This window comes from Alosa sapidissima, chromosome 4 (assembly GCF_018492685.1).
Source record: "Alosa sapidissima isolate fAloSap1 chromosome 4, fAloSap1.pri, whole genome shotgun sequence".
Lineage (NCBI taxonomy): Eukaryota > Metazoa > Chordata > Actinopteri > Clupeiformes > Clupeidae > Alosa > Alosa sapidissima.
In genome coordinates this window covers 21832412-21904500 of record NC_055960.1, presented here as the reverse complement: position 1 = coordinate 21904500, position 72089 = coordinate 21832412, and the positions used below count along the sequence as shown (strand labels likewise).

Here is a 72089-nt window from a genome sequence, read left to right as displayed (position 1 = left end):
TTTAAAAAATATGGGGCATATTTTTATGATTTTATTATTTAAATTAGCATATTTGGAATGTCAGGGTGGTGCAAACATTCATAAAATGTTTATTTTGAATTGAAGAGTGAAACGTTTGTAAATCCCTCTCAAATATTGATTAAAAACAGCTACTTTCTCTTCACTGTTGGACTTGTAAAGATTACGTGTCAGGTGGTACAATCAATGTAAAACTAAGAAAAAAAATATTTAAATATAAAACTCTTAGATTTTAGTGTAATTTTGTGTAATTTTCATGTGTTTTGAGGGGCAAAATTATTTATTTAATCTTAAATGTTTTATATCATAGTTTTTATTATCAAGAATAAATTTGGGAAGAAGTTGCTGTCTCATTAACTGAATGAAATCACTCACTACTAATAGGCAAAGCACAAGTTCAAACTCTTCGAAGGCTTGTGATACTACAGTGTCAGTAGTGTATTGGTATTGGTGTATTGGCATGCTCTGAAGAAATGGAGTGAAACTTGCTTGCACACAAACTCAGCAGGAAGCACTGTGACAAACCTATCACCGTGACAACTCACCCGCACAGGAAGTTTGCACTGCACAGGTCCGCCCACCTGGTTTGCAGGGTGACGCAGAGAGTGCTGTGAGCGGTGTCTGATCTTTAGGGAGTGGAGTATAATCAGTAAGAAGTATAGAGGGGAAAGGACAACAGGAGTTCTTAGTGAATGAGACACCAAGTTCCTGGTTGGACTTTCCTGGACTTTCTCATATTAGTGAGTAAATGTCTGAAAATACTCCCTGCTGTGCTTTTCTTTTAATTTACAAGCATAGATTTTCACTAAATTAACCTTAAAGCAACAGTAACCTTTGTAATACCAACAAACAGCGGATTTGACATTGACCGTAGGTGGTATCTTTGGACGATGTTGTGTCGTGAAATCTTTCCTTAAATTTTTGTGCGGGTGGGCATCTCTATACTACATAACCCATACTACATAACTACATAGTGCATAGTGGCTAGTGAGAACAGCATGTGTGTTCCCATATGACCATATACCAATACTCACATCAAATAATTTCTTAAATTAATGTGAAGATTATATAAAAAGTTGCCTATAAAATCAAACCTTAAAAAGTAGCTTTTGTTCCGTATTATTTTGCTTTAATACTGGTCTTCATGATTGACAGGCAAAGAGTAGGCAGTAGACACAATGGCTCTAAGTATGACATTAACCTACTTATCAAATTGTTTTATTACTGTCCAAATAATATATAGGGATTTTCTAGGATGTATTAGGATTATTATGACTATTAAAATGTCTAAGTCTGCCCTTCAGAGATGTTAGTTGTAACAGTAAGCCGAGATTAAATTTGAACCCTGTTAAATTACTACTTTAAAATCAAATGTAAATGTGTTTAAACTTGCATCTGAGATGTTTTTTTAACCTGATAAACTGAAGATGACTAAAGATGAACTGACAAAAATCCATTCAAAAAATCCAAAGCATGACACATGCTATTTTATTATAATTATAACCAGAAAACAGGAAGCAGGCGCCCGTACTGCTATAAAACAATAACTCTAATCAGGCCCGCACATTTGACGTAACCAATTGAAACACTGTTTCAGAATATCAGATGCCACGATAGGACACTAATAAAAAGGTCCCAGGCTATATCCTGGCACAGGATGTCTTCTTTCAGAAACAATGAACACAAAGGGCTATGTACTTATTAAGTTCACAAGATGTAGATGACATGCTCTTTGTCTTATTTTCACAGCTTTTACAACATGACAATGACCATGAAAATAATCACTCAAAGGCTCCTTTTCCTGACTTATATACTTCTATTGAGCACGGCTGGTAATGTTGCCAAAGACAGTGACCCCACGACAATAAACCCACAACCAGCAACTGACAAATCTATGATGACAACTGGACTTACAACAGAAATCGGTACCCGTCCTCCTTCTACACCTGAGAGTTCAACTGTTGCCACATCAAGCCACACAACCACAAGCACCGCCATCACCACCACGACCACCTCCATGCCACCCTCAATGTCCACTACCCAGACCAAGTCAACAACAGTGACTTCTCAGCCCAGCTCAACATCGCCACAGCCGTCCACAGCCACAACAGGGAGCACAGTGGTTCAAACCACACAATCCACCAGCAGCAAAAGTGCAACTACTGGCTCTACACCCAGTGTGAGTTCAACTACAACTACTGGCCCTACACCCAGCGTGACTTCAACTACAACTACTGGCTCTACACCCAGTGTGACTTCAACTACAACTACTGGCTCTACACCCGGTGTGACTTCAAATACTAGCTCTACACCCAATGTGACTGATACCACAACCAACTCATCCAACACAACAGCAATTAATCCTGGTATAAGTAAGTATATATACGCTTTACGCTATACACTTTTTTTTGATCCCGTGAGGGAAATTTGGTCTCTGCATTTAACCCAATCGGTGAATTAGTGAAACACAAACAGCACACAGTGAGGTGAAGCACACACTAATCCCGGCGCAGTGAGCTGCCTGCTACAATGGCGGCGCTCGGGGAGCAGTGAGGGGTTAGGTGCCTTGCTCAAGGGCACTTCAGCCGCTGCCCACTGGTCGGGGCTAGAACCGGCAACCCTCCGGTTACAAGTCCAGAGTGCTAACCAGTGGGCCACGGCTTCCCTCAAATGACAATAATAAAGTGTCAAATGAATATAGCTGTACATCTTCTTCAGGCTCATTAATCTTTAAAATGGCTGATAATAATACTGTTGCTCTTTTAACAGGTGGTGGGCTGAACTCTTCAGAGATGGCACTGACTGTGGTCTTAGGTATTGTTCTTGGGGTGGTTGCGCTTGCGATAATAGTTTACACCCTTAGAAAGCGCAGACAAAGAATGCTCCCATTCACTCATCAGAGACTCTACTGTAGAGATGACACAGGTAATTCTTTATGTTTCCATTTCAGAGACAAATTAATTTTTTATTTTAATTAAAAAGGTACAAGTCAATAGGGATATGGTTGGTAGCTGATACACACTTTGGCATTGACATGTTTTTTTTTTTTTTAATTAAACATAGTGGACTTGTTTGCACCTCCTGATGACACACTGGTCATTTCTGGTGGGCTCTACGATGAAACACAGAGGAATCCTGATGGAGATGTCACCATGGACCACTCGTTTTCAGGTCAGCCTGCTCGATTGCGACTAGAATTCCTAAACGATGGGACGGAGAGGACCCCAAATCAGGCTTCAACTTTCGCGACTTTCCCATCTCAGTGGTCTTGAATTGAATGAGCATGGGCTCTTGTGGATGGAATATGGAACTTTGGTCCAAGGCATCATGATTCCTTTCAGGGTAATGAGAGCTGAAGCTTTTCATTTAAAGCCGATTTAAACCTTTGATCCCTGAGACTTTGAATTGAGTATGGTGACATGCAGGATTGTGGCATTTAGAAAATTATTTGTGACTGCATTCCATACTGTATGCTATGCTCATCAAACAAGCAAGAAATAAGGGGATACTGTAAGCAATGTATATGCACAACCTAAGTAAGATGGCTGATGATTGCCAGACAAGGATAAACACTTCTTTGCCTTAATCAACATTATTTAGTCTGATTACAGGGCCTGTGGTTGCAAACAAATGACACAGTCACATTTGAAGTTAGAACGTTATGACCAATTAGCTTACAAATGGTGACTGATGCTGATGCAACTCCATACTCAAAGAGCCGACTAATCACCAGCACATGCCATATACTGTATGTAGGGTTTAAGACAATACAGTAAACCAACTATGTTAAATGTGTTTATTATGATAAATAACAGCTAATATAAAAACAAAAACATTTGGATTAAATGTCATTTCAGTGCTAATGGTAACAAAATGGAAAAAAATACTGTATAGTAAATAGTCACGTGTACAACAGATTGTGTAAACAGATCAGTAATTGTTTATACGGACACATAAATAAGTAAATAAATAAGCATATATATATATCATGCATTTCATGCATAAACTGTAAATATATTGCTGTGAACCGAATCAAGTAAATAACTGTAATAACAAAGTGCAATAACTGTAAATAGTCCAGTAAATAAATGTTTAAAACCTCTTTGTCAGTGGATTTATCCTTCAGTATTAGTATGCCACTTTAAAGTTTAACTCTGAAAATGTCCTAAGCAAAGATTTTCTCTGTTTCTCTCTTTTTCTTTCTGTCCAAATTGGCAACAGCTGTCCACCCAGCATCTCTCATTCTCTTCATAGCAGCCAGCTTCAATGCTGCTCCTGGAGATTTCTGGATAGCTGGACTTGGAGTCTGAGTTGAGAGATAGAATAATTGACTTAAATCTTACAGTGGACAGATGAAAACATTCAGTCTCATACACATGCTACTGATCTCCATGCTACAGTGGAATAACATGAAACAACTTGCCTTTAAAAATAAAAATCTGCCTGCCTCTATGGGAATTTAACATAGGGGGGTATACACTTATGCACCCTGGGGGTATTTGATGGTTCACTATTAAGTTTCATGCAGTTGAAAGAGTGTCGAGATTTCCACCCACTGTTTATTGCGAGACAAGGCATCCGCTTTCATTCATTCATTGAATGTGCTGTAATGGATCATTATTGCGTAGGCCTACGGTAGCCTAAATTGAGTTTAATTATGCATGATTTACTTTTTTATTAAATTCGTAGGCTGGAATGCCTCTCGGCAACAATTGTGTTTAAATGTAGGCTAGTACAGCTTCAGCCTCTGGCAGGCTCAGAAGGGGGTGGCAAGCGACTGTTAGCTTGAGAGCGACATGTTGGAGACCCAGTGTAGGACAACGACTTTTCATTGCCGGCAATATAAAATATTAAGAAGAGCTCTTTTATTTAATTGAGTTAAATCGAAACAATGTAGGTAATAATTACCCCGGCTTGTAGGCTATTTAGGGACCGGCCTTTATTTGTCAGAATCTGAGGCCCTGTTATAAATAGAATCCCGGCCATAATTTGATGATTTACAGCAGGGATGGGCACCTCCTCCTCACTCGGCCCACGGATCAATTTTGAAATGTCATTAAAATGTTCGTTTCATGTGTTTTTACCACATCTGAACAGGATCCTTATTGTAATTATACGGGCCACCAATAGGGGCGCTTCCTATATAAAAAATCCAGCGGAGTCAAGCTTTCTTCACTACAGCCAGCGAGTGAGGAAGAGATACAGAGAGCGGTTTATAAAGAAAACTCAGAATCATAGACAAGGTGGGAAAGGTTCAGACAAGGTGGGAAACAGCTGATTTTAACACAGAATTCAAAGTCAACTTATGTGTTTAGTAGGCTATGCTTAGAAACGAAATCAGCCGTGAACTTAAAGGACAAGTTCGGTATTTTACACTTAAAGCCCTGTCGGTTTCTGTGGTAGCGCCCCCCCTCCTCCACAACGCTGCATAGGTGCACTGGAACAATCCTTCCTAAAACGCATTACACTTTCGTTTACAAAGACGTGAAACTCACCGAGTGGTCAGGGGTGTTCGCTGATATGCTCACACAAAATTGCTGCAAAAGATGCTTTCCAACAGGTGTTTTACCATGCCTTGTAAAACTGTGGAGCTATTTTTCCAAACGCCTCACACCCGTACATTCTTCCGTTGAGAGCTTGAATAATAGACACTCCAGCCCAGTTGGTGGCGATAATGCACCTTACACCGTCTTGCCAATTACAAGCAAACCACTGGCATTTCATTGAATACACAGAAGAAGCAGAAGATCGCTGTCTTGAAGTATTTTGCAACAGACAGCTAAAAATGAGGCGATTTTGTGCAGTTCCGAATTGCGGGAAAATTCATAGCAAAAAAAGTTGTCACAGACTTCCTTTCAACGATCCAGAAAGGCTAAAGTTGTGGATGGAATTTCTGGGCTTGGATGTGAGCACACCTGTTGAGAATCTGCAGAAAGCTGATCACCGTGTGTCTCTGCGGTCTGCATTTTACTGAACTTCGCTGGAGGTCGAAAGAAATCGCCCAAAAAGCTCTTTCGCCTGAGAAATACAGCGGTTCCCACATTACCTCCTGGGATGACAGAGTTGGAAGAACTTGGGGTAAGACTGAAATTTTGTAACGTAACGTTTGTAACAGGCGGAAAATGAACTTATTTGTTATGTCCATAACCTGTCATGTTCACATCATAAGCCTAACACTAACCCTAGCCTACATGAATAATTTGACTACATGATTTTGTACGTTTACTATTTTTTTGGCTGTGGAACTTTCATGATGAAAACGTAATGATTAACGTAGGCTATCATTCACATCGTGCAAGTTCCAAGACATTTTAGCATTAGCCATGGTTGGACGTGACAATAATTTGGATAGCGTAGTACGATACCGCGACTGCATAAGACTACAGAAAGAATACAAACAACACCATATCCGTTTCCGGCAGCGGAGTAATACCCGTACCTCACAGCACATCCAATACAAGTCAATGGAGTTGGACAAAAACTACGATAAAACCTGTTGGAAAGAATCTTTTGCAGCGATTTTTGTGTGAGCATATCAGTGAACACCCCTGACCACTCGGTGAGTTTCACGTCTTTGTAAACGAAAGTTTAATGCGTTTTAGGAAGGATTGTTCCAGTGCACCTATGCAGCGTTGTGGAGAAGGGGGGGGGGGGGGGGGGGCGCTACCACAGAAACCGAAAATTCTCAGGACAGCAGCATGTGTCCAAATTTCAATCTTAAACGTTCTATTTAATCAAAAACAGGGAAAAACAGGAAAACAGGGCTTGAAGTGTAAAATACCGAACTTGTCCTTTAAGTCAACACTACAACACCATGCACGAAGATAGCTATATTGGAGCTTCTAGAGCCGCTGTCGTAGCCGACCTCAAAGTAAAGCACGGTTCCCACGGGTCATGGAATTTCAAAAATACCATCAGCATTTTAACAAAGTCTATTCCAGACATGGAAGGTCAGGGAATTATATCTTAGGGGGGCAAAGTCATGAAATATCAGGGAATTGTATTGTAGGATTTTAAAATTGACTTGCCAAAATACATTAGGCCTAATACAATATTTACACGCAGCATTGGTGTTTATTTAGTTATTAGCTTTTCCCCATTACTACTTCCATGAGTGGTTAGTTACCCCTACCTGTTTTTTTCAATGGACATTTTTTAATTTCCCGATGTAAATTCAGGATGTTTGTTAGAGAAGTCATGGAATTTTACCTGGTTAAGATACACTAACAATAGAGCCTTTTTAAGAGTCACTTACCCATTGCAGTGGAAAAAAAAGGTTTATTGTGAATGTGTAATATCTTTTAGTTTATTTCAAGTTTGTTGGTGAATAGAAGCAATATTAAAAATGCATTTGAGTATAGAACATATTAAATTAATGCATGTTGGTTTAATAAACCGTGCAGACATAGGCTACTGTATATACTTTTAATACTCCTGATTCCTGATATCACAGTGGTGCATGGGCGTAGATTTAGGGTGGGACGCTCATGACTAGTCCTAACCAATATTTTAAGATGACAAAATTGTCCCCACCAATATTTTAGCGAACTCATTATTTTTTGCTGCTGATCATTCCGACAGCCAGCACGACAGTACAAGAAACGCCGTCATTTGATTGGCTGAAAAACCGAGGGGGAGGGGGAAGGGTTATCTGACACGCATGCTGCACACACATTGCTTTATTCTTGCACTGGTAGTTAAGCGAGCGGGTGTGTCAACGACAACGGTAAGTTACCAGGGCTGTCTGTCAATACATAGGCCTACCCCATAAAAGGCCAGAGTGAAAAATGTTGATATTCCCAGAGCCCGTCTATGGAGAGCCTGGCCACTCCGTATTAAGTCCCATTGTACCGAATTTTGGTTGCAGTTCCACCAGATTTCCACTGGGGGCGATCGCCATGAGTGCAGAATGAATGGGAGTCAATGGAGCTAGACGGCTAAATTTGTGTCTTTCACCTGATTGTCGTTGACAAATCTCAGATTTGATTGTAGTTTGTATAACTTCAACATGGGTTATAGGTCAAAAGTTGAATGAACGAGTACTTATGTCCTTTTGATTTCTTACAGTTTGGGTCATTGTTGCCCATAACAAGCTAGCATTGTGCTAATGAGTGACATCATTGACACGTTTGAAAGGCTTTTTAGAACAATTAAGTGACTTTAAAAAATATAATACTCCACCAAGTGTATTTTCTTTGCCTCCCCTTTCGAATACAATATTCAAATTACTTGAAAAAAGTGGATTTTGAGGGGTACAGCTCCATAGACCTCCATGCATTCTGCACTCGTGGACGAGCGCCCTCATGTGGAACCACAAAAGGAGAAGTTTTCCGAGAGTGGCAGTTCTCCCCTTAGTAGACATTCTCTGATATTCCCTTTTCCCTTCAGCATACACACAAACCCCTTTTTGTGGTGTGTAGATCAGCTATGCCACCCAAGAAGAAGAAAGGGGACATACGAAGCTTTTTCATAAAGCAGAGTGTAAGTAAGCAAAATAACTAGCCACACAAGCTAGCAGTGGTAGTGACCAAGCTTTCAAATTATGCAGATTCTATTATGTGAAAAAATAGTATTAACTGGTGATAGCATATGTTACCCAGGATATTGTTAAAGATAAACCTAGCTTATGTAATCTTTCAACCAAGGTCAGGAGTATTGATTAGGTGTGTGCAGCACGGTCGCATAGAAGTCGCGCTATCATAATAGATGCTATTACCAAGTCACTGAATTGGTTGGATGTCCCCACCAAAGCTGAGACCAAACCTACGCCCTTGCAGTGGTAGACGTGCGTGATCACATCTGGCCCTCTGACAGCGACAAGAACATTTTGTGGCCCTCTCTATCATCAAAGTTGCCCATCCCTGTGTTAAACTATACTGCAGAAAATGAACTCCGCTGACATTATGTGTGAGATACATTTTTTTCAGAGTGGATAACTGTTAACTCCATCAGATTACCTTTATGTCGAGAGCCAAAGTTTTCTTCAGTGGTGCTGAAAAATGGCTTGGCGTGGCATGTTCAAACCCCTGCAAAATGTAGCAGGTTATAGATACTGACATGAATCACAAGCTAGGAAGATAGATGCTTTAGTGATTGACTAAAAAATAAAGGCGCAGACAAGAGATGAGTAGAAAAAAGCTATACATTACCAGTAAGTCAGTTGCTTCTGAGCTATCTGATTTGGGGTCTAGCTCTAAAGTGTTTTTTTGCCACGGCACAGACTTTTCACTTGAGGGTGGGGTTCGGATTCTGAAAGACTGATCCAAACAGAAAAAACAGACCGCTCGGTTAGATAGGATACGTCCTCATTACTCATTGAAGAGACCACTGTGTTAAGAAGTAGAAAATTGTACTTTAATTCGAGGTGTGGTTCCAATTTTACTCCCCGAGGTCCTGGATGGGGTCTGGAGGACATCTTTTACATTTGTCTTAAAAAACAACAAAAAAAGGGTTAATATGCCAATAGTAAAAGTTACACAGAAAGTCATGATGTTTAGACCATTGTTCCTGTTACCATATTTATGGCTTCATTGTGAACTCACTTGAGGCGTTTCAAATACTTTTATGGTTGCGTGTCTGGATGGCGTTGCAAAGAAAGGGTCATTTTCCATTTCTGTTGTTGAAAACGCCGACCTCTTAGAAGTAGACACTTTTGGTGTGGCCAAACCTCTTTGGACTTTTCTGGACAACTCTGGCGCACTTATTTCAGGTATCTCAGGACATAGAAAGGATTATGATTATGGTTCCTTAGCAAACAGGACTCTAGCAAAAAGGGTTTTAAAATGTAAAATAAATCATAAAATGTGTTATTCCATATCTCTGGTAAATTCACACATTTTTCCTTACCACTTGATGTTTGTCTTTTTTTAACGATTTCATTTGTTTTTTCAAATTTGTAATGTCTTTCTCCAGGTTTTCCTTCAATAGAGAAATAGATGAGTCAATGTCACTTTGTGACAAGCACTGGTAGCAAGTGCCATGACTAAGAGTTGGACAAAGACTGAAACTAAGTTGTCCAGCTTTATGAAACACCAACCTCTATTTGCTTATGGTCATTTTTCTGTGATTTCAGGGATGTCTTGAGTTCCTTCACTTCTTGAGTAAGACGTGCCTAGCAATAAACAAACAAACAAACAAACAAATCAAAATAATACAAATCTTTGTGCCTTCTTTTCCTCTCATCCCAATTCATGTCAAGTGTTACCATTTCTTTTTTTTCATTGTCAAGCTGTTGTTTTATGTGTCCATTCTGAATTTGCAACTGGGACAGCTCCAGTTCCTACCAAGCAAACAAAAAAACACTGATGACAAAATGAACACTGGAGTAACTACAGTATTAGGACAAATACTGGCAATACAAGAAAATGCCTACTTATTTAACTAGATAAAATAATGACATGCTTGTCTGACTAGCTCATATATGGCACCAGGAAATACATTTTTTTTCATAGTTGAAACTTCAGTTGGTGATTGTAAAAGTATTATGTATTGTTATCCTAAGGACTCCTTTACAATGTGGTTGGAATGTTAGTCCTCTTTTTTTAAGTCACTTTGGATAAAAAACAAATAAATGTAAATTATTAGTTCAGTTTTCACTGAAATATTGTTATGCTTCAGTTAGAAATGACAAAAGAAATAAGGAAGACATCTGAACTGAAAGCCGTCTGTCATGAATGACGTCTGAATTTAAATGAGTTAAATTTACTGTGACACTTTATAATAACTACATGGATGTGTCAATGATTAAGAAACTATTGACACCTACATGTGCCTTTATAAAAAATAATGATTAACACAGGCACTAATGATTAGTTTATGATTAACTCAGGAGTTACAAGTGGTTAGTTATGTTTTTTTAAATCTTCACAATGCTAGTAGAACGCTCCATCGACTTGAATGGGATTTCCCAACGTTCTACGGTCAAATATGGACCATGTATTGACAGCTGAAACATATAATGACCGCTGTCAATTGCAACGGGTTTTGGGCTTCTGATTCACGTCTTTCATATCACTCTGGTTACTCGCAAACGAACTTCATTCAAAAGTGAAAGCAGACGGTTGATCAGCTGTGTTCTAAAGAATGTTTGATTTAAGTTCAGCGTGTTGCAAACTATTTGTTTTTCAGCAAAAGCCACAACAAAAACGGTAACAAATAAATGTAAAGAGACATATCGTGGAGTTTATTTTTTCGTTTTGGCATGCAGCCGTATAATAAGTGGGTTAATGTATAAAACGCCGGTCATTATCGGAAAAATAAGTCCCTTCAGGGCGAAAACAAGTCCAGTTCGCCCTGTTGGGACTTATTTTCCCGATATTGACCGGCTGTATATAAATGATCCCTTACATATTCTGTTTACTGAACAGTATACTGAACAGTTTACTGTTCAGCAGACAGAGCGTGATATCACGTATAGGCTACCAGAGATCGTTTTCACATCGTTACAAATTTCATATGATAATTCATCATTCCACAAAATGGTTTGTCTTCTCTATCAAGTTATTCAATAGGCTAAACAGCCTTGACTCAAAACAGTTGTTAGGCTTATGTCATTTTGATCTGTAAAAAATTTAAAAGATATCAGATGCAGCTATGTTTAAATTCTGTTCACTGCACATCTATTATATTATAATATTATACTATAATATTCAGTATTCATTATTGAATGCTTATAGCTGTGATTATTATGTTTTTTCCCTATCATCCTATTTTTTTAAAGCAGGCCTGCCTGCGGGCATGTAATTGGGCTACAAGTTTTCTACAGGAACAGCATGTTTGAACGGGTACTGCACTAGTTACTCACTAATGATGTTTTACTGGCACTAATCTCAATGGCCTTCTTCATCCTCTCCTCAAGCTCAGAGTCTTTCTCCTTAACCATATTGTCATATTGATTCTGGAAGAATATAACAAATGATAATTGTGTATGAAAAAATATGATTATTTACTGTATTTACTAAATGTATTTTGTATTTAATTACTAAAATGTTAATATGACTGTATTGTGAGGTGCCATATGTGCTAAAATGCTGTACCTTGTGCTTGTCCATTAATGCGACCATGTCTGATATCTTGTGTTGACATTTAATCTCTGTATCTTCTTTGCTTTTCAGAGCTTCAGCAGCTGCTTGTTTTAATTTCTTCACCTGTGACAAAAACAAGGGGGCAGCTGTGGCCTACTGGTTAGCGCTTCGGACTTGTAACCGGAGGGTTGCCGGTTTGAACCCCGACCATTAGGCACGGCTGAAGTGCCCTTGACCTAACCCCTCACTGCTCCCCGAGCGCCGCTGTTGTTGCAGGCAACTCACTGCGCCAGGATTAGTGTGTGTTCACTGTGTGCTCAGTGTGTTTCACTAATTCACAGATTGGGATAAATGCAGAGACCAAATTTCCCTCACGGGATCAAAAGATATACTATACTATACTTGTACTATACAACACATTTTCTTATCCAGCACAGCATTAGAGAGCCCTTCCTATTCAATAGTAAAAGTCAAGCTTCTTGAAACCTCTTCTTGGAGCACTGCCTCTGAGCCTGATTTGGCAGTAAGGTCACTGCTGACTCTCCAAAGTTCCTCCTCATGGCACCTCTGAACCCTCTGCGCCTCCTCTTTAAACTGAGTTATCTGGAACATAATCAAGAGACAAGAAAACATCACAATGAATGCAAACAGATTACTACAGTTGCATTAGGTGGCAAAGAAACAAGAGAACTCAATGAATAGCACATGACTCAATTCCAGCTAGCTCCCAACTATGCATGGGATTATATTAGATGAGTGATAAAAGTAGTAAGTAATTATAAGCAAAAACATAACAGCATGCCAACCTCTTTTTCTAGCTGAGTCTTTTCTTCATTATTTGTGCTGATCTGCTTCAGAAGGCCTTTATTCTGGGTAAAAGACATGTGTAAAGGAAGATGGTTATTTCTATACAGATTACTGTGTATATGCTGTAATGCTGCTATATCTTACCTCTTTCTGAATGTCATCATGTGCTTTAGTTTTGTTCTCTAATTTTGTTTTCAAAGTACCGAGCTAAAAGGATAAGAATAATGATAAAAAAGTTCTAGAAAAAGGTTGTGATTGAACAGAAAGAGCACAAGAATTATGAATGCACATGTCACCTTAAGCTCTAAAGCTTTCACTTGCTTGTCCTTTTTAGTTGCTTCATTCTGTGAAGTTTTACTCTAAAGGAAGAAGAAAATGATAATCAGTTTCAGAGAAGTTTTCTGAAGTTCTGAAAACATGAGGCTAAAATACAATCAGTTTAAAGCAAGGACTTTCATGGATAGATATAGTTCCATTTCACTAACATTGTAATGCTTTTACCATTTGAAATTCAAATTGTTCACTGAATAGCATCCATATTTCTGTATGGAAATTCGTATTCGTAACATATGACTTTTAAAATAACCTTATCAGTTTATCAAGTGTAAGGCAAACTCCCCAAGTAAAAAAGGATAACCTAAACAAACACTTAATATGATACAAACATCATTTATTCAAAAAGCATTGAATAAAATATACTCTTACACATGCATCAAGCTTCTCCTTAAGTTCTTCAGTTTGTTGATGCTGCTCTTCAATTTTAGTATGGAGTACTTTCAATTCTGCTCTAAAATTGTACAATTACTTAAGTGAAAATTGCACAAAGGAATAATAGTCGCATAACACATAATTAATCCACACATTTTTTTGTAACACTAGCATATTTCTTACTTCAGTTCCTGTTTTTCCTCCTCTAGACGTACAATTTCATTCTTACTCTTCTCTTCATTAACTTTACTTTCCTGTTCAACGTTATACAATTTAAGCAATTAATTAGCTTTGTGACATCTGCTGAATTAACAACTTTTGTAGTATCGTGAGGCTTTTACATGAATAATAAGTCAATAAAACCTTGAGAAGGCCTTCAAGAGCCTTAGTCTCAGATGTGCTCCCTTTCACTTGTTGCTGAATTGTGTTCTTCTGTATCATCAGCTGATTCATATTTTCTGTCAGTTTCTTACATTCCTCCCTAATACAAACATTAAATCTGTGATGTTACCAGGTTTATGAAATGCATACATTTAATAGAGAAACACCAGGTAACACTGCTTAGAAATACATTATGATGGCAAAATATTAAGCTTAACATTTAATTTAATTATTGTTACAGAAATCGTATTAGAGGTAATCAATTGGATCTTCAATACACAATGACATTAATGACACAATGACACACTAAAACTTACTCATGTTTCTCAGTGTCCTTCTTCAGTCTCTCTATTTCCTTTTCTGACTCTACTTCCTTTCTTTGGGCAACTGATAACTGTTCTTCAGAGTCTTGTAGCTTAGTCTTTGTAACAAGAATAAACTACATTACAAGGTTTTCATTTGCATAATATATATAGTGCAAGTTAACAATGAAAGTATTAAATATAAGAACACAATATTAAGCTAGACCTCCATTTGTTGTGTGATTTCCTTCAAGGTCTTCTGTTCATTCATAGCTGTTTCAAGGGTTTTCTCCAAGTCCTCACGTTCATCAGACATGATGGTCACTTTGCTCTACCAACCACATAATTTAGGGAGAAACCACCAAAGACAGTCTAGCAGAATCTAGCATAAGTCTAGGTCATACATTTCATAGGTCAGACAAAATGATGAAATTCTAGATCGCCAATACATATTTATCACTTTTACATTTATCATTTATACATTTTTATATTATGACAAAAAGTATGATAGTCTGAGGAAGACAGAGTGAGCATACTGGCCATAATACGATTACCTGCAATTGAAGGATTTCACCATTTATCTTCTCAACCTCTTTGGTGAGTTCTAGTATTTGGGTCTCATTTGTTTCTATCTGCTCTTCCGAAGTCACAACTGACTTACACTTTTCCTCCTGAATGAAAAATGTATTGCAACATATCATCTTCTAATGTATTATCATTACTACAGTAAAACTGTCAGTACACAAAAGGAAAATATTTCTCTCTAAAAATGATACAATACCAATTCAGTTTTAAGCATTTGTATATGATTGTCTGCTTCTTCCTTATGTTCAGTGATTTTGCCTGGAACAGACAGCACAGTACTCACTCTTATTCTCCCTTCAAAAACACACAGTGCAAGTCCTGTACACACAATAGAATGCAAAATAATTGTGAAGACACTTAAACATGCAACTTACCAAATTCTGTGTTTTTCTGGTTAAGTTTCTCTGATGCTGAGGTAAGCATGACCTCCAGTTCTTCTACCCTGTAAGAGTATTGAGCGAATGTTTTACATCAATCAGACTCTCAAAGACTTTCAAAACAGGTGCAACACAGGCACCTGAAATGAAGTGCAGTTGTTAAACGCACACACCTCTGCTTCTCAGTTGCTAGGGAGTCCTGCAAAGCCTGAACTGTCTGTTGGAGTTCAGAAAGTTGATCTGCCTGCTGTTCCTGGATTGTAATCAGCTCCTCCAGCTTAACCACCTTCTCAGCAATCATCTTTTCATGCTCCTGTTTAGTGAGCTCCAGTGTATGCAGAATGGCTGCTGTTTTCTCCTGAAGAGATGCAGACACAACAACTTAGTTTAACACCTTACACAAATAACAACCCTTCTCTTATTATGAAATAGTGACAATATAATGATCGCTGTTAATAAAACAGCCATTAACAAAATATTACCCAACATAACATTGTTTAGGCCATGTGATGGCTACTGACAGCCATTCCTTTAATACAGGGGTCTCAAACTCCCGGCCCGCGACGTATGTCAAAACTAGATGTACCGCATAGCGGTACAAAATATGACCGCCGCTTAGTCCTGTACATCCATTCCGCGAAAATAAATCATATTAATGAATTTGTCTCCATCTTCTACTCCATCCCCCACTCTTGAAACTTTTGTGTATGCTTGTTTGGAATGTGTGTTTGCGGGCCGCACACAAAGTCGCCTACTGGCGCTGCAAAGGTGAATAGATTTGTTGCATTGTTCATCACAGTCCATCCATTGCAACCGGACTGATGAAAGGTACACCTGTAGGCTACATTGTATTTGGGAAAAGCAGAAGGTAGCAGCATAATGTATTTATTTATTTATTTATTTATTATTAAACAAAACAATCCCTGTCAGTTCCATGCAGTTTTCAACAGCTATCAAGAAGTCATGGTCATGGATTTTTGTGAATGTTTCTTCTTCTACATATGCATAAGTTTAGTCATCTAGTTCATATGATATTCAGCTTTATTGTCAATGCACAAATTAAATTCCAGTAGTCTAAAACAAAATATAGTTTTACCCAGAGGTGCAAATAACTGATATGTCCAAAAGGGCCTTCATGAAATGCGTTGCTAGACTGTTCATACACATTTTAACGGGCCAAGTTGAAGAGCTACCGTCCGTTATTGTTCGTGCAAATAATAGGCTGATTCATGTTCCCTTGCATTTTGCAACTATGAGGTCCATGGTTAGTCTGGCTTTCGCCAGACCAAGCTCAATCTTTTAAGAAATCGAAAAAGAACTAGCCGGCAGATCAGGCTGAGTTCACCCAGCCTATAGTCCATGGTAGGCACCCGATAGAAATATTGTTTAATTTTGCTATTGAGATATCCACGCGCTAGCGCCCCCCCGCGACGTGTTCGCCCCCCGGTTTCAGAGCTATTCTAAATGCAAAAATGCATAGAGGAGTTATGACAAAACCGTGACTGTTAACAAACTATATAAGGTAGGCCCTATGCTAGGCCTATTACACAACATAAATGGTCAATAGGCTATGCTGGCGACCCAAATAAAATCTCCTTTATGCAACAAATATGTGTAGGTACAGCCCTTCCCTGGATACATCTCTCAACGTGCGCTCTAAAACATTAGATTTAGATTTGATTATGTAGATCATCACGGGTGCGTTAATAAATCTACATTGCGGCAAGTTGACACAAATTATTCACTTTGACGAATTTATGTAGTTTCAGTCCTAGTTACTTTACTTTGGGCCATGCTCTTCCTTACTTGAATCACCTTTGAAAATAGAAGATTGAAGTAGCCTATATGGGTGTTTAGGAATGAACATTGACTCAGATGCTTTTTGAGACTTTGAGCAGATATGTCCCAGCCCGGTGTTTAAGATGCATCATAGACAAGTTATCTTTCAGGTAGCTAGGTTGATGTGGGCCCTTGAGACCAACATACCATAAAAATGTCTTCATCCTCGGTGCCAACGGTTCAGGTAGTTATTTAGGAAAAACTGCATTTTTTGGGTTTCGGGGGGCCCAGCGCGGAGGGGGAGTGGCCCCTGGGGACCAAACAAAATTTTTCCGTAAAAGTCTAGTGGGGCTACATACCCACCAAATTTCATGTGCCCCGGTGTTTCGGTGTTCCGGTTATCGTTGACCAAAAATTCAGGAAGTAGATGACGGGAAAAAAAAAAAAAAAACTTTGTATGCCCATTGTTCGCTAGCGGCGGTCATAATAATAATGTAATCTGGCCCTTGAGGGTATTTTTAATTGCGACAAACAACAATACTGATTAAAATAGACGATAGATCCAAGTACGGTGACAAATCTCATTTGTAGGCTACCAAATGTTGAAAAACGTTCACGTGTGATGAAGTCTTAGGTAGGCTATGTTATTCACCTATTCTGATTCTGAAGGAGAATATCCTTTTGGAGAGTATGATCGATCGTCTATTGACAGTGATAGTCACGGTGTGTCTGTGAATGGAGGTGCGTCTTTCCGTGTATACGACGGTGTCCACTAAGCATACCATGCTTATTTCAACCCTCTGCCCAACCTCGGAGGTTGAAGTGGTAATCGTGATGATAGTGTCCGTAATGGACGTGGTACAGACAGCAGGGCTAGTAGAAATAGGGCTCTGAAGAACTACAAAGTCACCCTCGATAGGAACTGATTTGACCAGGTTTATTGTAGGCCTTGTGGTTATAGGCCAGTAATAGTTTACTATTGTTGGTATAGGCCTACATATCTTAGGTGTTTTATTGTTAATTTGTTATGTGGGTAGTAATTTGACAAAAAAGAAAGTAAACCTGCTCAAATATGTTCATCCAGTATTTACTGAAAGGTGCATAATTTGAGGTGCTTGCCATCCAGTGGCAAATTAGATGGGTAAATGTACCCCCATCATAAACTTTTTGAGTTTATACTCAAAGATTTTTACATTTACAGTAGGACTTTATCTCTGACCACTTTCAAGCCATGGCCTTTTGAAATATTGATATAAAAATCATGGTGTTGCTTTCTTAACCCTGACGCCTATTGCCAGGTTAAAAAAGTTATGAGAGGAAAATATTTTTATTTGGTGTGAAACACACACATAGGCCTACCTGTTTTTATGCTTTTTTGTTTGTTTTTATAATTTGTATTAATATTTATTTTTATCATTATTTTATTTATAAGCTACAAGGTTGCTAGCACAGGTGTCTAAAAATAAATAAAAATACTTGCACTTTCTGTTTGTAGTTTTGTGTTTGAAAATACAGTATTTGAAAAAAAAAAAAAAAACCATTGCATTTTAGAAAATAGCCATTCTTTTCTGTATTATTCTTTAACACTGATGTGGCCCTCTAATCAGATGACATTGGCGGAAGTGGCCCCCAGCTCATTTGAGTTTGAGACCCCTGCTTTAATATGTACAGTACATACCATTAAATCTACTCAAGAATATGCTGTATTCAAAAAAGATCAATAATAAATCTATCATGGCCATAGTGGCTAACAATAGAGTACCGAAGTGTGACGTTCCGTTTCCATGACTACAGTGTCACTGGATCTAAACAAACTTTCGAAGTGGCATCGACAGCATCGCATTTAGACATGAGGCATCGTTTCTACCTCATAAATTGTTTTTAAATGTAGGCTATAGCCGTTTAAACGTGTTTTACCTGCTAGGCAGCCGCTTAGCCACATAACACAGATTCCCTGTAAGAAACGAAATCCCAGTGGATATTTCACGTCTTATCAAATGCTGATGTGAAGAGTGAAGTTTTTGCCTCAAAAATAAAGCCAAGACACTTCCATGAATTTCAAGATTTTAACCGCATGCTGTGAAGTTACATGCATGTCTCTTTTACGGAAGAACCTCATGTTAAAATAAAACTCTGTAGTCACAAATTTGATCGTGTTAGTATGAATATATATGTTGTAGTATGGGATTCCTACAGTGTAAAAAAAGTATACTAACATATTGGAAACGTTGTAAAATTATTTAAATAGATCAAGAAAGCCACCACTATTGTCACTATAATGGTTAGATTGATTTGTTTAGATCCAGTGAAATTGCTACCTTGATAACACTACGTCATGGCCTAGGTACTCTATCACCAGATGTGAGCTAAAGCACATCTTACCTCACTTTCTTTGAGAAGTACCTCTGTCCTTTGTAGTTTCTCTGCAAGGATGTCCTGCTCTTCTCTAGATGTCTGAAGCATTTCTTTATGTTGGGCTAAACATTACATAACAGCAGGCACTTGAAAGCATTGTCATAATTTCCATCCTGTCACTTTACTGTAACTACTGAATTCCTGATGCTCAAAACACAAATTTCTGAGATGATGAACATGTACCTTCTGCCTCATTGAGACGATTGCACTTCACTTGGATATCTTGTAGGCTGATAGAGATTTCCTTAAGTTCATTTTCTTTACTGGCAAGTTTTGTTTGAAGAGTTAGAACCTAAAACAATTAAGCATAAAGATCTACTGACACAGTTTTCCTGATATGTTATTTTTTGTTTTAATTGGCCCAAACAATTTAATTAAAATATGCCTGAAAGGGAAAATTGGATTGACATTTAATTACCTCCTCTTCTTTCAAACTGAATTCCTTTTCAAATGTTTCTTTTAGATGCTCAAACTGTTGTAGGCCCTCTCTGACTGCATGGACATCAGATGTATATTATTTAAGTTTTTGTCATCCACCAAAAACATACAATAACATAAATTAATCTAATAATTTTCACATCTAGTCTGCTTGTAAAATATATGGTATGTAAAGAGAAAAGCCAGTACCTCTTGCCATTTCTTGCTGGTCATGCTCTGCTTGAATCCGAAGCCCTTCAAAGGCATCAATCATACGCTGAAAATGAATAAACAACACAATACTCGACACAATTTAAAACACTTTTTTTTTTCTATGTGAGATAACATTTTCACTTGGTTTGAATTAATCACATATCTACATAATTCACAATCATTTTTCAATCCAAGCAGAATTATTTTTTTTTATCATTTTCAATGAGCATTACAAAGTTTACCTGAATAGTCTCACTGTTTTGCATGAAGAGATGATGCGTTTCTTCTCTTTCAGTTTCAACTAAACAAAACAAAATATACTTCCATTTTTGTGTTGCTGCACATACTGAAACACTTGATACTTCAAATATCCATAAAGACTTACATAAATTAATGTTCTCTGAAGATCTTTCAAATGTGTCTTTAAGTATATTGCACAAATTTCTGGTGGCATTAGTCCTGTATATAGAGGCATAGGTGGATAATCAATTCTTTGTATGACACACATTAGTGTACAACTAGAATGCATATGAGCAAGTAAACAAACTAAAGTTACAACATCATGCATTCCACATACTTATTCCTCAGGTCTGTGTTTTCATTGATTTGTTCCTCTAGTTTCATGCTGAGACTTTCATTTTCAAACTTGAAAGAACACAAAGATAGATAAAACAAGATATTGTGTCAAAAGTAAATACAATCAGTATTTCAGTATATTAAGAAATACTATGTCTTTACCTGTAATTCCTGAATTGCCTTGCGCTGGGTTTCAATTGTTCTTTTATTTTCCTGCAATTTCCTGTCTTTCTGTGAGACCTCTGAGTCTAGTTTGGACTTCCAGTTTTTTATCTTTTCCGCTTCTTCAAAAAGTTTAGAATACAACTGACTAGATTTTACTGGCATCTGAAAGAACATAAAAAAAATAGAATGGGCAGAGACTACAATTGTTGATATACAAGCTAGAGTAAAAAACCTTTTAATTCTATTAATCTTTCTACCAGACACACCTCTTCTTTCTCCATAGGCATAACAGCTATCTTCTTTGATACATCTGAGAACATGCATGCATGCACACAGAGAAAAAAAACATTAATGGAATGCAAACACGGATCCATTAAAACTCACTTTATATCCAGATTCCATTGTCCCCTTGTTACATATCACTTTAATTTGGTAGCTTAGTCTCCTCTTACCTGTCCTATTTGTTTTTGTAGGCAACTTCACAGTCATACCATTGCTAGTAAATGGCATGTTAAGCTCCTTCTCAAAACATTTGTTGAAACCCTTAAAAACATTACAAAATATTCAATAAGCAGGCCTATAATGTTAAATCGTTAATTTAAGTGATATACTCATAAACGTGCTAATTACCAACCATTTCTTCGAAAATTCTTAAAACAAGGATGCTTTTTAATACTTCAAAATAACATTTGCTAAATGAACCTGACATTTTTCAGTAGCCATAGGTGTATAGATTTGAACAAAATCTAGTTTGGTTCTTACCGGGGCTTTTACTGCCTGAAATATTCGATTTTGTTTACTGTGGTGGGTGCTTATTCCCAACCTTTCTCAGGCACATGAACGGTTAGCCCGAGAATTCTCGTCGGCAAATCAAAATTCCACTGGAGCTCCAAGCTGATTTGTACAGCCTTACAACACTCTTCGAGTCACGGTAAAATGTAATTTTTGGTACATAGACAATTTAGATAAACTTATGGTGTGGGTGCTTGCGTTTCTTTAGGAATCCGCCGTCTTGGTTTGTATAGAAATTAATATTAAGTGACACGTAAGAGGTTGGACATACGTGACGGTTGGTAATATGTGACGTTCCGATATAATCTTACAATAGGAAATGGCATATAACTACTGTTGAATTACACAACAAAAAGCACAGTAGTGGTTGTATAACTCAATGCGGGAACAATCCAGAAACAAACCTTAATGCTGTGCATTTCTTGTGATAGCTAATGTCAGCTTTGCATAATGTTAGCAGATCAGAATATAACACGCTGACGTTCTTAACGTTAATCATAGTGCTAGTGCTACCCAACCTTCTCTGATGCTACCTTCTCAAAACCGCAGCTGCCAGTGTCTTCAAAAATATCTTGAGGCTTGACTGCAGAGACCTGTCCTGTAACGTTATTGCTTCTTGGTGGTACCAGTAGTCTGAAGTTAAAACCTCGCTCCCTCTCCATCTTCCAGTTGAAGTTAGATTAGCAAATAGTCAATACAATGTTTTAAGTAAATTATTCTACTACACCAAACGTTGTTAGCTCCAAATGATAACTAAACAATAACGTTATGTTACATCACAATACTTGCAATTTAGCTAATGTTAACGTTAACGTTAGCTAACTGCACATGTTATCTATCAATTGTGAACTCCATGCTGCAGATAGCCTAAACCAAACACCAAGTCCAACATTACCTTTCCAAACTAACCTTACCTTAAATATGCTTGTAGGTTACTTTTCGGATAACTGAAGTTAACGTAATAGGTTTAGTAGCAATCTAAGTTAACAATCCAACATTCAGGTGATCTGACCTCAACCGTTTTAATTTGTGACTTGTAACGTTAACTAACGGACTATTTTGAGCTCTGCACGCGCCTAGCCTTCAAATTCGAGAGGGGAAGCATGCTCATGGAATCTTTCAAAATAAAATGTATCCTAGATAATGGTAAGTTAGGATGTGTTGTATCCACCATTATTGTAGCTAGTCAGTTAACCTAAGTTAAAGTAATCATCCCAAAGTTAAAAACAATCATTTTAAAAATAGTAAAACAGTATGAAGTTCTTTATTCATACAGTCAGTGTTCTTTTCCAAAACATTATTCTCCTATGCCTAGTATATATGCAGCCATCATAACATAGGCCAATAGGCCTAGGCCTGGTCGACAAAGAACATTTGAGTGTAACAGACTACACAAAGTTATATATTTTTTATCCCTGCACTTCCAGTGGTTGCTTATTAATTTGATTGCATAGAATTTAAATAGCCTATCGTGTTGAAATTCTAAGACAAATAATCTTGGTTATGATTGTTGTTCTTCAAGATGGAACAATTTGGTGAGATGAAATGACCATCAACAGCATTCATTTAGACAGAAAATTACCTGACCTGCATTGTCTTAGACAGGTCATCTGCTGGAAACATTAGGCCTAGTTTTTGGTCAAAGTTTTCTCCATGGATTCCTGGTCCGAACCCTTATTGGAACAGATTAAAACTTGGGGCATGTTGAATTTTGTCCAAAAATCCAATATGGCCACCGTATTCCAAAATGGCACATTTTTACACACTTTTTGCTATGCTATGGGGACATTTCCGGTAAAAACAGTGTCATTTTAGCAAAAAACTGTTCTTTTCTATTAAATACATATTTACAGAGGTTAACTGATGATTTTAAAACCCTAAGTATTTTTCTAACAATTTTAAATCATTAAAAAATTATAATTTTGTTAGATATTTGTCAAATATCAGAAATCATCAAATTTCCTTCAAACATAAACCTCTTACAGGTTAAATACAGTTCAAATAAATTGGGTACCTTAACTTAAACAGATTAAAACATATGGCATTTAGACATTTTCCCAAAAACTCAATATAAATTCAATAATATGGCCCCAGCCGTGGCGTAACTGGCACCTGCACCGTACGCCGGCGACCCGGGGTTTGATTCCCGCCCCGTGGTCCTTTCCGGATCCCATCCCGACTCTCTCTCCCACTCACTTCCTGTCACTCTCCACTATCCTGTCGCATTAAAGGCATAAAAAAGCCCCAAAAAATAAATTCAATAATATACCCAAAATGTGGGATATTGGGCCTAAACTATCACAGGAAGGAGAGCACTGGGCTACTCATTTCACCAATGAGTTACCACTGAGGAAAAGAGTCTTGAATTTGATCTAGCGTTTATGGCTGGTCGACACTACAGATGCTCATCAGATGACCCCAGTGAGTGGTTGGGGATGTACAGCTGGATCATAGAATTGAAATAGCCGTAAGCAGATCCAGTAAGTGTCCTACAGGCCAAGGTCTATTATAACTAGATGTACCGCATAGCGGTACAAAATATGACCGCCGCTCAGTCCTGTACATCCATTCCGCGAAAATAAATCACACTTCAATTTGTCTCCATCTTTTACTCCATCCCCCACTCTTGAAACTTTTGTGTATGCTTGTTTGGCATGCCTGAGTGTGTGTGTGCGGCTGCACAGAAAGTAGCCTACTTGTGCTGAAAAGGTGAATAGATTGTAGAATAGCCAAAGAAGATGTAGCATTGTTATAAAACCTTTAAAATCTCTAAACAATCACAAGTAGGGCAGGTCATCACAGTTCATCCATTGCAACTGGATTGATGAAAGGTCACTTACACCTGTAGGCTACATTGTATTTGGGAAAAGCAAAAGGTATCAGCATAATGTTATTTATTTATTTATTTATTTTTTTATGTATTTATAAACAAAAACATCTCTGTCAGTTCCATGCCGTTTTCAACAGCTATCAAAAACAAAGGTCATTTTTGGATGGATGGATTTTTTGTGAATATTTCTTCTTCTACATAAGATTTTAGTCATCTTTAGTTCATGTAATACTTTATTGTCAATGCACAAATTAAGTAACAGTAGTCTGAAACGTTATTGTTAATGCACAAATTAAGTAACAGTAGTCTGAAACGAAATGCTGTTTTACATCTAACCAGTGGTGCAAATAACTGACATGTCCAAATGGGCCTTGATGAAATGCGTCGCTAGACTGTTCATACACATTTTAACGGGCCAAAGTTGAAGAGCTTTTGTCCGTTATTGTTCGTGCAAATATAGGCTGATTCATGTTCCCTTGCATTGTGTAACTGAGGTCCATGGCTAGTCTGGCTTTCATCAGACCAAGCTCAATCTTTTAAGAAATCAAAAAATAAATAGCCGGCAGATCAGGCTGGGTTCACCCAGCCTAGTCCATAGGCACCCGATATTGTTTAATTTTCAGATTGAGATATACACGCTCTGGCTATTCTAAATGCAAAAATGCATTAGGGAGTTATGACAAAACTGTAACTAACAAACTAGATCCTAATAGAAAGCGGTTAGCTTCCCTAAGCTACAGGTAGGATTATAAGGTAGGCCTATTTACAACATAAATTGTCAATAGGCTATGCTGGCGACACAAATAAAATCTCCTTTGGAAACCAATGGCTTACGACTTACAGTATCAAGCGGACTTAAACTGCCATATCGTGGCGAAAAGTCGTAATAACATTCACGCAGTTCCATGAGTCAAGGAAAGCGCAAATGAAGTAGCCACTTCTAAATGGGACCCACTACACAGTAGCTTAAGGTGTGTTGCTAAAGCAGCCATAATGAAATGAAGGTGTCATTGTTTGGATACTTCACACACACGTGCTTTTTAATTTCACAGACTACAACTACCAAGCTGGAATCAAAGCACATCGATTCCCCTCTCACACCCTGCACGCACTTAAAACAAAATAAACAGGCGTCTCAGTCTCACGCATGTATAGGCAAAACTGTATCAGACCGGTGTAACGTTGGTAAATCTTCCATTGCACAGAATGATTTTGTAGCACGTGCAATAAATGACAGTCGAAAGATACAAACAGTGCTGTTATCAATTTGCTTGGTATAACCGCATTTATAGTTTTCTACAAATGCAATCAATCAAATGGGCCTCCATCACTCAACCAACGCTAACGGTAACATTACCTAGGTCCTTATTGATATTACAAGATTAACATACCTGCAGTAAAAACCAAGCATGTCCGATAAACATCCTCACTTCATCCTCACTTACACTTCATGTGAACATCGTCCTGTCCTTATTAGATGTTCGCTGCGGTAAATTACAGTCCTTGTAGGAAGTGTCCATTATTTTTTCAACCCACTTTTAACTTCCAAAAAAATTACGTCTCACTGCAACGATGCGCCATCTAGTGGACAAACGACTACTTATCGCCAATACTGAAAATGCAGCCATGATGATGATGATGAATATTTTGGCTTTCTTTTGATCCTATTGAATTTGTAATTATGTATCGGCCGTTCTAATACCGATAGTATGTGGGTGCCTGTGTGTGTGCATGTTTATATGTGTGCACCGCCATTTACAGGCCAATGAGTGTACAGTCACTAAATGTACACATAACCTAATTTTTTTAGCCCCCCCCATGGATGAAATTCTACGAAACTTGGCATACCCCCAGAGAATGCCAGGTCAATCATACACATAAAATTTGGTGCAGTTCTGAACATCTTAACTGAAGATAGGGGCGATTAAAGCAGAATAATATTGCATTTTCATTTTTGACCGGGGCGGGGGGGGGGGGGCAAATCACAAATGAGTGATTATGAGCCAGGTTGATGTGGGCCCTTGAGACCAACATACCATAAAAGATTCACAGAGAACTGTGTCTGCCCTACCCTCCTTTCGGGGGGTCCAGTCCAGTGGGGGGGCTGCAGATCAAAACGAAAAACGATGGTTCCATGCTATCCATGTGGGGTTACATGCCCACCAAGTTTTGTGTACCCCGGTCTTTCAGTGTCCCGGGAATCCTTGTTGGTGTACGTCACTAAATGTACACATAAATTATTTTATTGTAAGGCCCCCCATGAACGAAAGTACACAAAACTTGGCATGCATTCAGAGGGTGTCATAATGATCCTACACTTTTAATTTCGTGCAGTTTTGACCTTGTCAGCCAGAGATATTGAGATGAAAACACCTAATTTTTTGCTTTTTAATTTTTAACTAGGTGGCGCTATACATGAAATAAGTGGTAATGGGATGGGTTGACATGCCCCCTTAAGACCAACATACAAAAAAAAGGTGTACCTCCTAGGCCCTACGGTTCTCGAGATATTCACAGAAAACTGTCTCCGGCCACCTACAGGCCAGTTGGTGTATAGTAACATAAATTAATTTATTGTGTGGCCCCCCATGAACGGAATTCCACAAAACTTGGCGTGCATACAGAGGGTGTCATAATGATCCTACACTTCCAATTTCGTGCAGTTTTGACTATGTTAGGTCACAGATACCTTCAATTACACCACCTCATTTTTACTTTTTTGTGTTTAACTAGGTGGCGCTATACATGAAATGAGTGGTTATGGAATGGGTTGACATGGCCCCTTGAGATCAACATACAAAAAAAAAATGGTCCTCCTAAACCCTACGGTTTTCGAGATATTCACAGAAAACTGTGTCTGCCCTACCCTCCTTTCGGGGGGTCCAATTCAGCGGGGGGGCTACAGATCAAAACGAAAAACGATGGTTCCATGCTATCCATGTGGGGTTACATGTCCACCAAGTTTCGTGTACCCCGGTCTTTCAGTGTCCCGGGAATCATTGACGGAAATTTGGGCATGCGAAAAAGAAAAAAAAAAAAAAAAAGAAAAAGAAAAAAAAAAAAAAAAAAAAAAAAAAAAAAAAATCTGACTAAACCTATATGACCGCCGCTTCGCTGCGCGGCGGTCATAATGAGTCAAGGTAGAGTAGGAGAGGAGTTACATGTGTCCCCTTTGGCTGATTGAAGACCCGGCGTGCTGCAGCATTTTGAATCATTTGCAACGATCTTACTACACAATCAGGCAGGCCAGCTAACAGTGAAATACAATAGTCCAGTTTGGATATAACCATGGCCTGCACAAGAAGTTGTGTGGAATCTTGTCGGATAAGGTCTGATCTTCCTAATGTTGTAAAGGACAAGCCAACACGATTTTGCAATTCAGGCTACATGCTCAAAGAAATTAAGTCGGTCATCAATTATGACGCCAAAGTTACATGCCAATCTAGTTGGGGTCAGTGAAGAGGAGTCAAGCTGGATGTTAATCTGTTGGGTAATAGCTGTTTTAGCTGGAAACACCAAAAGCTCAGTGTTAGGTTGTAAAGTAGTAATAAGAACTGTAAGGTAGTAGGTATGCAAAGTAACTGTAAGTAATTTGTAAGTAAATAAGTACGCAGTATTTCTATACTGTACATTCGACTACTGGCGAATGTACAGTATAGAACACAACATTACCCCTTTACGTAAGGATGATACCACAAATATAAATGTAGTGAACAGGCATTTTGCTAGAACAGAAGTAATTAGAAATGTCTTACTTTAGCACTTAAAATATAAGTAGAAATCCGTACTGTACCGTTTTGAAAATATCAAGAGCTATGTGTAGGCTACTATAACAGTTATAGATAGAATCTAATTTGTAATAGAAATATTGCATCATGTTTAACACTGATGTTTCATAAGTAGAAATGAGAATAGTAATAAACAAAGCAAAAACTCAACAATTGTAAGTATCAGTAGAAATATGTAAAACGATTAATATTCAATAGCCAAGCAATAATAAAAAAAATTTAACCGGCTACATTAACTCAGTTTTTTATGGTATTTACGGTAGAATTAAATTTCAGCGTGTGTGTGTGTGTGAGTGTAACTAAATGTGATTAAGTCACATATTCCTGAAGCCAGCTTGGAGGCCGTCTGACACGAGCAGGGGTTGTCTGAGTGTTGTCCATGGTGTCAGGACAGTCAGGCTCAGGAGATGGGATGTCACTCAGTTGATCCTGCGGCAAGCTCAGGGATGTTGCAGGTGAAGCAGGTGCATGGTATCTGGCCAGGCGTGACACGTGCCATTTCTTTCCATCAGCCAGCAGATAAGTGGTCGGACCCACTTGCTTTTTTACTGTCAGTGGTGGGGAATAGCGTGGATGAGCCTTAGGAACATGAGTAGGTTTCCGGACGCGCACCCTGTCCCCTTCTTTGAAAACTTGTATGCGTGCGCCACGGCTGGAGTCAGCGTATAACTTCATGTACGCTTGCTTAGAGGACACTCCCTGATGAAGTGATTCAGTGTCAATGCTTGCTTGTGGTGGGGTAAGGACGTGAAGACGTGTTCGCATTTTCCTCCCATGTAGTAACTCGAATGGGGAAAGTCCAGTAGTGGCATGTGGAGTTGCTCTGTACACCGGGAGGGATTCTGTAGGTGTACAGATTCGGTGGCTTTCCAGGGCTTCTGTTGCAGAATAGCAGACTGTACTGATGCTCGCAGGACGCGGTGAAAGCGTTCAACCGCTCCGTTAGCTGCAGGGTGGTAAACTGCAGTACGTATGTGCTTTATGTCAAGATCGTTTAGGAATGCAGCAAATTCTGTAGAAACAAATTGAGGCCCATTGTTTGACACAATGGTTCGTGGATTACCTAATCTGCTGAATACTGAAGTGAGAAAAGCAATAATGTTCGCTGTTGTAGTGGAGGGTGTGAAAGCAACCTCAGGCCACTTACTGTGATAGTCTACCAGTGTGAATGTATAGCGGCAGTCTGGGGAAGCACTTTCAAATGGACCAACCACATCGATTCCCAGCTTCTCCCAGGGCTCTGATGGGAACTGGACAGGTTGCAGGGGTGCAGCAGAGGGAGCAGCGGTCTTGTCTGAAGACTGGCAGAGGCAGCAGCTTTTAATCCGTGTGTTCACAAAGTCATCCACACCTGGCCACCAGTAAACTTCGCGGAGGCGTTGCTTGGTCCTCACGATGCCTTGGTGCCCTTCATGAGCCAGGCCAACCAAGGTGTGACGCAGTGTGATTGGAGCGATGAGCCTTAAACCTCGGAAAATGAAGTCGTCTTGCAGTTGATGACGGAGTTTGAAGTATGGACGAAGGACTGAACTCAAAGCAGCAGGAGAAGGAGGCCAACCTTCAGCAATCTGTGAACGCAGTACACAGAGTTCAGGACAGGAAGCAGAGGCAGCAGCAAACTCCGCAGGAGAGACAGCAGACAGGTGATCAGCAGACAGCATGGCAACAAACTCGGGCTCAATGTCAGTTTCATCAGTGGCAGCAGGCAGAGGCAGACGGGAGAGACAGTCAGCTGTGTTGTTCTTTGAACCAGGTAAGTAGGCAACATCGTACGTAAAGCAAAGCAGCCGCGCAGCCCAGCGTGCAATACGCATGCCAGCGCGGTCGGATCCTTTGGTGGTCAGGAAAGTGGTTAGTGCTTGGTGGTCTGTACGCAATTTGAATCTTCGGCCCCACAAGTACGTTCTCCATTTCTCTACAGCCCACACACATCCAAGGGCTTCTTTCTCGACTGTTGAATATTTGCGTTCAGCAGGAGTCAGAGTTCTGGAGGCGAATGCGACAATGCGCTCAGTGTGGTTGGGCTGAATCTGAGACAGAACGGCACTGAGGCTGTAGTCTGTGCATCAGTGGAGACAATGGTAGGGACATCAGGGTCGAACAGTGCTAGGGCTGGACTGTGCCCTAGTAGCTTTTTCACTGTATCAAAACTACGCTGTGCATCTTCTGACCAAGTAAACTCGGCGTCCTGACGAATGCAATTACGCAGTGGCTCCCCAACAGTAGAAAAGTTGGGAATTAACTTATTGTACCACGATAAAAGTCCCAGAAATTACCTTAGCTTGCCTGCGTCAGTAGGGACTGGAGCATGTAGAACGGCAGCAATGTGATCCTCATCAGGCTGAATTCTATGAGCGGTCACTGTATGTCCAAGAAAACGCAGACTTGACCTGTTGAAGTGGCACTTTGATGTATTCAGCTGTAGCCCTGCATCTTTCAAACGCTGCAGCACAGCTTCCAGTGTGGAGTCATGTTCGGCTTGTGTACGGCCCCATAAGATCACATCATCAAGGTAGTTAGCAACATTAGGCAGGCCTTTCAGAATTGTGGCCAGCATCTTTTGGAAGGCAGAAGGAGCAGAGGCAAGGCCATAGGGGACACGGCAGAATCTAAACAGTCCTTCATGAGTGATGAAGGCGGTCAGGTCACGGCTTTCCTCATGGAGTGGCAACTGGAAGTAGGCACTCTCCAAGTCAATGGTGGAGAACACCGTAGCACCGTGCAGCAGACCCAGCATTTCGTCTATGTGCGGGAGAGGAAAAGAGTCCACAACCACAGCCTTGTTGGGCTCACGTAGGTCCACACACATGCGAATAGCACCTGATTTCTTTTGCACAACCACGATTGGGGAGACCCACGGGGAAGCATCTATTCTCTCGATAACACAGGCTTGAAGAAGACGTTGGATTTCAGCACTCACAGCGTTTCGGACAGAGAGAGGCAGGCGGCGTAATTTCTGGCGGACAGGTGTAGCAGTCTGTGACACTTTTACTTTATGCACAAACCCTTTCGCGCAGCCAAGAGCAGGCGGAGACAGTGGATCAGTGGTCATCACAGGAGTGCAGCCAGGAGCAGACAGAGAAGACAGCGGAGCAGTGGAGCAGAGCAGAGCAGGAGCAGAGGTCATTAAAGTGGCGGGCTGGACAGTAGAGCCTTTGAAGCACAGGCTCAGGCCATTTATCAAATCCATGCCCAGCAGAGCAGTACCAGAGTCCACAATGAAGAAGGACGTCTGACATGTAGCATCATTCCATGACACAGTAACATGTAAGCAGCCAATAACTGGAATTGGAGCACGGGAGTAGGTCACTAACTTAACTGTAGGATTCAGTAGCTGTTCTCTTTTGAAGTGTCTCTCATACAGACATTTAGGCAGAATCGACACGGAGGAGCCAGAATCCACAGTCAGCTCCACAGCCACTGAAACAGTCTCTGTCTGTATGTTAACTGTGCATCGTATCTTGTCAAATGCTGTGTGCTCATGCAAGTAAAGAATCTGAACTTCTGGCAAGTCAATTTCACGCACAGAACGTGTTTGTGATGAACGACACACTCTGGCAAAGTGTCCAGTCTTATTGCAGTTTTTACACTTAGCTGATGCAGCAGGGCAGGATGAGTCATTTGCAAGATGTCGGTCCGATCCGCAGCGGTAGCAGGTTCGGCTGGATGCATGAAGATACAGAGCAGAGGCAGGAAAATGAGAAGGCGCATTAGATGGCTTTGGAGGAGGTGGTGGTGGTCGGCGGTGGCGGCGTGCAGTAGAGGTTGCAGACACAGCTTGCACAGGAGCTGAGCGATCGCCAGCAATTCGTTTAGCTTGCTCACCAACGGCTTCTATCTGTGTGGCAAGGGTAATGGCTCTCTGAAAAGTTAAGTCAGGTTCGAGAAGCAGTCGTTCGCGTATGCGATGATTGTTTACGTTTTCCACCAACTGATCTCGTAGAATTTCATCTAAGTTGGACTCAAACTCACACGTACTTGCTAAGTCCTGCAACGCTGCAACTGTAGCACTGATTCGTGGAAAGCTTGTGCACGCTTTCTGAATACATGACGCTCAGCCACTATGTTCCGACGTGGAGTAAAGTAAGCTTTTAAAGTATTAACAGCATCCTCCATGGTCTCACCTTGATCAGGCAGTGTGTAGAAAAGTCTCTGACCTTCGGTTCCCAGGCAGTGTAGAAGGAGTGCACGTTTTCGTGCATCTGGCCATCCATTTGTATTTGTAGCTACCACTTGCAAATAGTTATGGAACATTTTCAGCCACGTGTGGAATGGCAGAGCAGGTTCGCCAGGGCATTGTAAAAACGGTGTAGAAAAAGGAGGTGAAACAGCCATCATTGAAAGTAGTGGGTAGAAGAAAAAAAAAACCTCGTCGCCAATTTGTTAGGTTGTAAAGTAGTAATAAGAACTGTAAGGTAGTAGGTATGCAAAGTAACTGTAAGTAATTTGTAAGTAAATAAGTACGCAGTGCAGCAGTAACGTTTCATTCATTCTCCATGTATTCTTCTTCTCTCATATCAGAACATGTACATATGAATAACGCGTAATACGTTCTCGCCACCTATTGGCGAATGTATAGAACAGGGGTTCCCAAACTTTTCCACGACAAGGCCCCCCAAATACCACTAGGTTATGGCCAAGGACCCCCTTGATGTGTTAATTAATCCCAGTCATTATCATGGAAAATATAATGTTCAGATATGCGACAAATTATTATAATGGCATTGTATAACAACCCCTTATAGTAATAGGTATATTTTACATTTTTCAAATGTATTTATTTGTTGTTTTTATTTTTCCTTCCAACTTGCTGAGGCCCCCCTGGCACCCCCTCGCGGCCCCCACTTTGAAAACCACTGGTATAGAACACAACACTCAGTTTTTGAGAGATGAAGTTGAAGGTGTCAGTCTGTCATTCAGACTGAAATATCAGGCATGCAGAAATCTGATGGGAAACAGTCCTCAGGTGGGAAAGACAGGTAAAGCCGTCCGCATACCAGTGAGTCAAATCCATGGGAGTGAATGGTCTCACCCAAGGAAGTGGTGTAAATAGTGGCCTAATACTGATCCTTATGGCACACCTGTGGTGAGGTCATGATACTTTGATACAAGACACACTGAAAGAACGCCCTTTAAGGTAGGATTCAAACCAAGATCTTTCCCAGAAATTCCCTGTTCAGAGAATGTCATGGTTTACAGTATCAAAGACTGCAGGTAAGTCTAGTAGATTTATGACTAAGCAGACTCCTGATTTGAGGTGCTGCTGTTTACGGGTTTGAGTCCGGGCGTGTGCAGGGCTGAACCACGCAGGTTAAACAGTAACAGTAAATGTAAATAGGTTACATAGCTACTCTCAATGCTTCAGTCACAGACAGAGCAATTTCAGTAGAATGACCACTCTTGAAACCAGACTGCATATACGGTCTAGCAGTTTGTTCTGATACAGGAAGTCATAGACTTGCTTGAAGAACACTTCCTCCAAAGCCAACAAGAAAGGAAGAAGGGAGACAAGTCTGTAGTTCTTCATCAATTGTATGAGGTGGGCTTTTTTTTTAACAAAGACATAACCCTTGCCTGTTTAAAAGAAGAAGGAACTATTCCAAAACTGAGTGTAGTAGTATTAAACACATGCATGACTGCTGGCAGAACAGCAGGTGTGATAGACTGCAGAAGAACAGACGGGACAGGATCCAAAGGGCATGTTGTTGGATGACTTTGCTGAAGCAGTAGAGAAACCTCTTCAAGAGGAGAGAAAGAGTCCAACAATTCACAGGCAAAGCTCTCCTTATGGGCTCATCAAACTGAGCACTTATCCTGTTGTGTTTGCAGTCAAATATGACCGATTGACAATTCTTCTCTCTAAAAAATATTGTTAACTTATTCTCACTAACACGAGGCTTCTTGGCTTTGTTAACACAGGGCATCTGAACACACAAAACAAATTTTGATATTTTGTATAACAATTTGAGTGTTCTATTTAACTTTTTTAACTGTATTATCACACCCATGTGTATTTTCAGTCAAAAATGACTGGCCATTAGAAATTAATGGGTGAAAAAATGGTGTATAAAATTGAGTCCAGGCACATACTTATTGATCAGATGGATCAGCTGGACCTCTAGGTTGAAAAATCGTCAATGCAAGTAAATGTGAGAAAATAATTATTTTCTGGTCCCGTTTGAATTTTGCCATAAATGTCAACATATGTTGTCTGTGAATTTTTAATATACATTTTTGTGTAAAGAACGCTACAATTTAGCGGGTAGAAGTTTGATGCGGTTAGACTTTGTGTGAGAGCACTTTGTGGACTACAACTTTCCCCTAGATGACAGCTAACTACTTTCCCATAACAACCATCAGATGGTCGAAATGAAGAGGGTTATTAAGATCGACTTTGAACACAGTGAACCATACAACTTGATAATTACACTGTATCATAGTGTTAATGTGTTGAGTGAAGCTAGACATGTTTCAAATATTTTTGTTACCATGTGTGTTTATTCCTGCCATTACAAAAACTAGCATCTCAGCTAATGTTAGCGATTAGCTCACGTCACATACGCGACATGTAGTCTTTCACGTTCTGTCTTTTCCACAACTGCTAGCCGAAGAATCATTCAATATACGGTCAAAATCGTAACATGAAAAATTATATAAAAAATTCACAGACAACATATGTTCACATTCATGGCACAATTCAAACGGGACCAGAAAATAATTATTTTCTCACATTCACTTGCATTGACGATTTTTCAATCTAGAGGTCCACTGGGGGTTTAGCGGATGGGCGGGGCTTACCAGCTCTATGCCAGCCCCCATTGAAACCTTTCCCCAATGGAATCTTCCCCTTTCTGACTTGCATGAGCTCAGGTCAGTGAGGCCTGCAGACCATACATACCAAATGGAAGTTTAAAACTGGTTATATCCAATAGAACACAAGTTGATACAAAGGTCTATCACAACATTAGATGATAATATGTGTGTTACTGTGTATTTATAACAAGTTATAATGCAGCTGTCATTTTTGACCGGGAACACAAAACTAGTAAACATAAAACGAACACAAGGGTGAAGCAACTTTCAGTGAAAATGTTGCAAAGTCATCTGCTGACAGTGAAGTATGGCAGTGGTGGAGGATTGAGAAGAGACTTGAAAGTTGAAAAAGTTTTCTACTGTCAGGCGCTCTCAATCTTGCTCTGATAGAATGTCTTTTTTGCAAGTGTAACAGTGAATGAAAAAGATGATAGCAAAGACTGGTAGTTACTAAGACCATTTCCATCTCTGTATTTACAGTGCATGAAAATGCATTGTTCTGTTATCCGAAGTCTTCTTCTTCTTCTTCTTCTTCTTATTCTTCCCACCAAATTTCTGCGTCTAATTCAGCTTTAACCGTTTAACGTAGAAACTTCGTTCAAACTTTGTAACGTAGGTCTTGAAAAGGACACGTGGGGAATGTATTTTCACTTTTGTTAACTTTATACTTTTTGAGATATTAATAAAAAACAAGCTTATTTTTCCCCATGGACTTTGCATTAGCACTATGACATCATGGACTAATTAACTTGATTTGCACCTGTATCAACTTCCAGCTGCTCACTATTAGGACCCATCAAGGGCCAGTTAAACTGCACCTGTATCAACTGCTTTCTGCTTAACTAGGCCAACTCTCTCTGTGTCTCTCCATTCTACAAGGATAAGGCACATTCCATCCAACTTTCTATCCATTCATCCTCTTCAAACCATTCACTCATCCACCCATTAAACTATCCATCAACATCCATTAAACAATCTGCCTATCAACATCCATTACACTATCTACATTCAACTTTTAAACTATATACTCCATCTCAGGCTTTAAGCATACAATCTGGCTCTCTCAAAGGAGAATTCCGGTGTGATATTGACCTAAAGTGTATTGAAACATGATACCGAGTGTGAACGTATGTCTCATAGCCCATCTCGGCTTGTCCCCTGCACTCCAAAATCTGGCGCTAGTTAGCCGATGCTACCAACAGCTTTTTCAATAGTGGTGCTTCGGCATCGGGCTAGCCATGCAAATAAATCACTGTTTTACACCCATTTACGAGGCTCAATGTATCTCCACACTTCATTGGTAGACTTCCGAGGGCCCTGACATTTAAAACGAGACATTGAGAACTTTGATAAAGCACTGGTAGTTTACTTACAAGACGATTTATACAGACAGTATCTTCACGAAGTTTAGCGTTTGCAGCCATCTTGAATTTAGTCACGATATCCATGCATTTCCACTGAATTATTTTTGGAATCTGATCCCTTATCATACCTGTTCATTCTTACTCGTTGCTCGACTTATCGTGACTAAATTCAAGATGGCTGCAAACGCTAAACTTCGTGAAGATACTGTCTGTATAAATCGTCTTGTAAGTAAACTACCAGTGCTTTTTCAAAGTTCTCAATGTCTCGTTTTAAATGTCAGGGCCCTCGGAAGTCTACCAATGAAGTGTGGAGATACATTGAGCCTCGTAAATGGGTGTAAAACAGTGATTTATTTGCATGGCTAGCCCGATGCCGAAGCACCACTATTGAAAAAGCTGTTGGTAGCATCGGCCAACTAGCGCCAGATTTTGGAGTGCAGGGGACAAGCCGAGATGGGCTATGAGACATACGTTCACACTCGGTATCATGTTTCAATACACTTTAGGTCAATATCATACCGGAATTCTCCTTTAAGACTACTATTTCCTCTGCCTACAACTGTTTCAAAATAAATGTCCTCACTACAATAATTCACTATTAAATAATTTAACTATTTAAACTACTCAACTATTTAACTGTTCAGCCATTTCAACTGTCAGTTGTTATCAACTATGACTCCTGCCAACTGTTTCCAAATGGAATTTTATGGAATTTTATCTTAATATACAGTATGTTTATATTTTCATGCACTGGTAATTTCATATATATCATTAATATAGTAATAGTAACAATATTTCTAGCCGAGTGATAAAATAATATTTTTTGTAATTCCATCACCTTTATGGAACTATCTTGTTTCTTATATCAATTAACATTTGTCAAAATGTTTTTAATAGAAAAAAAACCTAGCTTAGCCAAAAGTGTAGACCCAAAAATTCACCATTTTGGGGATATTATTGAATTTATATTGAGTTTTTGGGAAAATGTCTAAATGCCATATGTTTTAATCTGTTTAAGTTAAGGTACCCAATTTATTTGAACTGTATTTAACCTGTAAGAGGCTTATGTTTGAAGGAAATTTGATTATATCTGATATTTGACAAAATTATGATTTTTTTTTAAAGGAACCGTATGTAAAAAATGTTTTTCAATTAATCATAAAATGGCCCTGATATGTCACTAGACATTAAGAAATCATGTTAATTTCAAATACTTATATCACTGACAAACAGTAGTCCGGCCAGGATATTGTCATTTAAAAAGTGAAGTTGCAGCCCTCAACTGATGATGTTGTGTTTTGTCATGTCATGTTGTGTTTTGGCCTGATGCGCCACCCTTTACCTATCTACTAATCACAAAGTCAGTAGTGTTTCGGCATCCAGGTTTGCAACCTCGAGTCAGCCGGGAGGGGGAGAGGATACACCGCTCTACAGTAATTTGAAAGTGATTGCAGTATCAGTGTTGGCCACAATCTTACATATGGTTCCTTTAATGATTTAAAATTGTTAGAAAAATACTTAGGGTTTTAAAATCCTCAGTTAACCTCTGTAAATATATATTTGATAGAAAAGGACAGTTTTTTGCTAAAATGACACCGTTTTTACTGAAAATGTCCCCATGGCATAGGAAAAAGTGTGTAAAAATGTGCCTTTTTGGAATGCGGCGGCCATATTGGATTTTTGGACAAAATTCAACATGCCCCAAGTTTTAATCTGTTCCAATAGGGGTTCTGACCAGGAATCCATGGAGAAAACTTTGACCAAAAACTAGGCCTAATGTTTCCAGCAGATGACCTGTCTATCTAGGCCAACGGTCCCCAACCACCGGGCGCAGGACATTCCTAACCGGGCCATAGCCTCAGCATGAGTTTAAAAAAAATGCATGCAAACTAAACTAAATTTAATTCGCAATAATGTCACGTTTTTACATGGCATAGGCCTATATGCAGTTGTTAGATTGCACGCATGTTTGCATTTTGCAAGGTCTATTTTCTTACGTGTCTGTCCCGCCTTCAACACTTATATTGCCTTCAGCGCGCAGCCTCGGGTCAGCCCACTTCACTTGATCAGTTCTTGGCGAAACGGTAGTGTCACACAAAGTTAGCTAAACTGCTAGAATGAGCAACAAAAAACAAGCATTTTTAGCAGGTCACTGGCCAGAGTGTGTGCGAGAGCCGCTGCAGAGTTTTCTTACAGAAGAAGTCACCGTTAGCTGCACATTTTAGTGATGAGGACTGGGTGTCAAAACTCGCTTACCTGTGTGACATTCGGGTTGCTTAATGACCTCAACCTCACTCCAGGGGAGAATGACGACTGTCTTTAAACTGGCAGATAAAGTCGCTGCATTTAAAGCCAAGCTTGATTTGTGGGGACGACGAGTGGACCGGGGTGTATTTGATATGTTCCAAACAGTAGGCCTAGTGGGGGTTTTGGGAGCGACTGAGGCAGGGCCCTTTCTCTCGCAGCTGGTGCGCGATCACCATGTTGCGCTTTCAAATGAGTTCGAGCGTTACTTCCCATCCACCAAAGATCCACGGCAAACCAATGAGTGGGTCCGCAACCTATTTGTCAATATCCCGAATAGTCCTAACTTGTCAACGCAGGAGGAAGAGCAGTTGATCGAAATTGCAAATGACGGTGGTCTTAAGAGTGTGTATAACAGGGGTCTCAAACATCCGGCCCGCGTCCTGCCCAATTCCGGCCCGCGACGTATGACAAAATAATAATGTAATCCGGCCCTTGAGGCTATTAAACAACAATACTGATTAAAATAGACGATAGATCCAGGTACGGTGACAAATCTCATTTGTAGGCCTACTCTGCTCCACTATGTGCAAGACATCCATAGCTTGATTCAAACCCAAAATCGCTGCGCAAAGTTTTCAGGAAATACTTGTATTACACGCGAGAAACACAAAGACGTGCATATGTAATGACGCGGAAGCGATGCAGGCCATAGTGTTGCAGAAATTGAAGCAGAAATTAAGCAGAAATAGGCCTACACCAAATCACGTACGATGAAGTCTTAGGTAAGCTATGTTATTCACCTATTCTAATTCTGAAGGAGAATATCCTTTTGGAGATTATGATCGATCGTCTATGACAGTGATAGTCACGGTGCGTCTGTGAATGGAGGTGCGTGTATACAACGGTGTCCACTAAGCATACCATGCTTGTTTCGACCCTCTGCCCAACATAGCTTGGAGGTTGCAGTGGTAATCGTGATGATAGTGTCCGTAATGGATGTGGTACAGACAGCAGGGCTAGTAGAAATAGGGCTCTGAAGAACTACAAAGTCACCCGCAATATGATGCGAACTTCTGGGTACTGCAGATTACCCGCGATAGGAACTGTTTGACCAGAATACTTTATTGTAGGCCTATATTGTAGTAATCTATTACTAAACCACAACATATTAGGTGTTGGTATATATCTTAGGTGTTTTCCTGTTAATTTGTTATGTGGGTAATATGAAAAAAGGAAAGTAAACCTGCTTAAATATGTTCATCCAGTATTTACTGAAAGGTGCATAATTTGAGGTGCTTGCCATCCAGTGACAAATTACATGGGTAAATTTACCCCCTTCATAAACTTTTGTTTTACTCAAAGATTTTTACATTTACAGTAGGACTTCATCTCTGACCACTTTCAAGTCATGGCCTTTTGAAATTTTGATATAAAAATCCAATGGTGTTGCTTTCTGAACCCTGATGCCTAGTTTGCCAGGTTTAAAAAAGTTATGAGACGAAATATTTTTATTTGGTGTGAAACACACACACATACCTGTTTTTCATTTATTTTATAATTTGTATTAATATTTATTTTATCATTATTTTATTTATAAGCTAAGGTTGCTAGCACAGGTGTCTAAAACTAGATAAAAACACTTGCACTTTCTGTTTGCAGTTTTGTGTGGTATTTGAAAAAAAGAACATTGCATTTTCAGAAATAGCCGGCCCTCCAATCAGATGACGTTGGCAGAATTGGCCCCCAGCTCATTTGAGTTTGAGACCCCTGGTGTATAAGGAAACCCCTCTGGCGGGTTTTTGGATCAAAACCAAAGCAGAATATCCCGAGATAGCCGTAAAAGCGCTGAAAACGTTGCTACCATTTCCCACCGTATCTATGCGAGGCCGGGTTTTCGGCAATGACCGCAACTAAAACCAAATTGCGCAATCGACTGTACATTTCAAACACACTGAGGGTGTCACTGTCTTCCATCACCCCCAGATGGAACCTTCTTGTTGCAGGGAAACAAGCACAGGGCTCCCACTGATTATATTCGTAATGCACGTTTAGTTCCCATGTTTTGTTCCCATATTTTGTTAAGCATGTTCACACTTATAGATGTAGCTTCAAGTTGTTCAATATTCATAGTTCATTTTGTTCAATTGTCAGTTCAATTGTCAATTATTGTTTTCACTTCTTCAAGTTCACGTTTTTCACATGTTTAAAAGATCGTTACCTTCACTGTTCATACTGTACATAACTGGAGCTAGTTCTTTTCAAGTAATGCATGCACAACACATATGGAACATGGAAACCCCGGGCTGCAACCCCGGTCCGTGAAAGAAAAAATAGGAATCAAACCGGTCCGTGGTACATAAAAGGTTGGGGACCCCTTATATAAGCTGAGTCCTTGAAAACAGGGAAAAAAAAATAGCCTAGGCCAAAGGTAGTCGATAACTTAAAAGGCTACTGCAAAGTGTAGACACTACAGTAATTATCTACTGAAATCTTTTTTCACTGAATGTTTCTTCTCTTAAACCACTGAGGAAAACAAAGCTGACATTTAAACTAAATAGGCCTAGCTCAGCCATCCAAATTGTTCTTAAAAAAACTTTTCAGACAGTGAAGTATCAGAGTGGGTATAACAATATCTTGTTTGTAAGAAGATGTAAGAATTCAAACAAGTAGGCCTAACAAGAAATAGGATAATGAAAAATCAGTTAAAACATCTCACACACAAACAATTACATTCCGATTATTCTAACATCACTTTGTTCATACATCAAACATTTGTTTGTGTTGTCTTGTAATGTTGTTAGTACATTCAATACGAAACAAGGTGATGCTTTGACAAAATAGAAACAAATCTTAATGGTGATCTATGAGGTCAGTGGTATGTCCTTCCTGACCTCAGGCCTGAGTTAACGTTTGGAGGTGGCAATCAGTAGAATTACCAATATTATTTAAAAATGAAAGGATATATTCCGAAAGGCAGTGCATTCTACTCTGAGAATGTCCACTGTAGAATCCCACCTACACTTATTTACACCCCTCCATTCACAGAGAATTGCAACTGACATGAATTCCTTGGCATGGTGTTTAATAGTGCCATGATGGACATTATGAAACCACTTAAATGGTGAAGGTAAGAAAAGAGAAGCAAAATCACAACAACCTCATAGATTCGTCAATTCTAAAGGAGACAGCTGCTGTGAAGTTTCACTGCAGAGTGTTTTTATCTCTCCCACTGGCTTTCCACCGTAACGTCCCACATGTGGCTGTCAGAATCCATTAGACAGCATCCTCAGCGGTTTTGCCATCCTCATCCATTCGGCCCCGCTCTCTGGTCCCATTGTCCTTGGGCTCGACCTCCAGTTTAGCTTTCTTGGCTTCCTCTTTGGCCTCCTTATCCAGCAACCTGTAGTTGATCCCCATGACTATAAACAGGATCACGCTGGACACAATCAGAATGATTCCACAGCCATAGTATGTGTACTTGTAGTCATGATAGATGTCATTGAATTTCCCTGTTAAACACAAAAACACACATAATGAAACAGTAGTTTTACAAATCCCACATATGTTGGTCTGACTCCTTGCAAATGCTTTGGGAATATGCATCTTTAATAAACTATGCCAATAGTTACACATTATAAAAGCATTCATATGAAATACTGCTGTACATTCAAAATTACAAGTCTCACCAAGCAAGGGAGGGCCAAGTAACACAGGCCCACACTCTATGATGGTCACCAGTCCAACAGCACTGGAGAACCGCTGGGCGCCCACCAGATCCATGAGTGTCTCAAAGAGCACCGAGCTGAGCCAGCCGAATGCAAAGCCGAAGAACAAGGCGTAGATGATAAAACCAGTGTAGTCGACCGACTGGGGCGCCAGCACATGGCAGATCCCGTTCAAGAGTGCTGAGGCAGCATAGAAGTACTGCACCCTGGGCCGCACCCACTTGGTGTTGGCTACGATACCCATGGTGGGCCGTGCCACCATGTCCACAAAGGCCAGAATGGAAAGGAGGAAAGCGGCCTTATCCTTAGGGATGTCCTTGCTCTTGGCATAGTTGCTGAGGAATACGAGGGGTGAGAAAAGGCCAAAGAACATCACCACATTGCCCATGAGGTAGAGGAGGAAGCCTCGGTGCTTGAACAGCGTCAAGTCAATGAAGCCGTTGATCTTCTGGACCAGTGAGGTGCTCTCTGTGCTGTTGCTGGCCTTCTCTGGGGGCTGCGGCTTGGGCCCGATTGGCCGCATCAGGGCGCCGGCCACACAGCAGTTCAGCAACATCCCGCCCAGGATCCGGAAACTGCCCCTCCATCCAAAGTGGTCAAAGAACCAGGTGTTGAGGGGAGCTAGTGTGGAGAGGAAGACTGGGCTTCCCGCCATGGCAATGCCATTGGCAATGGGCCTCTTTTTGTAGAAGTATTTGCCAATCATGGTGAGCGCTGGATTCAGATTAAATGCCAACCCTAGACCTAGAAGGTCACATATGAATACAATTAAAATGCATACTCCTCATTTCATTATTATTACATAACATGTACCATTTCTTATTAAGCACTAACAAATGTTCTAAATGGAATAAAAAGTTCACCTTTTAAATACAAATCACCTCGACAAGATAGTATACTGCATGAGTTCAGACATGACTTGAAATAGTTGTATAATGTAACAATATCTAGATGACATACCTCCTATCACACCCACACAGAAATACAAGCCCTCCACTGTGTCACAGAAGGAGGCAGAGATCATGCCGATACCAGCGAGGCACCCGCCAGCCATCATGATGGGCCGGCTCCCATATTTATTCACCAGGATACTGCTGACAGGACCTGAGAGGTGGTTAACACATATCAGATTAAGGTCAGCATCTGTCATTTGTTAAATACATGTCCAATCATGTGATGAAAAATGATGTAAACAAATTGTGTCACAGTTGCACAGTGGTGTGTTGGGGTGTGTGTGTGTTCTGGATCTGTCCTTATGCTTGGGCTTCCCTTCTTTTTTTGACAGTTGAAACACATACCAGGTGTGTCAATGACACCAAATTGGCTTGGAGGGGTGGTGTGTGTGTGTGTGTGTGTGTATATGTGTCAGTGTTGTAGTACTCGAGTCCGAGTCATGAGCTAAATTTAGAGACCTGTGACTTGACTTGGGACTTGAGCACTGAATGACTCGAACTTGGACTCGGACTCGTACATTCAGACCATGCAGACATGGAAAATGAGACGAGGACTCGACTTTTTGTCATATCATTAGGCTATAATTGTAATATGTCATTAGAATATTATTTGGTATAGGATTGTAATATCTAAATGAATATCTAAAAACTGCTTCATGTCTTACATCATACATCACGCCATGTTCCTACAATAACGGACGTTAACTTTAATGGTGCCAAATGCCTGGAGACATGGATGCCCTGAAGGTTGTCAGTTTTTCATTTAATAGTGACTCGACTCGGACTTGACTCGGATGAGTAGTGGACTCGACTCGGACTTGACTTGGAATTTTTTTCAATGACTTGGACTTGACTCGGACTTGAACACTGGAGACTCGAACCTGGACTCGGACTCGAGGCATAGTGACTTGACTACAACACTGGTATGTGTATGCGTGTGTGTGTGTGTGTGTGCCTGGACTGTATTGGACTGGTGGAATGTTCAAGGACTGTTCCAGCATTGTGCTCAAGGCACTACGGGATTGTTTCCTGTCTCCAAGTCAATGTGACACCAATCAGTCACTGACTGTACAGAAACTCAAAGAGTGCAACCAGAGAAACATTAATACATCTGGCCACTAGAGGGACCCATAGCTGCAGCCGTAAGATGGCGCCTTGGTAGAATTCTTGTAATTTCTGCAATGAAAATCTTTTGCTGCTGCACTGCAGCAATTTCTCAGAATTTGATGCCCCCAGCAAATGTGTTTCACAAAGTGGGAGGGTAATCCTGAGTGTCATTGTGATATCAATCTTGGAAATACATTTGCATGTGTGGGACTGCGTTGCTGATTGCTATAACGTATGGAGAATGAATTCACTATCTCCGCTTTGCAGTGAGTTCAATAACTAGCCTCCTTATCAGAGTCTATAAGATGAATCAGGGGAGGAACAATGAAAGAGGTCTCTATGGAGAACCCTATGTTAGTAATGGACAATCAAGGCATTTTTCAAGAGGCCTCAAATTTAATCCAAGCAACTGCATACGTTATGTTTTTTTTTTTTGTACGGTATCCACTATATAGTCCCAGTACCTATAAAGTGCTGACACATCAGCATGGTATGCAGTGATGATTTGATGGGACATCTGAGATAAGAACGGTCTCTTTTCATTCCCGCCTGAACAAGTTTGTGTCAAAAGCAAAATTGGCTGCATGGTTCGGAGTCAGACCTCATGAGAATTAATGGACAGTTGAGGGATTGCTGGTCACACTCACACTTCCTCAGGTTGAATAACTGAATGGGCTGGACGGTCATAGAGTGGATGGTGGTCATGATGATTTTGTTGCAAAATTAATGATGGCAGATTGTTTATATGGGTATGGTCGAAGTGAGCCAGACATATGCTGGGTATTGAGATATGACTCAGATAAGTCATTCTGTCCCAGCACAAATGGATTATGCGTTAGCATAGGCAGCCTACAAATCATTATGGTTGGGGGGGAAATAAAATATTGAAACATTGAATCATAAAACCACATTTCCCTTCTTTTTTGAGTATATCAAGTCAATGCAAGTCATATGGCAAGAGTGAGCAAGAGAGAGAGAGAGAGACAGAGAAAGAAAGAAAGAGAAAGAGACAGAAGTGTTCAGGTCTATGTAGTACATCTTAGGGAATGTGTCAATTCAATATGGAAACGTAACAGTTACATTTAGGAAACTTTAGATGAAGATGTCAAAGTCTGTACTTGCTGTTATGTGGTCACCCTTGTTCATCACAGTACACTGGACAAAGTGTTAATCCTGGAATAAGGGAGCAGGAGAAGCTTGTAGAGGGGCATATGGAGAGTAGCACGTCCTCAGGTTTGCCCCTACAATGAACTCCTTTGTTTTCCCCTTTGGGGGGATTCAATCTCTGGGGCAGGAAGGAGCGCTCAGGAACATGCGAGGAAGCATGTTCGTGCTGCTAATGAGGAACTCAACAACCTAATGACACTTAATGAGCTTTAAAGGAGTTTTATGTGCTCTTTCGCTATAGAATTCTGAGTCTGGGAATTGTGAAAGGTTTTTAGTCTGCTTACTCACGCATTGAAGAAAGAGCAGAAAAGAGTCCCTCTCTGCGTCTAAAGAAGCAATTCTGGGACTTTTTTCCCTCCTAAACAAAGTCTGTCATCACTAAATTACTTGAAGTTCTTCCAAATTAAACTCAATTGGCTGGTTAGATATGCATGTTAATTAAGCACAAGTACTATGAGGAGATGGCAACACAGAGCTAGGCATGGTTTGAAGCAGAGCCCTCTTTGAAGACTACCCAATGGATAACAACCTAGATGGCGGTGAGGATTCATTAACTCAAGTATCTCAAGATGCCTTAGCCTCTCCGCCATATACTCAACACATCTTGGGAGGGAGACAAATAAAGTTGGACAGTTTTTGCTTAGGGGCAGTCCACTCTCATTTGCTACAGGGTAGCAAGATGGAGCATTTGGTACACTTACAAATAGCCAAAGGAAAAATCAGCGGAGAGTTCCACTTTCCCCTCTAAACAAGGAAATAAAGAATACAATGGACATTACTTGAGGGACACTGGCTGGGGAAAATAAGAAAATGTGGATCAATAGGTGTGTGCTTGATGAAAATCTCTGTTTGTTGAAGACTGCATCGAGTGAGAGAGAGGATGAAAGGACACTACACAGTCTGTTGAAAGGAAACAGTTGGCAGGAAAAGCATGTGACCCCTGTATCCTGCTGTGAAAACAGGTATCACGCTAAACGAGACGAGACAAGATGACAAACCGATTAGGACACATTCCTGAAATAACCACATGGTGTGTGCTTAGCATGCATGATTGGCTTTGATTGCATATGGACAGTGTACCATATGTCATCCCGCACTGCATGCTCAGACAGGCGATCGGAGTCTGCCTGAAGAAGTTTTTTGCTCAGGCTCTGTACGTGGCGTACAGTGTTCAGGCTTGTGGTCTAATCATGTGCTAATCACACAGTGGACTACTTGTCACGTGGAGAGACGTGAGCTAAGCAGTTGCCACACATGGAGGAGGGAATACTGGGGAAAAGCTTGCTAGACCGTGGGCCTGATCTTTTGACCTATCGTCCATGATGTGGCTGAATTCTATAAGGCATGGCATTCTATCCTTCATGACTGAACAATAATCAGCATTAATCCAGCAGCATGCAACCATTGGACAAAGTCTATGAGGCCAGTGGTTTTTAAGTAAGTATAAGTATATATACTTTTTTGATCCCGTGAGGGAAATTTGGTCTCTGCATTTAACCCAATCGGTGAATTAGTGAAACACAAACAGCACACAGTGTACACACAGTGAGGTGAAGCACACACTAATCCCGGTGCAGTGAGCTGCCTGCTACAACGGCGGCGCTCGGGGAGCAGTGAGGGGTTAGGTGCCTTGCTCAAGGGCACTTCAGCCGCGTCCCACTGGTCGGGGCTCGAACCGGCAACCCTCCGGTTACAAGTCCAGAGTGCTAACCAGTGGGCCACGGCTGCCCCTAAAGTTTAGTGGAAGTTGTAACATGTTTTTGTTTGAAGTGTTTCAGTTGTAAATATGCTACCATATCAAAACAGGAAGCAGTTTGAGGGATTTGTTTAGTAAACTACATGTTACTATAAGTATTACAAATTCCTCCAGAGCTTTAAGAGCTGAAGTGGATAGAGAATCAAGTTGACGTAACTAGTACAAACCTCTCTTGTACAAACCACGCTCTGTAACGAACTGAAAAGAAAGTCCAATGTTCTTTTGAGAGGAAGCTCGTTATCTCTTTCGACATTCCCAGAGCAAACATCTGACACCCATCACTGCGTGAAAAGGGAAACCGAGGAGGAGGCCCAAACACAGACCCGGGGGAAAGATAATGCAGCATTTCAATACGTGGGCAAGAGCTGCCAACTCACCTAATGGCCCGTCGCATTTGGTTTAATGGCATCTATTTCATTCAAGCCATTTCATGTGAGACAATGTGCTTAATCTCCATCTTGTACACCACGTCTCCACTGTGCTGCCCAAGACTGGGAGCGGTGGGATGTACGAGGCGGAGGGGAAACAAAGCCTGATAGACCCGTTAATGTGAAATCTGGCACACAGAGGAGGAACACTCTCTCAAGAAAGGGGAAACAATGGCCGCCTCATGAGCAACGGCCAAACACACTAACACACTGTGTCGAGATGACTTAATCCTGTGCAAAAGAAACAGAACAGTGGTATGAGTCACAAAGAATATTAGATATTAGAAACTGAACTTCTAAATTACTGGAAAATCTAACAGCCAACCGTGTTAACCCCATTCCTAAAGCTAAAACTCAATTCCACCTCGATCAATTCACTCGAGTCTCTAAACTGGAAAGCAAAGAATGTATGTTAAGGGCCATTACTGCTCAAATGAATGTGAGTCACAATGTTGTAGCGTTTTCCTTAAAAGAAGGGCAGGGGCACCATAAGGTAGGGAAAAGTAAGGATGGTTCTAAGGGTTCTGCTGCCCTGACAGGGGTTCCTTATAGAACATCATAAACAACTTTATTATGATTGGGTCCCTGAGCTTTCACAGGGCACACCATTTCTAGCAGGAAAGCATCTCGTTGTGAATGGCCCCCCAACACATTGGGAATACATTTTACTTGAATTTCTTGCTGAAAAACACAAAAAAGAAATGTGCAGGACCGCCATCCTGATACTAACTGACCTCCAGCGTACATGACGGCCAGCATGATGGACGAGATCCAGGACACTTGGGAGCTGGTGGCGTTAAAGATGACCTCAATCTCTTTGAAGAAAACGGTGATGGACTTGGGGAAGGAGTAGGAGAAGCCAATGGAGATGAAGGCCCCGACCACGACCATCCAGCCCCAGCCTCCCTCGGGCGGGGTGTACCCGACCGGTCCACCTACGGCAGGTGCCATGGCTCTTCAGTGGCAGTTCTCACACACGAACGAAGCAATGTAGATCTGCAGGGACACAGAAACACAGACATATTATTGGTGTCAAACGCAGAAAAAAGACAATGAGATAGAAAGACAGAGGGAGGAAAGGACCTATTTCCATTTCAGTGAGTTCACATGAAGAAAAAGAAAAAAAATTGGGTTCCTGGTACACAAAGGAGCCAAAAAATATGAAAGAATGAGGGGCAACCAACATGTAATTGTACTATCTTAATCTTGAAGTGGAAAAAGACTTCTTGTTATAACAGAAAACTTGGGAGTCAGAATGAGCTTATCTAAGCACAATTCTCAAAGCAAATCATTTCCTTCGTCCTGTGTGATATGCTTAACTGTTTAGGTAGAAAGCCAAGGATGTCTTTTACACTGTGCTTAGCTTGGTTTCCAGTTGACAACAGTATTTGCCAGATATTTTTAACAGCGACTGCAGGAACAATATCTGAAGGTTATGCAATCTTATTGCTCAGGATGCTCCAGGAGAAACTGGGCAATCTATGCCTACTTTTACAACACAAATACTATTATTAAATGAATAGCAGTGCAGTTTCTGAAATAAACTCCATCACAAACAGAAGAAAACAGGATGATCTAAAAAGTAAGCCTTTAAAGGCTTCATAGCTATGATGACACTAATCATGCAATTAACAGTAATATTACAATATGACAACATCATCAAGATAAACTAGTGATAGTATTTCAAAACTTTGCAAAATAGTAGCTTTTTTTCTACAGACATCTGTCTTCATATTCATCAAAGACACTGGGACTTCACAAGATTAGCAAAAGCATAACATTTGTTGCTATAGATTGTAGAAATAGGTCAGTCAGTGAGAACACTGCACTAAGCACATAGCTGCTTTCTCTGACCTATCACAACATTCATCCTAGTTCCAGCTCCACAGCCCTCTGCCTTTCTGATGCAGGGCTAATACACTGCAGAGAGCCCGATAAAAGGTCATGTTCATCTGTTGACACCTAAGTGCAGACCTTGAGGCTTTGATGCCAGTTTTCACTTCACTTACATTAATGCAGCTCACACCTCTAAGTCCAAGCGCTGGGGCTTAAAACATAAATAACAAAATATTTGTTCACAAGGAATTATAAAAGCGAATTTGTTCTTCATTACCGCACTGTACAGAATGTGAATAACACATGTAAACTGGACTACCAGTAGTAACTGATCTAATCAAGGTTTCAAAACCTTATAAATCAGAGATCCACTACCGTATTAAATCACAAGACATCTAACATTTATATCAAGGACCAAAGAACACTCTTTGAGTGGTAAACATTTTGAACAGAAATGGAAAGAGGACACAACAGGCAACAACTTGTGTATGGAGACAGATAGTAGCAAACCAGACACATGACAGCACATACAGAGCAGTACGGGCATTCTAGAATCCTCACAGGTTGTTCCAATCAACACCATGGCATAGGTGGAGTACAGTCACCCTCTCTACGTGGTGTACTGAGTCAGAGAGGATACACCTTTGGAGGACCAGGGATAAGGCATTCACAGTGAATATGCCCTTCTAAATGGAAATGTGACTCAGAGGGGCCTTGAGGGATTAACGGCTGTGAAAAAAAGAGATGTGTCGCTATGTCTTATACCAATATAATGCTATTGCGGTCTTGTCCGCTAAGCCCTGTGCCTCACACGTACAGATTTGTGTAGTGGGCTTGGGCGGGATGATTGTGAGGGATCAGAGGAACAGTGAGAGGCCTGTCGCCACAGACACCTTGCAAGCACGTCATGCTATCTCACCAGGAGATCATGTGAGCACATGTTAAGTCAAGTCCTTCAAAAAAGAAGGAGGCGCAAAAAGTGAGGAGCTGTGTTTAAACATTCTCTCTGAAGATTTAAGCATGATAGAACCTTAGAAGAAGAAAACAAAAAACGTAGATAAAGAAATAAAAAAAAGAGCTTACATCTTACAAACAGGTACAACCAGCTGCACTTTTTGATAGGTCAAGGACTCTTACACATGGATGCAAAGTCTCCTGGCTCTCATGTGTCCTACCTTAGCGATGGCTCTAAAAGAGCTCGGGCTGGTGGGCACGCGTTAGCACCTCAGTGCAGCATGTCACTCAGCAGCAGAAGCAGGTAACTGCCAAGGTGAAGAAACATAAGCCCTTCAGATATGTTTTCAGCCCTTTCAGCGGTAGTCCAAGAGACGAGAGGAGAGTAGCAGAGCGGAGCCCACAAGAGGGGGGGGGGGGGGGGTCTGCTGGAATCCAGGAGCTGTCCACAGGTCAATACCAGCCGCAGTGGCCAGGCTCAGAACACTCACACGCCAGAAACCTGACACATTACCTCCCCCGGAGCTGGGATCCTGCTTAAGTTTTATTCACCTCACCGTCAGTGGTCCCGAGCTGGGCGAGTACAGAGGAGGATAAGTGCAAGGGGACAAGTGCAGTGCTGGGGTCAGATTGGCCTCTTATTGGTTCCCTGAGCTGTGCTTGCCTTGCCCACTGATTGTCCCCCAGCCTCCTCCCTCCAGAGCTTTGTTTTACCTGCGCGCGCGGCCCAGAGCGGAGCCTCCTAACCGAGGATACGAGTGGCCATCTGGGGCCTCAGAGATAAAGTGTTTGTGGCCCACTGATTGGCTAATTAATTTCTCCTATAATAAACATGATGGGCTATTAGGTGTCGTGGCCATTAAACATCCGGCGCCGGCAGAGCAGACGGCATTGTTCTGGAGGCCTACTGGGATATTAGGGCCCAAGGTGTTTTGATCGCATCACAGGTGAAACTGAGGAGAGGCCCCCTTCTGAAGGTCCCCCATGGGTTCTATTCCAGGGCGGGAGAGGAAAGGGCAGGAGCATGAGGTTATCCCTAAACATCCCCAACAGAGGCCGGCAATCAGCCTACGCCGGAACATCCGTGGAACAACGTCAGGAGTACGTATCGGCTCGGACCCTCTTTTGCTTGTTTGTTATTGTGGCTTTTGTTAAGCGCACTTCATGGGTCTCCAAAGGCAGGATGTGATGGTCCCCACCCGACGGTCCCCACGTACACAGCAGTGCACTGCGCAGGGAGAGTGAGAGCACACTCAAAGCTCAAAGGCAAGCGACTCTCGGACAGACCAGGGCCAGATCTGGTGCAGGTGTGTCTCACAGCCAGTTGCTGTTGAGGGATACGTGCCTAGAAGCAGATCATTCCCACATCTTCAAAAAAGCGTATTTTATAAAACTTGTGTACGATATTTGACCATCTGTTCGAGCCTACTCCTCAGATGGACTGCTTTTGTAGTTGACTGAACATATGAAGGCATTTATATAATATGGCAGAACTCAAATTAAACTGTGTGATTAACTGACAGATACACAGAGTTAAACTGCCCTCACGACTGCTGTAAATAACCAGGCATATGTGCTTGTTCTCCCTCACACACACAAAATGACTAATATATGTCCAATTACCCATAATGAAACCCATTCCTATTCCAAACAAGTATCTAGACAATGCCTCAAACACCAATGAAAAAGATAAGGCAAACATCTATCATACCAAGAGAATTGGCTGAACAAAAATGAAATTTAGAAAAGTTATTCTCATATTACTCAGCATGTTGCTCTCTGATTCTTCCAAGGGGGCAAATGAAAAAAAGAAAAGCACTATTGAAAAGCCATTGTTCGCTGTGCATAAAATCAAATCTCACACCACCACTGTGAGACCAATTAAAGGCCCACTTGGAGAGGCTGATATCACAGCCTATTTCAGGATCTCTGGATTTTCTCAGCCTACGTGTTACGTGGCATGTCGCCATAATGGCCGTGAGTTCCTCCAGTAAGCATTAACTCACATAGATGTGGGGCTTTGCATTCGCTTGAAACTGTTGCAATTAGAGAATAAAGAATGGACTGATGCTGAAAAATCATATCCTCTAATTAGAAGTCTCTCTTGGTCCTATAGATAAGGAAAGGCATTCAACTAAGACTCTTGAAATAGAGAGAGAGAGAGAGAGAGAGAGAGAGAGAGAGAGAGAGAGAGAGAGAGAGAGAGAGAGAGAGAGAGAGAGAGAGAGAGAGAGAGAAGTCTACAGGAATATGTGCTTCTGTATGCATGACCTCTAGGTGGTGCAGAGAGCTGGGTTCAAGACCCTCCACTAAGGAAGTTTGACGGTAATGTGCACTGCATTATTAGTGGGATTAGATCTGATTAGTTCAGCTATGTGAAAAATGGACCTTGAAATGACGCTTTGATTTCCCTCGCCACTGAGCCCGTTATGCCTTGAGATTTACATGTCCGTGGTTTTTGCTATACCATGATAAGCCGTGAAAAATAATAGGATCTGTGGATATTATCGTGCTAAGAAATCCCACAGTTGCCGGCCATGTGAATGGCAGTGATTGTTTTGAACTTTTCAAGGATGTCCATCCAGAGGCTGCTTCCTGTTGGCCAGTGCTCAGTGCAGGCATCTCGCCGCAACTGATATTCCTCGAAGACCCAGTTCAGACTGTGAGCTTTGGAGCACTGCCAATGCTGCCTTCATTTATCTCACTAATGTTGCATTATGCTGGCCTAAGATCATTTTCCCCCCATAATGTCAAAACTGCTCAGGTTATAGGACCCACTGATAACAACCTAATACCAATACCCCTATACACCTACGCTTCTAAATTTTCAATGCCCCCTTTTTTGTCATCAGTTAAAGGAACACGCCACCCAATGTCAGTAGTAATATATGTTCTTACCTTCAGATCAATCAGTCAAAGCATTGAGCATTTTTGGCACATTTCCTGATTGGCCAGATGGTGGCGCTATGCTAGGCATGTGAATTCCACATGTGAATGTCATCACAATCTAGCCTGACGAGCCAGACCCACATTAAAATGACTCTATACACGATTTCATTGGCCTGATTAAGTTTCGATTTCTGGAGCTCACAAGCCAACGGAGAGTTGCTAGACTAGCCCTGGCAGCAAATGTAATTTGCGGCCGCTAGGGGCGCGTCTAGATTTCTAGGCTAATCACAATCATGATATCCAATATTTTGTAAAGTTTCAGATCAATCAATAAAGGCATTTCCAATTTCTGGCACATGTTCCTGCTTGGCCAGGTGGTGGCGCTATGCCAGGCAGGCCCATTGGGTATCTGGATATCATCATAATCATAATATCTATTAACCTGAGAAGTTTCAGACCATTCATTCAAAGTATAAAACATTTCTGGCACATTTCCTGCTTGGCCAGATGGTGGCGCTATGCTAGGCATATGAACTACACATGTGAATATCATCACAATAATATTCAATATTTTATAAAGTTTTAGATTAATCAGTTAAGGCATCGTCCATTTCTGGCACATTCCCTGCTCGGCCAGGTGGTGGCGCTATGCCAGACAGGCCCATTGGGTGTCTGGATGTCATCATAATCATAATCTATTAACCTGAGAAGATTCAGACCATTCATTCAATGCACTGTGACTTTATGACATATTTCCTGTTTATGTGGTGAGATATTAAAACCATAATATATTACAACATATCAAAAATCCCTTCACAATTTAACATCAGCAACATCTTGGCATAATGTGTGTCAAATTTCACATGAATCTGACAAACCGTCTAGGACAGGGGTGGGCAAACTGCGGCCCGCGGGCCGGATCCGGCCCGCCAAGCACTTTCATCCGGCCCGCCGAGCATTTCATTTAGTTATCAGGCTGCTCGCTATTTTTTTCCTGCGATAGAGACGACGTTGGTTAGCTTTACTGCAAACTGCTTTTCACTCTCCTTAGATAACGTTTACAATATCAATGTCAAAACATCATGTTAAATAGAGATAACATCATGTTAAACTAAGTTGTTGTGCGGCCCGCCGGCCAATTTTCAAAACCCAATGTGGCCCTTGAGCCAAAAAGTTTGCCCACCCCTGGTCTAGGAGGAGTATGTTAAAATTGGATCATGGGACATCAGTGTAATTGCCATTCTTTTTGTTGCCAGTTGGTGGCGCTATGCCAAACATGCATTATGGGCATGTGAATATTATCATTAACATGGTATTTAATAACCTGTGAAATTTAAAAAATTTCAAGCCATGCATGGTGAATTATGACACATTTATTGTTTATGTGTAACGGTATTAAAATTAATAATTTCGCCATTTCGTCAAATTACAACATATAAAAAAAAAGCTTCACAATTTAGAATCAGAAACATCTTGGCGTCATGTATACCAACTTTGACATGAATCGGATCAACCGTCTAGGAGGAGTATGTTAAAACTGATCATGTCCACAACGCACAAAATCTCAATTACCTCACTTCCTGTGGGCGTGGCTAATGGCATGTTAATACAAAAGTTGTTTGTTTTTGGGAGTTAAATACACCCATCAAATTTAGTGTGTGTATCTAAAAGTATATGCCAACCACAAGTCACAGTGACATAAGGGGGCGCTATGGAGTTCCTGGGCAACACCCGGTGCCAAGCTTTTATCCCTGTCTATTCACTGTACCACTTGATGTGTGTGCCAAACTTCATGCGTTTCACCCATGGGAAGCACCTCTTTTGGCATCATAATCAATCACATTTTAGTCCGCACAAAATCCCAAATACCTCACTTCCTGTTGGGCGTGGCTAATGCATTGTACATACGAAAGTTGTTCATCTTGGGGAGATACACACACCTACCAAATTTGGTGTGTCTAGCTGAAAGTATGTGCCAACCACTGCATCAATCACCTAAGGGGGGCGCTACTGAGTCCCTGGGCCACGCCTGGGGCCAAGCCTTTATGCCTGTGTAGCCATTGTGATACCAGATGTGTGTGCCAAATTCAAAGACTTTTCATCCATGTTAACCACCTCAAAAATAGCAAAAAGGTGAACAAATAATAATAATAATAATAATAATAATAATAATAATAATAATAATAATAATAATAAATAAATAAATAATAATAATAATAATAATCTTTCCAAAAACAATAGGGCTTCGCACCTCTCGGTGCGCCGCGCACCGTCGGTACTCGGGCCCTAATTAACACCTAATTGTAGATCCTATCCACCACAGAGTTTAGAATCCATGCTTGATCGACCCCTTAGCCTCCCCCTCCCCTCTGAGCAAGAGAGAGAGGCACACACACTAGAGATGCACGGATGGGCTATTATTTCAACCGTAACTGCATAGCAAAACTTATCATCCATCCGCACCAAAGTTTTTTGACCAATTTTCAAAACCGCACCCGCCCGCCATCCGCTGGTTGTTTTAATGTATATGGGTGATGCGGCGCTGCTGACGTGAGGCTAGAAAGCTCTTGCCTGTTCTAGAACGACTGATCCAATGCAGCAAATATATTAAAGGAATTATCCGGAGTAAAATGCACTTTAGATCAATTTACGGATGATTGGGAGTACATACATTGAGTTGACATCAAAATCATGTCATTTGGATGTGTTTTGAGAAAGTTCGAATTTTACCGTTTTTAGTCAAAACTCGTTAGCCTGGAAGTGACCACGGCAAGTCAAAACGCTATTTTAATACCTCTTCTACAGTTCCAAACAACATTACACTTACGTGGTAGTGAGTAGAGGGTCCCTAAAGCCAAACCGAAGTATCCCAAGGTCTTTATGTGGTTGGATAGAGAGTCCAGAATGAATTTCATCAAGCCAGTACCTTTCCGGAAATGTTGCTGCTGCAGCTGGCGTCTTTAGGGGAAAGTCCGTAGGAGATGATTGCCGAGTATGGAGTAACACACTCTGGAAATTCACAATTTCGTTGCCGTTTTTTTTAAATAAAAAAACATAGTCCAGTCCATACAACTTCATTTCAATTTCAAAAGAAATACTGGACTAAGTTTTTTTTTTAGGTGTTAATTAATATTACTACGCTAGGTTGAAGTAGGCCTACTCCCAAGTGCTATTGCGCCACACATTGTAGTTCTCCTGTTTATTCACTTGGAAAATCGCCACGTTTCATGTTGTGTGACCTTACACATTTTTATCAAGTACTCGTGCAACTGTATTTAAGTAGGGAAAACGTGGATGTTTTTGATTACTGCTATCTTACTCCCTCTATGGCTACGTCTGAGCCCGCTAGCATAGCAACATGCTAACACAGTTGCACCGCGCACCAGAGCGCTTGAGTGCACGTACAGACATGGGAGAGGTATGACTTAACTCGTGAAAGTTAAGGTAAGAACATATATTACTACTGACATTGGGTGACGTGTTCCTTTAAGGGAGTTTTATGGCAGATTGAGCCTTTTTTGTTTCAAAAAGCGTTTCATGTCAGACTGAGGAATCGCTTGCACAGGCAACAGCACTCTGAAAATAAGTTCCATTAAACAAGTGCACAGGGATGGAAGGGGTGGGGTGGGGGGTGGGGGGCTGAGGTGGTGAATCCCATTTCCGGACAGTCAGCAAATACGGATTACACGTTTGAGATGTTTGCAGATAATAATAGACCTTTGTCCTCCATCTGCGCTGCTCCAAATAGAATTTCCTAGGTGAAGTAAAATGCCATCCGCAATTGTTTAGTGTCACCAGTGGCTTGTGCCCGTGACCCCAGTACGTCTCGCCGTGGAGCGCTTCATTATTTGAAGTGGGGAGGGGTGAGAGGGCAACTGTGTTACGAAAGCCAATTAGCCTACTACTGGTCACAGATGGCCAGCCATGACACCTGCAGAGGTAATCAATGCGGGGTTGCTTGGAACACACACACTTACCTACAACTGTATTGTCGCGCTATACCTAATTAATCCCTCCACTCTGCAAGTCTCTCTCCTTGCTTAATCACCTCTTTTAAATACATCTTCTACAGCTCAGTGGTTTTGCAAAAAAGCAAAATAGTTCAAAATGAGACTGAAGAAATCGTTTAGCTGGCCAATAAAAATAGTGCTTTGCTGAAGGCAAAAGCAGGCCCCTGCAGGTCAACTGTGGTGGTGAGATGACCACAGTGATCAAGAACCCTCTCTGTTTGGGCTCCACAGCTCAATAGTATTGCAGGTTTTGTCACTCGTGCTCGCACACACACACACACACACACACACACACACACACACACACACAAAATCTGAGGGACTTTTGCAGAGCTTTGCGATTTGACTTGTCGTACCTGCCTGCCCTATGCAAATGAGTGCAATGCTAGACTCCTGAAAGAGCAATCAATGAATGCATTCAAGGCAAAACTACCCATTCCTAAGCCACTAGTGCAAGAAAACACATACACACACAGTGGAGAAAGTTGGAGAGAGAGTGAGAGAGAGAAACAGAAAGATGATAGGTCTAAACTTGGTAGGATACAAGAGGAGAGAAAGTAGAGAGGAAATGGAGAAAGGGTGTCTGTGGGTAGAGGAAGGAGAGAATGAAAGAGAGAGAGAGAGAGAGAGAGAGAGAGAGAGAGAGAGAGAGAGAGAGAGAGAGAGAGAGATAAGCTGCCTGACCTATATAGGGGCACTGGGAATAGTGTGAAATCTCATTTCTTAGCTCACTTTGAGCTGAAGTGTTTGCATGTTCTGCTTCATTGATATAAATGTTTTTTTGGCACCCCCAAAAAGCAATGACAGAATAACAGTAATCTGCAGAACAAAAATATTTTCAGTTTATATCCAATTCATATGTGAAGGAGCCTCCTGATTAAAAACAAGTTTTTAAGAAAACGTCAGTCATGTAAAATGACTGTGCTACAGTCCTCTCAATTGTCCCAAACTGTGCATATGACACTGACACAACCCAATCATATCCTTAGTCATAGTCGGGTAAAAATCGGGTGAGGTTGGGTCGCCTGTGAGTGGACCTACGCATCACAGATAGGCATACCAATAATTACACTTAATAATATGTTTGAATCGAAACTTAAGAGGGAAAAGGCCATTAGAATGGCATGTTGAAGATCTTAATATATTGTCAAGGTCAGTAACTGATCCCATTGTCGATATACTGTAATTTCAGTTGCTGAACTAAACAATTATGCCCTGCTAACACAGGAAGCTTACGCCTATGCCTTCGTCATGGCTTTTGCAATGTTTTTCAATGACAGCAAAGCAGAGGGAACCAGGGTTTTCTGACTTCCTGTCCTTTGATGTCACAACAGGACAGCAAAACCCTTGAGGACACAAGTCAAGACACTCAATTACCTCAAACACACACAGGAGAAGTGCCCACACAAAAATACTTCATAGTGTCTGTTTAATCACAGTTTGAACACAGATAAAAGTAAACTGATCAATGCTACAGTACTGGAGCTGCACAGTAGCTGCTGATGTTCACTACTCACTACTTTAGGGATACATGTGCAAATACAGATTAAAAGTTGTGCTAAAGAGTGCTAAAGTTTTGTCATGACAGACAAACACTAAAACTCATTTTCAAATAGCCTAATAAAAAATCTCCACAGTGAGTGAGTGACTAAGTGAAAAGGTTGACATTGACAGTCACAATGTGCACTAATTCCCCATCTAGCAAATCCATTTCCCTTACAATCCCTCTCATATCAGTTTTAGACAGAAACCTGCGAAAGCTATAAACTAAATTAACGTCTACAGTCTCTGGCTGAGACCACATGTGTTGCCTTACTTGGTGTTGTTCTCTCTTCCCACCCCGATCAAGTAGAGTCATTTATTGCGGGTAATGCCATTAGATCAAATGCAACTTCCTCATTCAACACGGGCGATTGCAACGTGTAATTTCTGTCGTGAGGTGGGGAGTGTTGATGTAGCAATCCCTCTGAGAGGTTCAGAAAAAGGGATTTTAGCCCAGGGAATAAGGGCAAACTGGGCACCGCATAGGCTATGGAGCCTTAACTCTTGCCACCTGAAGTGGAGACTAATTTGCTCTCAGGTGGATTAATCACTTGCAGAGAACTCATGAAGCAAATAGCCTAAGTGTTCTCCCTGTCTTGGTAAAAATGATGGGTAAATGGTGAAGGGCAAATGTCAGCTGTGTAACATTTAGGAAGCAAAAAGTAGTAATGAGTCTGACTAAACATTGCTGGCAATGTAAAATGACAATGTATGGGAGGCTACTAGCTAGTTAAGACAGGGTGTGTCGGATGCACCTTTCTGTGTGTGTTGAGACTGGAGAAGCAACACCTATCAAATGACAAGACACTTCTCACTAGCTGGCTCAAACACTCCGAAATCCAACAGTTGGTTATTGGATTTTTCCCCCCCCTCAGATCCCCAAACCTGTGTAACCAGGTAAATGTCTGCGCTGTGTTCTGCACAACACAGTGAGTTCTCTGTAGTTGCTGTCAACTCCTAGCCCCATAAAGATATTAAACAGGCAAGATGCAAAAAATGCTAAATGAATAAAAACCTGCACACCTGCACAAAAGCACACCAATACACCAGCAGTAGCTGCTGTCAGCTCCAGTAACATTCCACAAGCCAACTAATCTGTGAAGTGACCAGCTAAACTATAATGCTAATCTTGCTGTGTCACTGAGCTACTGTTAGTCCTTACATATGGCTAGACAGAAAACATGGAAACAATACAAGGAAATTCACCAAAATAGTTAAGTTGAACTGAATACTGATCATTTAAGGTGAATTAATCTTATGGATGACACTTTTAAATTATATTTATTATGGCAGTGGACACAAACCTACCACTCCCCATAATTAAAATTCAAAAAAAGAAGAAAAAACACTTGGGTGATATGTTCATTTGTTGGGAATAAGTATGAATACATTACAACTATAACGACAGGGTGATCATATGAGCATAAATAGACATAGATATGCATTTGTAACCTGTGTTGTGTTGACTGCACTTAGCCCTGCACTTACTAAGGCTCGAACCCGCAACTTGCAGTGCCTCGGAATGGGAGTCGAGCACTCATAAAACTCATTGTGCTCTCATTTTAATTTTTGTAAAATGTGCACACGATTTACTTGAGACCACAATCTAGTAAAACTAGATGTACCGCATAGCGGTACAAAATATGACCGCCGCTCAGTCCTGTACATCCGTTCCGCGAAAATAAATCACACTTCAATTTGTCTCCATATTTTACTCCATCCCCCACTCTTGAAACTTTTGTGTATGCTTGTTTGGCATGCCTGAGTGTGTGTGCGGCTGCACAGAAAGTAGCCTACTGGTGCTGAAAAGGTGAATAGATTGTAGAATAGCCAAAGAAGATGTAGCATTGTTATAAAACCTTTAAAATCTCTAAACAATCACAAGTAGGGCAGTTCATCACAGTTCATCCATTGCAACTGGATTGATGAAAGGTCACTTACACCTGTAGGCTACATTGTATTTGGGAAAAGCAAAGGTATCAGCATAATGTTATTTATTTATTTTTTATGTATTTATAAACAAAAACATCTCTGTCAGTTCCATGACAAAGGTCATTTTTGGATGGATGGATTTTTTGTGAATGTTTCTTCTTCTACATAAGATTTTAGTCATCTTTAGTTCATGTAATACTTTATTGTCAATGCACAAATTAAGTAACAGTAGTCTGAAACGTTATTGTTAATGCACAAATTAAGTAACAGTATGAAACGAAATGCTATTTTACATCTAACCAGTGGTGCAAATAACTGACATGTCCAAATGGGCCTTGATGAAATGCGTCGCTAGACTGTTCATACACATTTTAACGGGCCAAAGTTGAAGAGCTTTTGTCCGTTATTGTTCGTGCAAATATAGGCTGATTCATGTTCCCTTGCATTGTGTAACTGAGGTCCATGGCTAGTCTGGCTTTCATCAGACAAAGCTCAATCTTTTAATAAATCAAAAAATAAATAGCGGGCAGATCAGGCTGGGTTCACCCAGCCTAGTCCATAGGCACCCGATATTGTTAAATTTTCCGATTGAGATATACACGCTCTGGCTATTCTAAATGCAAAAATGCATCAGGGAGTTATGACAAAACTGTAACTAACAAACTAGATCCTAATAGAAAGCTGTTAGCTTCCCTAAGCTACAGGTAGGATTATAAGGTAGGCCTATTTACAACATAAATTGTCAATAGGCTATGCTGGCGACACAAATAAAATCTCCTTTGGAAACCAATGGCTTACGCCTTACAGTATCATCCATGGGACTTAAACTGCCATATCGTGGCGAAAAGTTGCAATAACATTCACGCAGCTCCATGAGTCAAGGAAAGCGCGAATGAAGTAGCCACTTCTAAATGGGACCCACTACACAGTAGCTTAAGGTGTGTTGCTAAAGCAGCCATAATGAAATGAAGGCGTCATTGTTTGGATACTTCACACACACGTGCTTTTTAATTTCACAGACTACAACTACCAAGCTGGAATCAAAGCACATCGATTCCCCTCTCACACCCTGCACGCACTTAAAACAAAATAAACAAGCATCTCAGTCTTATGCATGTATAGGCAAAACTGTATCAGACCGGTGTAACGTTGGTAAATCTCCCATTGCACAGAATGATTTTGTAGCACGTGCAATAAATGATAGTCGAAAGATACAAACAGTGCTGCTATCAATTTGCTTGGTATAACCGCATTTATAGTTTTCTACAAATGCAATCAATCAAATAGGCCTCCATCACTCAACCAACGCTAACGGTAACATTACCTAGGTCCTTATTGATATTACAAGATTAACGTACCTGCAGTAAAAACCAAGCATGTCCGATAAACATCCTCAGATTTATTTCGGCTTCAAGAAGAAATGGGAATTACACTTCATGTGAACATCGTCCTATCCTTATTAGATGTTCGCTGCAGTAAATTACAGTCCTTGTAGGAAGCGTCCATTGTTTTTCCAACCCACTTTTAACTTACAACTTTTAACAAAATTACGTCTCACTGCAACGATGCGCCATCTAGTGGACAAACGACTACTTATCGCTAATACTGAAAATGCAGCCATGATGATGATGATGATGAATATTTATTTTGGCTTTCTTTTAATCCTACTGAATTTGTAATTATGTATCGGCCGTTCTAATACCGATAGTATGTGGGTGCCTGTGTGTGTGCATGTGTATATGTGTGCACCGCCATTTACAGGCCAATGAGTGTACAGTCACTAAATGTACACATAACCTAATTTTTTTAGACCCCCCCCATGGATGAAATTCTACGAAACTTGGCATACCCCCAGACCCCCAGAGAATGCCAGGTCAATCATACACATAAAAATTGGTGCTGAAGATAGGGGCGATTAAAGCAGAATAATATTGCATTTTCATTTTTTACCGGGGTGCAAATCACAAATGAGTGATTATGAGCCAGGTTGATGTGGGCCCTTGAGACCAACATACCATAAAAGATTCTTCATCCTCAGTGCCACGGTTCAGGTAGTTATTTAGGAAAAACTGTTTTTTTTGCGGTTCGGGGGGCCCAGCACAGGGGGGTGGTGGTCCCCGGGGACGAAACAAAATTTTTCCGTAAAAGTCTAGTGGGGCTACATACCCACCAAATTTCATGTGCCCCGGTGGTTCGGTGTCCCGGGTATCGTTGACCAAAAATTCAGGAAGTAGATGACGGGAAAAATTCTTGAATTGTGTGCGTGTACAAGTTTATGTTTATGTGTGTGGGTGTGTGTGTGTGTGTATGTGCGTGCTTGTGTGTTTGCCTGCGTATGTGTGTTTGTGCATGTGCATGCATGCGTACATATGTCTACTGTGTGAGTATGTGTCATACGTATGATTACTGTAAATGTATGTGTGTGCGTGTGTATCTGTTTATGCACATGTGTGCACATGGAATGGGTTAACATGACCCCTGGAGGCAAACATACGGAAAAAATTGGTCATCCTAGGCCCTACGGTTCTCAAGATATTCACAGAAAACTGTGTCTGCCCTACCCTCCTTTCGGGGGGTCCAGTACAGCGGGGGGGCTACAGATCAAAACGAAAACTGATGGTTCCATGCTATCCATGTGGGGTTACATGCCCACCAAGTTTCGTGTACCCCGGTCTTTCAGTGTCCCGGGAATCCTTGTTGAAGTACGGTCACTAAATGTACACATAAATTATTTTATTGTAAGGCCCCCCATGAACGAAAGTTCACAAAACTTGGCATGCATTCGGAGGGTGTCATAATGATCCTACACTTTCAATTTCGTGCAGTTTTGACCATGTCAGCCAGAGATATTGTGGTGAAAACACCTAATTTTTTGCTTTTTAATTTTTAACTAGGAGGCGCTATACATGAAATAAGTGGTAATGGGATGGGTTGACATGCCCCCTTAAGACCAACATACAAAAAAAAGGTGGACCTCCTAGGCCCTACAGTTCTCGAGATATTCACAGAAAACTGTCTCCGGCCACCTACAGGCCAGTTGGTGTATAGTAACATAAATTAATTTATTGTGAGGCCCCCCATGAACGGAATTCGACGAAACTTGGTGTGCATTCAGAGGGTATCATAATGATCCTACACTTCCAATTTCGTGCAGTTTTGACTATGTTAGGTCACAGATACCTTCGATTACAACACCTCATTTTTATTTTTTTGTGTTTAACTAGGTGGCGCTATACATGAAATGAGTGGTTATGGAATGGGTTGACATGGCCCCTTGAGATCAACAAGCAAAAACAAAAAATGGTCTTCCTAAACCTTACGGTTCTCAACATATTCACAGAAAACTGTGTCTGCCCTACCCTCTTTTCGGGGGGTGCAGTCCAGCGGGGGGGCTACAGATCAAAACGAAAAACGATGGTTCCATGCTATCCATGTGGGGTTACATGCCCACCAAGTTTCGTCTACCCCGGTCTTTCAGTGTCCCGGGAATCCTTGACGGAAATTTGGACATGCGAAAAAAAAAAAAAAAAAAAAAAAAAATCTGACTAAACCTATATGACCGCCGCTTCGCTGGGCGGCGGTCATAATTATTACTGGACAGATCATGACTGGATAGGCCAATATATCAAGACTGTTGTTCATTTAAATCCAAAATGACCGTAGCCTATACGGCAGGTAAATGCGGAATAAGTTGCAATGTCATGGCTTCTTTTCCCAGGGTGAATACTGATAACAATGACATTTTGAATTGTATGTTTCTTTGAATAATGGTAAATGAATAATGGGAGCTTTGCAGAAAAATGAGTGACCTCTCTGATATCATGTACACACTATGGGTGAGTCAAAATAAAATACTCTTAGTTTGCTTTCTTTGAGTGATAAACTATTGTGTACCATGAAACACAACAAACACAACTCCTTCATCAATGGAAAAGTACAGTAACAGTCAGGGGCTTTAGCCTCACAACCCTTTAAATGTTCATATTTTCACAGGGGCCCTCATTGTTGCGAAGGGCCTCCAACTACACATACAAGCAGGATTGAGGGAGCATATGGCCGCGCCTTTCCATATGTGTGTGTGAGTCAAAACAACACCTGACAAAACAAACACCTGTCCAACAAAGCAAAGATGACTTTTGTGCAGTCTTTGCCTTCCTCCTGGGCGCCTCATTGTTGCACTTGGCTGGATACAGCGCACCAGGAAGCACGGCATAAGTCCGCTGCTATGTTTAGCCCTGGGGGTGCATGCAAGTGGGTTCAAAGGGGAACATGAATGTGCGATCTCTTTCCAGCCCAGCTCCTTGGCCTCTGTATCTCTCATGTGTGCTATTGTGTCCCCAGATTGACAAGATAGGCTTTTACATGTGAGTACAGCTATGTAAAACACCATTTTGGGCCTAATATTAGGATGCATTGTGATTCAAAAGCTAGCTATTGTATGCAATACTGTCTAAACATGTGAATTCTGGCACGTCTTCTCATGCACACATACTGTACACACAGTATGTATAATGTCACATACCGTATGTAAATGTGCTTCTGAAACGGCACTCAATGATTTAATCAACTTAGGGGCCATAATGGTTGGGCACTACTGGTTAATGTAAACATAGTCTCATAGTGAGTGTTCTGTGCTCAGATATCTCCTGGGACCATTCATTCAATCTGTGAATCAAATCTATCAAATCTAAAGAAGAGGAAACAGAGACCAGGTGAGAAATATAATATATTATTACGACTGCTGCGCAGCGAAGCGGCGGTCATATAGGTTTAGTCAGATTTTTTTTTTCTTTTTTCTTTTTTTTTCCGCATGTCCAAATTTCCGTCAAGGATTCCTGGGACACTGAAAGACCGGGGTAAACGAAACTTGGTGGGCATGTAACCCCACATGGATAGCATGGAACCATCGTTTTTCGTTTTGATCTGTGGGCCCCCCGCTGGACTGGACCCCCCAAAAGGAGGGTAGGGCAGACACAGTTTTCTGTGAATATCTCGAGAACCGTAGGGTTTAGGAGGACCATTTTTTTTTGTATGTTGATCTCAAGGGGCCATGTCAACCCATTCCATAACCACTCATTTCATGTATAGCGCCACCTAGTTAAACACAAAAAAGTAAAAATGAGGTGTTTTAATCGCAGGTATCTGTGACATAGTCAAAACTGCACGAAATTGGAAGTGTAGGATCATTATGACAACCTCGGAATGCACGCCAAGTTTCGTGGAATTCCGTTCATGGGGGGCCACACAATAAATTAATTTATGGTTATGGTTATGGTTATGGTTATGGATTTAGCAGACGCCTTTGTCCAAAGCGACACATAAATACAAAACAACATAATAATATTTAAAATTGAACAGGGAACAGATTAAAATGTAGGTCAAATATAGTAAGGAGAATAGTTGTAGTACACAATAATATAAATTCAAGCAATAGCCTAATAAAAAGCAATGTAAAAAAGGGGAAAGGCAATAATAAAACAATAATATCAATTCAATCAATAATATAAAAACAATGACATGCTAAGACTACATTAAGGAGAATATCAATAATAAACAATAATGTCAAATTAATTAACAGCCCAATTAAAATAAAACAACATTATATAAACCATAACACATAAGCGCTTAAACAACTAAGTCAATTTATGTTAATAATTGCGTTAAATGCGTTAATAATTTATGTTACTATACACCAACTGGCCTGTAGGTGGCCGGAGGCAGTTTTCTGTGAATATCTCGAGAACCATAGGGCCTAGGAGGTCCACCTTTTATTGTATGTTGGTCTTAAGGGGGCATGTCAACCCATCCCATTACCACTTATTTCATGTATAGCGCCACCTAGTTAAAAATTCAAAAGCAAAAATTTGGTGTTTTCATCACAATATCTCTGGCTGACATGGTCAAAACTGCACGAAATTGAAAGTGTAGGATCATTATGACACCTTCCAAATGCATGCCAAGTTTTGTCAACTTTCGTTCATGGGGGGCCTTACAATAAAATAATTTATGTGTACATTTAGTGACCATACACCAACAAGGATTCCCGGGACACTGAAAGACCGGGGTACACGAAACTTGGTGGGTATGTAACCCCACATGGATAGCATGGAACCGTCGTTTTTTGTTTTGATCTGTAGCCCCCCTGCTGGACTGGTCCCTCCGAAAGGAGGGTAGGGCAGACACAGTTTTCTGTGAATATCTTGAGAACCGTAGGGCCTAGGATGACCAATTTTTTCTGTATGTTTGCCTCCAGGGGTCATGTTAACCCATTCCATGTGCACACATGTGCATAAACAGATACACACGCACACACATACATTCACAGTAATCATGCGTATGACACATACTCACACAGTAGACATATGTACGCATGCATGCACATGCACAAACACAGGCACATACGCAGGCACACACACAAGCACGCACACACACACACACACACACGCACACACACACACATAAACATAAACATGTACACGCACACATGCACACAAGAATTTCTCAGAATTATGAACAGGCAAGATGGGGGTGGGGTTGTATAAAATTAATTTTACATGTGAAATCTATGAACTAATCATGTTTTGGTACTTGTTGTCTAGCAGATACCAGTGAGAATTGAGTGTGGATAATGCAATTTAGTGAGACAGTTAGAATCATATAGGCCTTTCAGCGTGATTTTTGTGGAAAAAATGTGCTGGACTGGGCGGTGGTCATATTTTGTACCGCACTGCGGTACATCTAGTTTTTAAAAGGATTGTTGTCATATCCATATGCACTTACAGTAGTGTTTATTCACTAACTACTAAATGCAAGTAGAAATGATTTAGAGATTGGTTTCACCTATGTATGTATACTGTACATACTATGTGTATGTATATATATATATATATATATATATACATATATATATATATATATGTATATATATATATATATATATATATATTTGTATGTGTGTGTGTATGTAAAAGCCCTCTCGTGTAGTTCACTGCAGAGGCATAATATGAGATGAAGGTGGGTTGCATTCCCCGGCTCCTGCCATTTCCCAACACATTTACCCTGGACATATTTCTTACTTTGGACAGGCCTGTCACCTGCATGTGGTTTTCCCTCATCTGTTCCCATGTCCCGAAGCGATTCTTGTCACTGCCATAGTTCACGTTTGAGGGGACCAGAGAGACAGAGGAAAAGAAAAGACGAAGAGAAAGCAGGAGGGAGGGAGAGGAATGAACAGAGCGAGAGAGAGCGAGAGAGCAGGGGAAATAGTGGGGAGGGCCATGCTGGATTGGCGGCGGATGGTGGCCTAACAGCCTCTGCTTTTTCTGAGTGGAAGAGGGAGCCGACCTTGGGAGCAACGAAGAAAATTGACAGGAGGGAACGCGGTAACAAGGGCTGGCCATATATCAAAGAGGCAATTTAGAGCACTTTATCCGCAAGGGGTCAATTCCAAGCACAGAAACATAGATCAGAGGTTCGGGGGCCTAAGACACACACTCGAAAGGAAACATTAGATTTATCTGCCTCCGAACAGGCAAGGTTCTCACCAAATCCCACTGAGCGCCTGGGATTGAATATAAAGAGTGCAGTCTAATCAACAGGATTTCACAATGCAGCGAAGAGAATCAGCAAATTTATATCCACTATTTTGGGTCCTACTTTTATCACAGGCCTGATCTATGTACAGACTAAACCATTGATTAAACCATTATATGTGTAAAATTATGCTTGCGTGAAGGGAATGGACGATAAATGTTCATAAATATAATTTATGAGTAGACCAAAGGATACAAATGGTTGCTAAGGTGTCAGAAATGAATGCACCGATGTCTGATATCTCGTGAACATTCAGAAAACTACAAGAGCTACTGGGACTCATGAAATAGCCATATGTTCCTGTAACCCAAATGTCAGACTAAAGAACTGACAACAATACCTAGATTAAGGGTTTGATTTCCTTGTACAATGCATACTGATGAAAAAGTATACCCTGCTCCTGCTGATATATTGGACAAATAGCAAAAAGTAAAAAGATCCCCGTCTTTCTCTCCTCCATCTTCTCTCTCTCTCTCGCTCAGCACGCCCATGCCTGCGTGCCGTATGCAAGGTTCTCTCGTTTAAATTCAAAACCTTGCTGTGAGGAGTGACCTTTTCAATAATTGCATCCGTTTTTTTTTTTATTCCTATATCTCACTGCCCCCCTGAGACTGACTATCCAGATGGCCAGATTATTGGGCCACCGAAACTAGAAGACAAGAATGGTGTCACATTTCCAAAGCATCCTGGCTCTGGTCCAAGCAATCTGTCCGAGATGTCCCAGAGCTCATTCCTTAGAGATGCCAAGTGCGTCAGGTATTACAGTATTCGGGCACGCACACACCGCATGATAGAGCCCACTGAACTAATACAATTGGGACGGGTCTGGTGGTCCACCAGCAAACTGTGGGTGCATTGTGGGGAAGCTTGTCACTGGGCTGTTATTCATGACTTCCTGAGAGCAGCCACCGCTTCTCTGACGAATTACATGCCTGTATCATTTATGATGGCACATAATGGTACATTCTTTACCATAGAAATAGAAAGGAATGGTAGGAATGTCGGCACTGCTCATCTCTGGTCAGAGGTTGCTAATTATCAAGAGATTTTCTTGCTATGGAAGGCATCCCATGTTCTTACTCACTGCACAAATGCATCTAACGCTATGACTTATTGAATAGCGAAGGCATGATGGACTATGGAGCACAATAAGTCAATACAGTTCCAATGGGCTTATTAGTGAGGTATGACAGCTGTGTTTATGTCATTATGCAAAGGAATGAACAAATATATATGTGACCCCAGCCAGCACTGAATGCATAAATAAATGAGCACATGAATGAATGATTGAACAACTGAACACTTCTCCAGATACCAAATTGCTTCACATACATCACAGGGGACTCATGTTACTGCCACCAATGGGTATACACTCCCCTCTGGATAGTGTGACAGCAGTGCCTATGAGCCCCAGTGTGTTCAGCATACAATGGCCATCTGGTGGGGAAGTGTGGACGGGATGGTGGGCTGTCTACAGGCAGACGCAAATATACCTGATGTCCAGAGACATTCCGCTCCTCATCAGCTCTCTCTGTCACATGCCAACGGCTAACGCTATCCTAATCTAGGATGTCATTAACAATGAAAGCAGCAGATGCTGCAAGTAACGGAGTCGTACACGTGTTACAGTATTACAGTATTAAGCCATAAAAAATCAGTCACTGGAAACCTCAGGCATGTGTCGACTTAACATTGTCCACTATGTGGATATGGTGTTTTGAGACTTGATTAAACTTTGTGATATGACCTTGACTTTCACTGAAAATTCAAGTAGGTAGTGACTTCAATAAGAAAACATATTGCATCATTCCTGTTATGGCCCAGTGATCTGTCTGGAGTTCACCGTAAGGCTGTGAGAGATCAAAACACATTAGCATGATTTAATGGTGTCCTCTAGTGGACATAATAAAACAGCACAACTTTGTAATTCAAAATAGAAGCATTCTTATAGCTTATAGTGCCAATTCCACTCCTTGGCACTCAATCAGTTCTTCCTATTCAGTTAGCAACAATAGTCTTGGTCTATAAAGGCCTAATCTTTAATATATGTGAAAAATTTACTGTGCATAATATACCCTGTCCTACTTAATGTATGTGTGTGTGTGTGTGTGTGTGTGTGTGTGTGTGTGCGTGCGCACTGTGCATGTGTGTGTGTGTGTGTGTGTGTGTGAGAGAGAGAGAGAGAGAGAGAGAGAGAGAGAGAGAGAGAGAGAGAGAGAGAGAAGTGAATAACTGATAATTGTAGGATGGTTCAACATTCATTCTTTTCAAAAGAAACAAATCCATGTCTCCCTCAGTTTGGGAGCATGCAGCAAACCTAGCAGTGATTCACAGACAAGTGTCTTGAAACATTAATGCATCACAGGATACAAATAAAGTGATGTTGTTTTCCTTTGAAGACATCACAACTGATGTAAACAAACACGGAGCATGAATATTTAACGCAACAAGGACTCCGAAGAGAACTTGATTTAAGTGCAGCAAAACATTCATAGCCAATTAAAAACCATGCCAAAAAATTAAGGCCTGTCAATAGGGAGGTTTTAGCATATGGAGTTTATGGTTGCACATGGGAATCTGAATGTGCCTATTTCTGCATATTTACCAGGCGTGCAGAGTAGGCGTAGGGACAGACTAGAGGTAGTTCCATCCACCCACCTGAATCCTAACCTCTCCCCCCTCTCTCTTTTTCTCTCTCTCCCTCTCTTTCTCTCTCCTTCTCTTTGTCTCTTTCCCTTCCCCATCTATCGTTCGCTTCACCGCGATACAACGGAAGTTACTCATTTATTTATGTATTCTAATATATACCCCAGCCTTGCCTGGGCAATTACCAGTTGGCTTCTCCCACAGTTACTGAGTCCTGCTGGCTCCAAATTGTGCCCATGTTAGGAGATAAATATTCACACAGAGTCGGGGCATTTAGCAATGCCCTGGAGTACTCATTTAACCGCTGCCTAGCTGGGCTACACTGGCTTACTCCACTAGCCAGGGCCCCACCCAGAGAAGAGCTGCAGTTTATGGTGTATCCACTATTAATTCATTCGTGACTGACAGTCAGAGCCTTCACCTGGGAGCTGGGCAACAGGTGAGGTGCGGCGCAGTTGAGTGGTGAGCGAGATGCTGAATATGCACTTTGGCTGGAGCGTAGAGCGAAGCCTTTTTTATGCAAGGTGTTTTTTTTTGTTATGGGCAACAAACCACAAAGTCAGCCAAAAAAATAAGCTTCCTTTGGAATATTATAATGGGCTTAAACAGCTATAAGTGATTCAGATCAGGCCTCAGTTACGTCGGTTAGGCGACCTGGCTCAGGTACGGACCAGGTGGAGATGAGACCTGTCCGAGTTCCAGTGGCTATTTTGGATACAAGATAAAGTCTGGTTGGTGAGTGTGCCAACTCAATAAGATCATCTAAATGACTTAACCAGTTCAGAAGGGTCGAAGACTCAAACAAAGACTCAAGTTCAATAGGTCAGCCACCAAATATGCCAGCCTCCCTATATCCTGTTTCCGAAACCACAACTACATAGCACAGATCTGGGCATAGGTCACCCTCCCCTCCCTCAAATAAATAAATCAATAAAATTAAAGATGGCCTGC

At 40.9% G+C, this 72089-nt stretch overlaps 3 protein-coding genes across 8 annotated transcripts in view; 1 reads left to right on the top strand and 2 right to left on the bottom strand.

Annotated features, from left to right (window-relative positions):
- The window catches only part of slc5a8l (solute carrier family 5 member 8, like), a 24674-nt gene extending 20554 nt beyond the window's left edge, over nt 1–4120 (top strand). The window contains exons 17-20 of one of the 2 annotated variants that reach the window (XM_042089496.1): nt 1–758; nt 1768–2390; nt 2788–2943; nt 3082–4120. The exon at nt 1–758 is cut by the window's left edge and continues 376 nt beyond it. The gene's annotated coding sequence lies outside the window, so the exon portion shown is untranslated. The remainder of the gene's footprint in view (nt 759–1767; nt 2391–2787; nt 2944–3081) is intronic. The other variant, XM_042089494.1, reaches the window with a different exon arrangement.
- sycp1 (synaptonemal complex protein 1) lies at nt 4062–22624 on the bottom strand. Of its 4 annotated transcripts, none has more exons than XM_042089490.1 (35): nt 22473–22624; nt 22077–22220; nt 21219–21309; nt 21033–21076; nt 20764–20928; nt 20603–20670; nt 20411–20484; nt 20268–20326; nt 20023–20089; nt 19814–19887; nt 19579–19687; nt 19363–19457; nt 15375–15559; nt 15199–15266; nt 15021–15082; nt 14794–14910; nt 14466–14570; nt 14255–14358; nt 13920–14037; nt 13740–13810; nt 13554–13635; nt 13145–13207; nt 12993–13055; nt 12848–12910; nt 12528–12644; nt 12054–12164; nt 11822–11914; nt 10223–10297; nt 10055–10129; nt 9865–9936; nt 9561–9731; nt 9372–9446; nt 9168–9275; nt 8976–9044; nt 4062–4324 (listed from the first exon to the last, which is right to left on the bottom strand). In XM_042089490.1, the coding sequence occupies exons 2-35, from the start codon at nt 22218–22220 to the stop codon at nt 4184–4186; spliced, it is 3198 nt and encodes a 1065-aa protein (XP_041945424.1). In that variant the 5' UTR covers nt 22473–22624; the 3' UTR covers nt 4062–4183. The 4 variants fall into 4 exon arrangements, with proteins under 4 accessions (XP_041945424.1, XP_041945427.1, XP_041945425.1 ...); XM_042089493.1 differs by having other exon boundaries at nt 12546–12644; XM_042089491.1 differs by having other exon boundaries at nt 12848–12907.
- An 18747-nt stretch (nt 22625–41371) lies between these two features.
- On the bottom strand, nt 41372–59438 carry slc16a1a (solute carrier family 16 member 1a). 2 transcript variants are annotated; one of them, XM_042090417.1, is made up of 5 exons: nt 59242–59438; nt 48471–48732; nt 43286–43429; nt 42287–43069; nt 41372–42109 (listed from the first exon to the last, which is right to left on the bottom strand). In XM_042090417.1, exons 2-5 carry the CDS (start codon nt 48685–48687, stop codon nt 41874–41876), a joined length of 1380 nt encoding a protein of 459 aa, XP_041946351.1. In that variant the 5' UTR covers nt 48688–48732; nt 59242–59438; the 3' UTR covers nt 41372–41873. The 2 variants fall into 2 exon arrangements, with proteins under 2 accessions (XP_041946351.1, XP_041946352.1); XM_042090418.1 differs by lacking the exon at nt 59242–59438 and adding an exon at nt 50748–51085.
- Between the last annotated feature and the right edge of the window lie 12651 nt (nt 59439–72089).

Coding starts and splice junctions, on each gene's coding strand:
- sycp1 (XM_042089490.1), bottom strand. CDS start 22,220: ATGGAGAGGGAGCGAGGTTTTAACTTCAGACTACTGGTACCACCAAGA. Junction 15,083..15,198: donor CCAGAAAAACACAGAATTTG/GTAAGTTGCATG, acceptor TGTCTGTTCCAG/GCAAAATCACTGAACATAAG. Junction 11,915..12,053: donor CATTAATGGACAAGCACAAG/GTACAGCATTTT, acceptor ATATTCTTCCAG/AATCAATATGACAATATGGT.
- slc16a1a (XM_042090417.1), bottom strand. CDS start 48,687: ATGGCACCTGCCGTAGGTGGACCGGTCGGGTACACCCCGCCCGAGGGA. Junction 43,430..48,470: donor GGCCGTCATGTACGCTGGAG/GTCAGTTAGTAT, acceptor ACCACCTCTCAG/GTCCTGTCAGCAGTATCCTG. Junction 42,110..42,286: donor ACTTGGCCCTCCCTTGCTTG/GTGAGACTTGTA, acceptor TGTGTTTAACAG/GGAAATTCAATGACATCTAT.